General features: G+C 41.4%; 5 protein-coding genes across 8 annotated transcripts; 3 read left to right on the forward strand and 2 right to left on the reverse strand.

Annotated features, from left to right (window-relative positions):
• Positions 1-3,612: 3,612 nt before the first annotated feature.
• vamp4 (vesicle-associated membrane protein 4) lies at positions 3,613-16,088 on the reverse strand. 2 transcript variants are annotated; one of them, XM_055044629.1, is made up of 9 exons: positions 15,975-16,088; positions 13,099-13,215; positions 11,714-11,815; positions 10,330-10,376; positions 9,620-9,670; positions 8,349-8,449; positions 5,452-5,531; positions 4,795-4,846; positions 3,613-4,699 (listed from the first exon to the last, which is right to left on the reverse strand). In XM_055044629.1, the coding sequence occupies exons 2-9, from the start codon at positions 13,099-13,101 to the stop codon at positions 4,671-4,673; spliced, it is 465 nt and encodes a 154-aa protein (XP_054900604.1). In that variant the 5' UTR covers positions 13,102-13,215; positions 15,975-16,088; the 3' UTR covers positions 3,613-4,670. The 2 variants fall into 2 exon arrangements, with proteins under 2 accessions (XP_054900604.1, XP_054900613.1); XM_055044638.1 differs by lacking the exon at positions 13,099-13,215 and having other exon boundaries at positions 15,975-16,076.
• A 10-nt stretch (positions 16,089-16,098) lies between these two features.
• rangrf (RAN guanine nucleotide release factor) lies at positions 16,099-17,709 on the forward strand. Of its 2 annotated transcripts, none has more exons than XM_055044588.1 (2): positions 16,099-16,234; positions 16,955-17,709. In XM_055044588.1, the coding sequence occupies exons 1-2, from the start codon at positions 16,102-16,104 to the stop codon at positions 17,560-17,562; spliced, it is 741 nt and encodes a 246-aa protein (XP_054900563.1). In that variant the 5' UTR covers positions 16,099-16,101; the 3' UTR covers positions 17,563-17,709. The 2 variants fall into 2 exon arrangements, with proteins under 2 accessions (XP_054900563.1, XP_054900571.1); XM_055044596.1 differs by lacking the exon at positions 16,099-16,234 and adding an exon at positions 16,261-16,844.
• Positions 17,710-22,134: 4,425 nt separating this feature from the next.
• On the reverse strand, positions 22,135-24,369 carry itpa (inosine triphosphatase (nucleoside triphosphate pyrophosphatase)). The gene is made up of 8 exons (XM_055044619.1): positions 24,260-24,369; positions 24,042-24,099; positions 23,259-23,323; positions 23,095-23,168; positions 22,973-23,004; positions 22,754-22,866; positions 22,596-22,672; positions 22,135-22,414 (listed from the first exon to the last, which is right to left on the reverse strand). Exons 1-8 carry the CDS (start codon positions 24,320-24,322, stop codon positions 22,309-22,311), a joined length of 588 nt encoding a protein of 195 aa, XP_054900594.1. The 5' UTR covers positions 24,323-24,369; the 3' UTR covers positions 22,135-22,308.
• Positions 24,370-24,488: 119 nt separating this feature from the next.
• Positions 24,489-29,565, forward strand: mettl13 (methyltransferase 13, eEF1A lysine and N-terminal methyltransferase). Its single transcript, XM_055044490.1, has 9 exons — positions 24,489-24,725; positions 24,835-25,107; positions 25,198-25,669; positions 25,738-25,937; positions 26,544-26,727; positions 27,616-27,771; positions 27,871-28,083; positions 28,176-28,307; positions 29,187-29,565. Exons 1-9 carry the CDS (start codon positions 24,573-24,575, stop codon positions 29,468-29,470), a joined length of 2,067 nt encoding a protein of 688 aa, XP_054900465.1. The 5' UTR covers positions 24,489-24,572; the 3' UTR covers positions 29,471-29,565.
• A 299-nt stretch (positions 29,566-29,864) lies between these two features.
• Positions 29,865-57,800, forward strand: dnm3a (dynamin 3a). 2 transcript variants are annotated; one of them, XM_055044469.1, is made up of 21 exons: positions 29,865-30,475; positions 33,803-33,876; positions 34,122-34,271; positions 34,370-34,573; positions 35,336-35,434; positions 37,162-37,322; positions 37,399-37,541; positions 37,626-37,761; positions 37,873-37,940; positions 38,027-38,165; positions 39,326-39,412; positions 39,522-39,592; positions 39,671-39,731; positions 40,383-40,409; positions 42,472-42,585; positions 49,656-49,765; positions 53,923-54,034; positions 54,672-54,830; positions 54,980-55,203; positions 56,364-56,522; positions 57,570-57,800. In XM_055044469.1, exons 1-21 carry the CDS (start codon positions 30,315-30,317, stop codon positions 57,601-57,603), a joined length of 2,493 nt encoding a protein of 830 aa, XP_054900444.1. In that variant the 5' UTR covers positions 29,865-30,314; the 3' UTR covers positions 57,604-57,800. The 2 variants fall into 2 exon arrangements, with proteins under 2 accessions (XP_054900444.1, XP_054900453.1); XM_055044478.1 differs by lacking the exon at positions 40,383-40,409.
• Positions 57,801-58,076: the final 276 nt, after the last annotated feature.

Raw genomic sequence — 58,076 nt, forward strand, 5'->3', positions numbered from 1 at the left:
TCCAAAGAAAATACAAGTTAAAACACAAACAGTAGAAAGTCTGCCACCCTCTCTGGGCCTCAACTCGCTTCAATAAATCATCATGCGGTTGGACCAGATCAGTTAATTGCTTTTGTAAATGCCAGATGCGGCACTACGCCTTATGATAACAATTGACATCATGACAACATGACTTGCCGTGCAGATTGTCTATTCGTGCATAAAAGCAGCAAGACTCGACTCAAATGACCCCACAGAGTTGGACTGTGGATTCATTTGTCTACACACCATTATGAATATATATATTTTTAGAATATATTGTCCCTTTTTTTGTTGTTTTGGATGGGTGACGCCGAACTGGTGAAACTTCAGTACCTAAAAGAAGAGAGAAAGATGAAAAATAATATTGCAGCAGTTTAACTTTAGATGTACTTTCTTACATGTCTGAGAGACTTCACAGAAACTGTCCTAAAATTTCACAGGGAGGTTTGGTAAAGCGGTTATAAGCAGTTAATATCTCCCATCCAGTATATGGCTCTCCTGGTGACCACGATAAGCAGAAATCCACATTGTTCACAGAGGATGACGCTGCCAGCCCAGAGAGGAACCAGAACCAAAACGGACGACTGCTGTCTCAAAATACCTCAAATTGGCAAACGTTAATGTGAACCTAACTCTGTGAACCTTCAAGAGACTGTCAGATTGGGAGTATTCAAAGAGAAGCTGATAATTACTTACACAGTACATATAAGTTGGAGGCAAAACCAGCCGTCTTCCTGTATTGAACAACTGAAAAGAAAAAACTTTGATAAAGGCTTTTTAAGTCAGAGTGAACAGTCCAACAATATCTAGCATTTTTTTAAACTTTGAAACAATATAGCAATTTAATAGAAACTTATGCCATTTATTTTTTTAAAGGGCTTATTTTTCTATCATGCAGACACTCAAACATGTCTTGTTCTGAATGCTTGTTTCATACGGGAAGATTATTAGTGGCACACACCCTCCAACATCCATTAATGTGTCCATCAACACATTAATGGATGCGTTCATGGACACACGGTTTGTTTCTGACCGATCCAAATGTGACAATGGTTTAAAGATTCCGAAAATAGCATTGACCTAAACTATGGATATGGATTGGAGCGGCGATAAGAGAGTACACACCCGGCCCGGTCCAGGCCCGGTCCAGGCCCATCTCAAGCTCGCAGCTAATCACTGTCATCAAGTAAGGTGTTGGCCTCTGAAACCTTTTATTGCTGTTTTCCAGTGCAAAGCTCTACTCATTTTCTAAAATACAAGTCCTGCCAACCCTGCTACTGTCCCTGCTTTGTGGTACCATAGTGAGAATAAGCATGTTTATATTTTCATCGCAACCTTTCTGTAACCTGAACTGTGACATGTAATAGACCAGGGCCTTATTCATCAGTGTCAAAGCGTCTGGCCAGGCTCTCGAACGCCGGTTGGCACATTGTCCACTCTCCTCTCCCGTTTAATCGACTCACTTTTATGTGACTCGTATAACCATCACTATGCCCGGAATCTGAGGTCACCCAGCCGGAGGATCAAAACATCCTCTGCTGCCAGCGCGGGTGTGTTTGTGTCGGCAGACAGGAAAAAGACCGTCTCATTTATGCGCTGCACTAACATCTGTCTAAACTACACAGGTGCTGACCCAAGGCAAGCTCTTTCAATAACAAACGCGGCGCTCACGGTGAAAGGGAAGCGTTGCCGCTATTATTTCTATTCCATGTTATGGAAAGCATGGAATCCGACCCTCGCTGCTTCTCAAAACGAGGCGCCTCAAATGACCAATATCATGCTGCATCTTACACGTTGTTTTCATTTAATAAAAAGAACTAAGCACAAAAAAAAATCTATAAAAAGGGAAAGGAAAAAGTAAGTAAGAACTCACTGTTTCCAAAGGAATTTGGAGGGTAGGGAGCAGGCATGTGTGGCTCGTAAAATGCACCGAGTCAGTAAAGTATATGCTGGTGGTCGATGGCTGGTGGAGTTTATGAGCGTTCACTTCAAAGGTGGCAAGAAAAATTACATCTGTGATTGATGCTACCCATCAGTTTGGACTTTATATGATTGTCAACAAACAAACAAAATTCACAGTCTTTCCAAGAGTTGACAAGAAGACATGCAAATGAAGATATGCAAATGAAGACATGCAACACCCCGTCCAAGGAATTCAGCAAGACGTTTCTAAGCTCAGGTCCTGGCCTGTGGTTTTTAGAGGTTCTCCTGAGGGACAATGAAGTAATTATGCCACCTTCATTGTTACAAGAGTGCTGTATATATCCAACAGGACTTAAAAAGAAATTTGATTTAGCAATTTAATGCCTTCATATTGGGCCGCTGTCTCTTTAAGAAGTTCCTGCTCTTTTCCAGAACTCTGGAAGTCATCTCGACAACGATCCTCTATCAAGGCTTTACGAGCATTAATGGGAGAACTGGCCGCAGAAGTGGCTCATACAGTGAGCTCAGCAGATGCGCAGCTCCACCGGGTGTTGGCTAATTGCTGCTGGCTAGTCTGGAGGAGCAGAGTGTGGGGAGTCAGAATACCTGATGGTTCCCCCAAGCATTTTACAAACCTTGAATGGTTGCCAAAGGAGATTCAAAGATTTTACGTAACAGGTATGAGATATTTTGATTAGGGAACAACTCTACAATGCGATGCAAAGCTCAAAAAAGTCGACTTTATGTTATAATGCCTCTTTAACCGTGACAGACTGGGAGATGCCTTTGCATGCAACACCCCGTCAAATGAGTTGAGATTGATTTAAAGCTTTTAACACATCTTTACCACGACTTTCCATAAACACGGCCTGCATTGTACGCCCAAACAAAACCCGTCGAGTTCTGGAATCAAGAAGTCAGTTACAATTTCAGCACTCATGTAACGTACTGAGCTTTAGGAACTGGTGAGGATCAAAAGGTCTTTAATATGTGCCAGTCCATAAAACCTTAGACCTGAAAGAAGGTCTGCTAACTTTGAGTTTCTTTGACCCATGACCTTTCTGGAGTGTTGCTGATTTATAGGTTCTGAGCAGCTTTGCCTATGCCTGCTTTAATCGACATCCAAACAATGCGTGGCAGATTAAATTACCGCTTCGACTTCAGAGCGGAAACAAAGCCACCGTCCCTGTTGTGTGCATCGGTACCAGATGTGACCCCTCATGTCCAGCCGCCATATATCAAGAAAGCAAATTGTCCCTTGGGGACAGTTTAATGTCTGTTCCTGCAGTGGAGTTGGGCAGTTCTGGCTCGGTGCAGGGCAATGTGTATGTGTATGTGTGTGTGTGTTTGTGTGTGTTTGTGCCTGCAGTACTGGGAGGAAGAAAGGCCGAGGGTCTGTCAGAGCAATAACGCTTCATGGGCTCCAGACCCGCAACTTTAGTGCCATCTGGGGACTCCGCGATGCCAGTAAAGTCACAAGCCAGCAACAGTCGGATAAATGAGGAGATAAAAGTCCTGGAAGCTATTGGACACTCAACCTGGGCTTAAAACTTTAGGGATGGCATGACGATTGTTTCGTTTCTCTCTTTTTTTTTTTTTTTTCAACTTCATACACTTTTTCCTACTGCTGATTCTAGTTCAAACCAGAACGAACCAGACGTGTTGCCCTTTAATATCACTTTATTCCAGAGCAAAAGGAATCACAGTCTTCCAATGCAATGCCACAGAGTACTGTACAGTATCGTTACAGAATCCATATTTACAGCTAAAATAAATTACACAAAAATAACCAAATTACCATGTAGACTTTAACCAACTACACCTATGGTTTCCATTCACATTACATAAGACCTTCCATCTCAGTCATAACAGTACAGAGATAAACCGTCCCCTTCAGTAGCAAATACCAGCACTCATACAGAACTTCAGAAACCAGACATTATTATAACAACTCAAGAGGGAAAGAAAGCAAAAAGCAGCTTTAAACCGAACAAAACCGTTTGCAGAGTTGGAGTAAATTGAAAACCTGAACAGCTGTGATCAAAGGATCTGCACAGTCCTGCAGGAAGTAAGAGGCTTAGAGCACAAAACGGTGAACAGACATTCAGAATGTGGCTGTTTTGGTTTCCCATTGTTCTTTTCTTCACATTAAAAAGAAAGAAAAAAAAAAACAAACCTGAGATGAGACTCAGATGTCTTCTCACTTCGTGCGGGAGAGAATTTTAAAAATGTGCTTTAAACTATTTCAGTGTCCCCTTTAAAACCGTCTCTCCTGTTGGTGTTTGAGGCGCACATGAGGGAAGACATCAGAGGTTCATCTGCTCGGAGTTTACAGCCTCTTCATGCGAGGCTGCTGCAGCAGATTCACAGGAGATACACGAATGCAGACTGTCGGATTCCCTCTGTCCTGGAGAATTTATCTGAGATGCAACACGAAGGACAAAGGCCCAAAAAACCCCCACTGCCTGCGATGTGTGTCGTGGCACGAAGCGCTCCCTTTACACGGACAACAGGGCCAAAACATAAGTCAATGTTTTTGCTTTCCCTTAACTTCATCAAGCAGAACTGATCTCGGATCAGGATATCATTGCAAGATCTGAACTGAGGGTGAAGAGGAGAACGCTGAAGATGGTTTGGGCAGCGTCCCGGTGAGTCCCAGATGAGAAGATGCAGGTCGGCCCGGGGAGGCGGGAACGAGGAGGAACGTTCCGCCTCATCCTCATCGGTCACTTACGATATCGAAGGATTAGTGGAACTGGAAAACAGGAGAGAGGCGTAGCATTGAAGGCGATAACTTCATGTTTGTGGATCTCAACTCTGCTTAAGTTGATGAGACATTCAAATACTCACTGATGATGATCAGCAGAAGAGCGACAACTACCAGGGCAATAATCATCTTCATCTGTTGGGGACACAAAACCATTTGTCTCAAAACAAAGCGTGGACAAAAGCCAACACAGACGTAGAGCCGCGCAGAAGTCTTCAGATTATTAAAGCCAACGCAGATTGTTGTATAATAACTGGAATGTGATACATGGTTTGTTCACTTTATTTCACAAACATTTTTGACCTTTTATTCAATATTTTTAGAGACTCAAAATGTTTTCCTGTCTTTGCGATACAGCTGAGTGAAATCGGATCGAGAGCATCTGTGAACATCAGGATATAAGACTTGCAACAGATTCTCCCCATGGTGAGTTCAGTGTTAGTTTTTCACCACACAAAGAGTTCTAAAAGGAGGTGCAATCCAATTTCCTCCTTCCTTTCTGGCTTTATTTAACACACACACACACACACCGGTATCAGCAAGTCGGGTTTTTTTAAAGATCAGCGATCGGCCAGAAAACTGCAATTGGTGCTTGCAGTCCAGAGAAAGTTCCTTTATGATGAGGCTGGAGCACATTCTTCCACATGCTTACTGGGTGTCTTACATGACTTGGGTTAAAATCAGGGACATTTTTAAATGTCTGTATTTGCAGACGGTCTGAAAACAGACAGATACCCCACCTTCATGTCTCTCCACCACATCCTCCTGTGCAGCTGTTTGGCTCGGCTGCTGAACGCAGACGCATGGTCCGACAAGCTCTCTGCACCACGCAGAGCCAGGCAGCACACAATGAGAGACAACAGAACAAAAAGGACAAGTCAGTCACGGAAAAAAACCAAACATGTTTCACTTAAGGCATTAAATACACCGGCTTTACTGCTCTGAGCAGATGTGACATCTTTTAAAGACAACTCTATTGGCACGGGGTCATACACTTCCAAAATAGCAACATTTCCTCCGGCTTCCTCGTCGTAACATCTCCCCGCCGCCAGCTCGCCCACGCGCTGCGGTCTGTTTTTGCGATATTGTTGTTAACGTGGTGTCTCTGAATGGTAACAGGAGGGTTATGGCTCAACCTCCCGCTCGCTCTCTTTGCTTTTTGCGTCTGCTGCTTCCATCTCCGTGTGCCTGTTTACGACCCGTCGCTACTACAAAGCGCCGCGCCCACACAGGGCTTTCTGGGAAGACGCTCGTTAATCCCGAGGAATTTCTGACGACGGGTCACCTGCCTGCGCGCCGCGAGGCGTCAGCCGGAGCGCGCCGCGTCGTTCACGCGCTAAGGATGAGGCGCCCGGGCCGTGAGTCACGAACGCGCCGCACAAACAAGCAGAGAAGGAATGTCCTCCAGATGTGCGTCGTCGTTTCGGCAGGCAGGTCAACATGACAGAGCGGAGCGCCTGTGAAGCAACTGTGTGTGTGTTGACGACGCACGAGACAGGAAACAAACACGTGGATTTCAGCATCGTGTCTTCATTAGTGAGGTGAAACAACCGTGGTCGCTTTGATTGGAGCCTGGCTGGTGCGTAAATGTTATGTGATGGAGGGAAGACAACACAGCAGAGACAGCTAGAGTTGGTAAGAGTTTTCAGATGGACGGCTGGGAAATCACTCAGAACCTGAATATAAAGTGAACAGTGTGTGTTTACACAGAGACATCGACTCACTACAAGGGAAGGTGTCTCTAATCAACCATGGAAAATGGTTTTGCTGTTTAATCTAGCTGTAATATATAATCAATTATTTTCTATTCTTGACTACAGGAACACACTTAGAGGGGCTCCTTCACAATCTGATTAAGTGGCTCTTCCTTGGAACAAAGGAACAACTATTTGAAAGAAATCCCATTCACTTCATAACACACACCTGTTCTGCTGCTCATTTAAAAACTCCATGTACGCATTTACAAGTTCGATATCATGTGTAAAGCTGCAGAGTATTTAGGTAAAAAGCTGAAAAGACGCATCTATTTTAGTTCTGATGCTCTTGATCGTCTCTCACCCCTTCATCGTTTACATTTGTTTTACTGAAGATACTGACTTCTCCCTTCAACCCTGACCTGCGGTGTGCCTCAGGGGTTAGTAGTTGGACCTGTTTCCTCCTTTTCTCTTGTGTTTCTTACCACTGCTACACTGATGACACACTCTTGAGAGAGTGTGGAGCTCTCTCAAGAGCTCCACACCCATGCTTAGCAGATATTAGGAAATTTGGAACAGATTTCTAACAAAATCTGTTTCTGGGGACCATTAAACTATCATTAAGGTCATGAAATAACGTTTTCTGTTATTGTTGGACCGGATTCTAGTGCAGACACCTCACAAATGCATCACACTTTACCGTGTGACGACTTTAATTGCCTCTGACTGAATGGATCTGTTCAGACTTTCTGTACAAACAGTTTTTTAAGTGGATTCCCACTCAATAATACTTGCTAAAAAAAAATTACAAAAACATATTTTTTGGTGTATTTCAGCCAATTTCTAATCAGTCTACACCGTGTTCCAAATTATTACACAAGTTGGATTTAATTGTCGTCAAGATTAAACTTTTTGTTGTGCTATTAAATTTACAGATGGTATTGTGTGTCAGAACTCTTTGAATCACTATAATCAATTTCAGAGAGCTGGTTGATCAGTTTGTCTGGCCAGCTCAATTAAAGGAAAACTACTTCACAAGGATGTTCCACATTATTAAGCAGGCCACAGGTTTCAAGCAATATGGGAAAGAGAAAGGATCCCTTCATAATATTCCCACATTTCCTGAACACATGCGCCCCTACTCCCTCCGAAAAAAATTTATTTTACCCCCAACCAATCAAACCCTTGTTCTTTCTACAGAATCTCAGTCGTTTTTTGAACAAAAATAGTTTCTTTATGCCCAGATGTCTTGTAAAAGTGTCAATCCAGTTGCTCCGCAGTGTCGGAAACCAGATAATGCGGTTGGATGCTCTTAAGGGGAAAAAAAAGCAAAGAGTAGATTGGTAATAATCATGGTGGAGAAAAGAAAGACTTCAAGTATACCTTCCTTTGTTAAAGCATTCAGTCTGCTCCGCTGCAGTCACTGGAGAATTCGCACACAGACAAATAGCCTCATGAGTCGTTAGATCTAAACCTTAACATTAATCAATGATTGGTAATAATGTTTAGATGTGGACAGCGTACTGTCTAATTTTAGCGATTTAACTCTCCATGTCCGAGGCATTGTTTTGTTCATTCTGCACAGAGAAGTCAAGGTGAACCCAAGGACAAAACAGGACTCGACCCAGCATGACGAATCCTAAATCAGGCAGATAACGCTCTAAAATGCACCATCTTTTGCAGTAGTTGTAACTTCAAATCTTTTCTTTTCTTTCGAACGAATAACCCTAATGACATTAATTGCGTTTTTCTCTTAAATTGGAAGCACATTGAGCGTTTCCTTGATGACGCTGTACGCCCCCGGGGCCCAAGAGCGCTGATCGCAAAGTAAATGTTAGTAAAAACAACACTGATAGACTCTCTGTGGAGCTGATCCAAGGGGATGAAAAGCACACACGTCCCGCGCAAGAACCAAAGAGGGTGTGACAGAAGGTGTGACTCACCGGACTTGTCCTGCAGGTCATCGAGGCGTTCGCCCCTCTCTATCACTTTGGAGATGTTCTCCTGCATCACGTCGATCACCTCGTCTACCTGAGACTGCACGCTGGGGACACAAATTAAAGCAGGGCACAAACAGAATGACAATTCAAAAAATATATCAAAATATTTATATTTGTTACAAAAATCTAGAGTTATTGCCTTGTTGAAAAAGAAGCGCCAGCGCTTCTGATTTCCCCTGATCTACTGTGTTAACATTTTGAGGATTCAAATTAAAATTGAACTGAAATAATTTTCTTTTTATGCGATGTCATAGAAAAGCAGATACATAAAAGACTCTAGTCAGGAGTTACATGGTGGTGGTGTGGGAGGGGTGGCGTAAGAAAACAGGCCGCCGTCACAAACACCTGAGGAATTTAACGGCCCGGGTTCAGACGGGCGGACGCATTGGAAGCCTGAACTTCTTCCACAGGACATTCCTGCACTCAGTAATGACGGCGTCTAATTTCACGTGGGCACGACTGTGACAGACTGCAAGGTATGGAGCGAGCGCGAAAAAACAGCTTTGCGTGCCAGATGGTCTCAACAATGACCTTGTCTGTTCTCCGGCTGTCTGCGAGGAGCTGGTAAAGATCGAAACGGAGCCTGCGCGATAAATTCTCTTGCACAATATCCTAACAACAGGCCACTTCTGGTAAACACGTCGGAGCCGCGGTTACGTAACGGCAGCTTCAAAAAGTGTGGAGCCGCTGCACCGACCCCGGGGTTCTACAGGGTTTGTGCACTTTTCCCACAGTAAAATCCAAGGCAGCTTTTCAAACTTTCCCAGCACCACCAGCGTCTGGAGATTAAAAACAATACAAATTAAGTAAAAAAAATAAAAAATATGCTCGTTTCAATTCGCTGTTGCATGGCTTCATTTATTCCTGTCATTAATAATATCTTGTGATAATATTCCACAATCTCTAAAAAAAAATCTTGCAACATTTTTGGACATTTTTCAAATAGAAATAATTCAGGCAATTCCAACTGGCCTAAAACAAGAGATGTTTGGTGTGATTTAACTTCAGACACTGAGAAAGAAAAATGTATGTGTCCTTTTATTATCCTTCATCTACAGTATTTGTTTTCAGCCGTTAACCACAAGTATCACCAAGCACTTTCAAGGACTTTGTATAGAAACCAACCAGCATCTAATTGAAATCTGATCGTTTTCAAGGATTTCAAAAACACATGCATATCCTGTTTCTTGCTGCGATGAGGAATCTGTACTTACTGCTTAACTTTGTCATTCTGAGGTCCAAATCTGGGTCCGGTTGGACCTCTCCTGGGGAAAAAAATTAAATACAATGTCAAGGACATTAAAAGTTACCAAGTAATGTTTGATTTGGTCACTCAGGAAATCTAAACTGCATTCTAATATTAAGAACTGCGGCGCACAAGAATTTAGCTATTGTGGATTTCCTCCGATCCGCACATGGTCAAACATATAAATGCACCCCTGCTAATATTTGGTTAAAATTCCAAACTAAAATGAGATAAACCACTAATTTTCAGTGGGTTTCTGTGGGTCGGGTGCATCCCAGAACTGAATCGTCCCCCTGCTGTCCTGGTGGAACACACACTTCTCTTCTTTTTTAACTTTTTTTTTTTTGTCCCAGTTTGGATTGCCTGAGTGAAAGTTGGACACTTATCTGTGAGGTCCAACTGGACAATTATTCTAAACTGGCTTTGGAAAAGATAAAACAGGATAACAATTCATATCTTAAAAAGTCTCTGAACTCGACTCTATTGAACATTCACAGGCTACATGCTCAAAAGTGGAACTCTTCACGGAAAAGCAAACAGTTTAAATGAGTTCGACAATTTTTTGTGAAAACTAAACAAATACCCAGTTAATGTCATGCCAGAAACTAGTTGGTGGTTACAAAAAAAAGAGAAAACAACAAACAAACAAAATATACATATATTTCGACACAAACTCACAGAAAAAAGTCTTCTTCTTCATCAGAGTCTTCCTCCAGCAGATTCCTCTGTCAGAGAAAGAAAATTTTTGCCGCTCAGAAAAATTTAAGATCAAGATGAGGAATCCTTGGAGATGAGAACACTAATAAAAAAATAGCATTTTTCACCTCCAAAGCACTATTTCAATACATATTTTTCATTTCTTATTAACATGAATAAATTTGGTTTAGAGTTGAGTAGATCAACACTTGTTTATGTGGATTATTTTGTTTCGGGACACTACCGCGCACGCAGCATCTCGTCTGTTAGGTGGATGACAAAGTGCATCACCTAGAGGTGATGCTGCTGATGCAGACATGGAAACATTTCTGTACAATACGGCTGAAATAAGCGATCGATAGGAACCTTTTTCCTTTTGCTCTCTGAAGGCAACGGCAATAGTGAGATCGATCTGCGATGCCTGGATGTCGCCTGTGCAGCTGTGCATGCCAAAGCTCGATCCCATCTAACTCCGAGCGAAAACAATCAATATGCTGGGAAGTCAAAGTCAATCTACATCAACTAAACAAAGAACAATGCAACGATTATGAGATCTTAAAGTTGATTACTCTTCTAAGGCACAAAACCTCTGATTGCTTTAATCTGGGCGCACAGTGTTTTTGTGTAAAATCCTATTCAGAGAGAGAGAGAAAAAAGCTGCATTAAATACTCGTAGGAGCAGATGGATGAAGAAAAACAAAACTCAGCTCTGCTTAGATGGAGTTTTTTTACTAATAGCATTCCATTTATAGAAGCTGCAGCCATTACCATCATCTTCCGAGCACTTCAACGCTACAAAGAGCGGAGAGAGACGAGGAGGGACCAGCATACCTTATCAGACACCCAATGTACATTCTACACATTCTTTATTTCCTCTGCAGGTCATGTGCAAGAAATCTGAAAGGATGGCAGCATGTGACCATAAAACGCTCTCCTTTTGCACAACCTCTCTCCCGGTACCAGAGATGCGAGGAGAACTGGTAATAATTATCACAAGCAGAAAACTAGGAGAGGAAGACGTTGCGTAAGCGTCCCACCCCAAACATCCCCCCACAGTAAGCGCGGCTTTGATCCGAGGTAAAAACACCACAAAAGAAGAAGGGATGGGTGAGGAAGAGGAGGTGGGACAGGAAGAGCAGCCTGATGAGGAGCAGATATTTGGCCGCGAAACTTTCTGGAGACTCCGCCGTGTCGCCAATGTTTTTATTGGTTGTCTGCTGTTTAATCCAAACCGTGATTTCTATTTATTCCATCTCCCTCTTCCATCATCGTGTATGTTTGCTTCTGCCACTCCTTGTTTACTCGAGCCGTCCTAACAAACCAGAACCCCAAATCGTGTTATTTTTCCACTGCGTCTGGACCTCACCCTCTCGCTGCGGACGGATCCCGTGACCTCGTCGTCGTTGAGGTGTCGCTTAAACTTGGGGGGCATGTTGTCTTCGGGCTGCTCCTCCAGTTCTGGCTCCCTCTGTAGGACAGGAGGAGATCATCACGAGTTTGGAAAGAGGGAGAGAACGGTTTGATGTTTTCCACTCTCCAACAAGAGAAAACGAGTTAGCTGTCAACGCTGCCAATTGATCTACCTGAAATATGAAGACCGACTTATGAAGTCAATTATTCAAAGAGGCATCTCAATGAATTAGATTATAAAAAATAGGTAGAACCAGGATTTCCTGAACACCCCTCTGAGAGGTTTTGCTTTTATATAAGCTAAAAGCTTATATAAAAGTTAAAAGCTTTCCAATAAAATGTATCCTAAGACGGAATATTTCAGTATTAAATTATTTTGTCTTGGTGTTTTAACATATTATGCATTAATTATCACATTAAACAAAAACAAACTCTTCCCTTAGGCCTGGACAATAAATCAAGATCAACATCAATAGATAACATGGCATAGGAATGATTTTAGCAGTTCAACCTCTCATGGCCAGCTAAGAAAGGTGGGTCGCATCAACTGACTCACTCACTCTTTGGTTACCTAGCAACAGCCTGTTGAGTACCTGGCGCAGCAGCAGTTTCAGGTTTTGCCACCGTGCCACATAGCTGCTTAAAAATAATAATAATTTAAAAAAACTCACAGGAAAGGTCATGGCACCAGTTTGGTAGTATATCCAATATTAAAAACAAAAAACTAATCAATAATTACCAATACCGATTGACATTAAATGCTTATATTTAGATACATTTTTCAGCCATATCGTCCAGCCTAACCTTTCAAGTAACGAGTCACTACATTATGTATTTCATAAGTATAATATATCAACTAAAATATGTTAACTTTTAGCAGATATTCTCAGAATTTGTATAGCTTTAAAATAATCTTTAATTTTACATTTTCTGACAGATTTAACTCAGATCTACTGGTTATTAAAAAAGGAAATGTCATCACAGCTCTGGATGCCACTGGGCCGAAGAAAATCCTACGAAGCGCATCTGGAAAACACGCTGTCCTTCCAAAAACACATCCTTGAATCTCAGTTTGGGTGCTATGTCTTCCAAAGAGTGGTGTGTGGGGGTGGGGACACACACACAAACATATCTCAATAAAATCCCTCTGTGACACTGAGCTAAAAAACATGTGACCCAAGAACAACAAGCAGTCATTCAAGGGGCAGGGAAGCATTCACACATACACACACGCACGCACGCACGCACGCACGCACGCACGCACGCACGCACACACACACACACACACACACACACACACACACACCGCCCCATTTCTCTCTGCGATAGTAAGACTTGTACCATTGATTCCGGTTAAGTCTGATACTTTCTTAACGTCCGTTTCTGGCGTCGCGGTTGGAAAAGAAACAGCCTTTCCCCAGCCAAGAGAGCAGAGGGGAGGAGAAGCAGGGGACAGATCTGAAGAAAGTCAAGAAACACAGAGAGAAACAGGAGACTGCAGACCGAGCTAAAGGGACGATTTACAGAGACAAATGTACTAATTCAACTAAATTCTTTGAATTTAGTTCAATGAAAAGCACTGCAGAATTCACATATATTTTTTAGCTAAACTTTCACAGAGATTGCTTGATAATTAAGCTTGTAAAATAGTAATAATTACAAGGGGTTTTATAGATAATAGTCTTAATTAAATGGAAAGAGAGAGCAGAGTTTCTACACATTTTTCATTTCAATTTTTTATTTTTTTTACCTTTATTTCCCAGTTGTGGACATTTCATTTGAAGTCATTAACACTCATGCAGCAGACAGATTATTTTCTCTGTATGATACATAAAATACAACATAACTTGAAGGAGACTTTTGAATCAGCAGTGTAGTGAAGTTCTGTTTCACAACTAAACAAAATTACGATACTTCAAAATGGCTGAGGCTCAGGCTTCTCAAATCAGGACAGATTTGAAACTTTGAAATATATATTTTTTAATGGAACTCTCTTAAATTACTTAAAAATAATTTTAAAAAGCAGCTCTTCCATTGCCTTTTCATTTTCGAATTAGTGTGTGTTAACGTGAGGTCACTTGGCCAGAAGCTTAAAATCTCCCAAAATGATGACTAAAATATGAAAGCTTCATCTGGAAATTGAAAGATAAAGAACGTGAAATATATACTGATGGAAACTGAGATTTGTATCTGCAACAGATTACTTGTGAACATTGGGAAACATCAATTTTCTAAATATCCTGACAGGCTGCTGCGCTATTCCCCTGAATTATGATTCAGCTTCATTAATGTAATTTCCCTTGAGAATTAATGAAGTATTTCTGACTCGACGTTGAACTGAATAAGTATTTATGGAAACATTTAGACGAGGGGTTTCCATCTCCAGTCCTCAAAAGACAACACGCTGCTTCAACACGACTGAATAAATGGATGAATTCCCTGCGACGCATGCTGCCAAGTTCTGCACAGGCCCGACTTCACTGCTGAACCAGGAAGACGGAAAAACATGCAGGACTCTTGAGGGCTGGAGTTGGACACTCTTGGTTTGGATGCATGTGCGTGTCCATGGGCAGCCTCTTTCACATGGAATTGTGAAGACGTTGATATCGAAAGTGCATTAAAGTTAAAACGAATAAACTCATAAATTCCTCACATAGTGTGCATGAACACAAAGCACTTACTTGCAAGATGCATGGAAATATTAGTCTCCATTATCATTTCTTTAAATAAATGTCGTAATAGAAAAGCACTGTCTTCTGTTTTGAGTTCATTCTCATTTAATATTTTGAGTAATATTGATTAATAATGCTCACATATGAGCATTAATGACCAATGTTTATTTCCATCCTGTTGACATTTGTGTATCTGTTTCTAGACAGGTGGACGTTTGGCCATGTCACAGTGACAGTGATGCAGTAAAGGACTGTGGGATGTTTAACTGAAGTAAAGAAGTAATGTCAGCAGTGTGGTCATTTGTCATAGTGGCAAAAGAGTACAGAAACATATACAATATAAATAATATTGGTAAATATCAAATGTCAGCCATGATGTCGATATTGGCCTAAATGTTCATACAGGTGCATCACCAGTATTGACAAAGACATAAATAATAAAAGCTCAATTTGATGTATTCTTAGCTTTTATACAATAATGCATTTATTTCTTTAATAGTTAAATCAGTGTATTGGAAATACACTTTCCAATAAAAACATAAATAAATTGTTACAAAATGTTTCCATCTTTGTAGGAAAATCTGAAAGAACAGAGCTCCTCAATATCATGAAAACATCACTTTCTGATATTACTACTGAATATTGCGATGACAATAAACAATACTCTTCATCATAACTCCCTTTTCATTCAACTGGATGTTTTCACAATCTTTCTGAGACTGAGGTCATCGCTCCCCAATATCAAATGAGGGCATTAAGAACAGTAAAAGTTCATTCACGTGAAAAAATACATTATTGGAAAGCAGGAAGTCTTGATGACCCGGATGTACTACTATATACTCTATCCATGCACTCTTTTGTGGTTTGATGACTGATATGTAGAGTGCACCTCCACCTTGAATGAACAGAAACATTTTTAATTGTTTTTCACAGATATTTTCACCACACAATTTTTTTTATAATTTCTTTTTTTTTTTTTTTTAAAGAGGTAAAAGTATGTTGTTGCTTCTTAATGTCAAACCCAAGCAGCGTTTTCTTTAAAAGGTCAAATGACCTGGTGACCCTATATTCAAACATCAATTGCCATTTCTCTTTTAAGTGCTTTCTATCTCGTTGCTCGTGCCCACAAGCTATTATTTTAAAGGCACAATCTGCACAAATGTTCATTGCGAAGCTGTCATAGCTAGCTGTGTCTTCTTGTGAAGTAAAAAGCAGATAGCGCAGCAGCATGATTATTTTCAACCTGCGCATATCCAGAAACACTGACTTATGTCACATCACACCCATTTCAACTTTAGCTTTTCATTAAGCTTTGTTTACATCACCCTAAACAAACAAACACTCGAGTCTCGTTTTCTGCAACACACCTAACTTATTACAGGCTTTTAAAGCAGAAACTACCGTAACAACGAGTCAACTACAAAACCCCACAGAGTCATTACAATATAATAAACCCATGTAAAACAGGCCGCTGCTAGGCTAGGCTAAGCTAGGCTATGCTAAAGCAGGCTAGGTTAGGCTAAGGATGCCAACGTCACCAGCTACCTGCTGTTCGTCCGGAGATCCGCTGAATAAACTCCAACACGCACAGCTCCTGTCGCCAGTCCAGAGATTTCGCACTTTTCGAGGCCTTATAGATCGCTCTGATTCATTTTACAGGCTGTTCTGGACGATGAGACGCCGTGATCATTGTGGATGTCGGAGACGAACCTCCGGTCTCTTTCCTCGGTCTGAATCAGCTGACCACAGGCTGGCCGGAAGTCGCAAACAGCTGGACGAGGAGAGATCGCCACAGATTCTTGAGGGTAACAAGATTATTTCAATATTATTTCTCCTGCTTTTATGTGTTTTCGGTTCCACCGACTAATGTCTTGATGATTTATTGTTTGGTGGAGACTGAGTGGAGTAAAATAAACAGAATCGATCGAGTATAAATCAATTTTCTGGTCATCTTCCTCAAAAGCTGCAGGTCTGATATAATTTCTGATAAATATCTACTATAAGAAATTAAGAAATATATTGCCATGTTACCCCCCTTTTATTTTACTTTTAGGTTTTAAAATGATGAAAAACACAAAACTTTTTAAGAAAAAAAAGTGTTGACACATTTTATTTTATTTTATCTGACGTTGGAATTTGTGGGAAATTGTGTAGAACAAAAAATAAGACATATGAATACAGTTTCAAACTTAGGCCCAAATAAGTACTTGTGGTTTTATGTCGCTTTCCTGTCATACTTCTTAGTTTCAATCTGTCTACTGTTAGATTTTTTTTCTCAGCACATTTAGCGCTCCGCGTCCTCCTCGCCGTTAGGGGGCAGCAGAACGCCCGTTGTACCACATAGAAACCGAAACACGAAGCAGAGCAAAGTTTGAACCAGAGTGCATGTGGATGTTTTGCATGACGACGCCGCATGTAAGTCAGTGTGTATTTCGGTTTTTAATCCTTTAAACACGTAGTGTTTGTGTGCCTGCGGTCATTGCGTAATACTCTACGTGTTAGCTGATGTTTCTCTTCCTCGGCAGCTGTTTTTAGCCCTGACAGTGAGATGCAGACCGCAGCAGGAGCGAGCTCCCCTCAACTTCGCCCTCTGTTTGGCGGAGCTCTGTCGGCGGTTGTCCCCGACAACGTCACCGACATGAGCGAGCTCAGGGAGATCCCCGACAACCAGGAGGTGTTCGCCCACCCCCACACCGACCAGAGCTTGATCGTGGAGCTGCTGGAGTACCAGGGCCAGGTGGCCGACCAGGACGCAGCCAGGTACCACTTTGAGGACATCGCGAGCAGCAACAGCGCTCGGGAGCCGGGAGCCTTCGAAGTGAGTAATGTCGTGGCCCTGCCCAAGGACGACGTGTCCCTGTTGGAGTGCAGCAGCGCCTGGACGCTGAAGGGGACGCAGTGTGTGTCCAAGTTCAACGAAGAGGCCAGGAACACGGTGGGCATTCACTTGGGTCTGCTCCGCCTGCCGCAGTTCTCCACAGACATCCTGATAACCTTCAACGACCCGCAGAGCATCACCCCCGAAAGCAGCAGCGCCTCCACAGCTCAGACACACAGAGACCCGTGGACCGTGGACGACTTCCGGCGCACTTTACTGTCTCTGACTTTGCACGACCCTGGACTGTTCGGCTAGAACTTCCACTTCTAGCACCACCAGACTATTTGTTGCTTTTCTCTCACACACGTTATAGAACAGACATGATTTTAAGAGCTAGAGATCATAGGTGAAATACGGTCTCCTTTGTTTCTGGCAGGCAAATTAAATTAGAATCAAACTTCTTGTCATCTGGTCATAACTTTGTTAAAAATGATGTTTCAAGTAACTCTGACCCGTGAATGGCTGGCACGCAAACGTCCCCTTTAATATCCGTCCTATTTAGTACTAAAAACGACATGCTTGGATAATTTGACCTATTTTATGAATCTGAATGAGCATGACAGAAGTTCATAATTAAAAAGAATACGATTCTTAAGTTTGTCTGACTGTAGCATGCCAGCTACAGCTGCAAAAGCATCAGTTTGTTGAGATTTTGTACACCACAAACTTCTGTTTGTTTCCTCAAGTCTTATGCAACACACCACCTCGCGTTAGAGCATAACTGTTGAGTGAAAGGGAAATTATGTGTTCATTTTCATGTCTATTTTGATCCCCATAAACAGAACCTAGTGCCACTAATTGACTTCAGAAGGAGCAAATGTAAAATCATCCTTACCAGAATAACTCCAGTTCTTCCGTGAGGGCCTGAGAGGTTTGCTTGAGAACAAGCAACATCATGAAGATCAAGCAACGTCAGGCAGTTAAAGGAGAACGTTGTGGCAAATTTTGGACATCTCACGAAGAATCCTTCAAAATATCTAAAAACATAAAAAGTGGAAGAACACTGAAATCCACCCATATCACCCTCTAACCCCCACACTGAACGAGGCGTCACGCTAGCACAATGTTTTTCTTCAGCAAAGACGGGGAAGCTCAGAGTTGATGGGAAGATGGAGCTAAAACATGAGCGATCCTGTAAGACACTTGTTTAAGTCTACATAAGACTTGAGAATGAGGTGGAGGAGCTTCTTTTGACAAAACAAATGCGAAGTATGCAGCCATAGAGGCAGCTATGGATGTATTTGTGGGATTAAATCTTGGCTTATGCCTTTTGAATTCTGCCGCATCAGAATCTGCAGGTATAACCAAAGGCTTGAAAAAAGTAACTACAAAACCAAACTGTTTTAAGATTGTTATGTTAAACGCTAGTTTGAATGAAAGAAATAGATATATTTATGCTTGGCTGCGGTAGGACCCGGTCTGATCATCACCATAGAACAATTATGAATTCCTTTTTTTTTTACATATATATCTATATAGATATATATATATATTTTTTTTTTTTCCCAATGTTTTTTGTGGGCTCTAGTGACCCTAATTTGAAAGTAAGCTGACAGGAAAGAGGGAAAGGAGAGAGGGGAAGATGTCGCCAAGTGCCAGCAAATCGAAGCCGCGTCGAGAACTAAGGCCTCCAAACATGGGTCGCGCTAAACCCCTACACCAGCACAGCACGCCCAGATTCATTATGAATTCTATCATGTATCAGAGAGTGCTTGGGGAAAATATGAGACCAGCTGTTAAAAAACTAAAAACAAAAGATTAAGTTAAAGCTGAAGCAGAATGCAGCACGACGACGACCCGAAACCTGCCAGGAAATCCACCGAGGACTGGTTGAGACTTAACAGAAGGAATGGAAAGTCTTGGAAATCAGTCAGAGCCCAGACCTTTTTTCTATTCAGACTGTGTATAATAGTTCTTAATCATTAATTTATTCAGCACAATCTTTGTTGCTTACTTGAAGCAGTGTGGGTTTTGTGTGTGCACTACAGAAATGCCAGGTCGATGCGTGACTGTGTGTCAACCTGGTTGCAGCAGAACCACATTCTGGCCCAGAGCGACTCTTTAGAAGTGCACTTAAACCATAACCTTCCATCGCAGACTATATTATTAGTCCAGTTAGTGACTGCCAGCTTGGACTCCACAGTTTAAATCACCATATTTCTAAGAGTACAGTGGTAATACAAACTGTCTCAATGGTAAAGTTCATAATAGTTAAGGGGAAATATAATCACACAGATCCAGGAGGGAGAAAAGGTAAACTGTAAGTACTAAACCACGAAACTGAGTGTTTCAGCACTCTGGATTTGGTCATAAAGAGAGAGCAGCCTGGGGACGACTCTCAGCAGGAATATGTATTAGGTCATGTGTTTCCATCATTCACAGCAGCGGGTTCATGGTGGAATAATTCATCCTTCTGAGCCTCTTAAGTGTCTTGGAGAGACTTCATTCACGAGAGAGTTTGTTGAAACGCAAAATTTATGGGACGGAAAATGGACGTCACTTAAAGTCTTTTCAGATTTGAAGTCACGCGTGACATAATTTGAGCTGTTTTAAGGACACGGTTCAATCGTTAGAAAGAAGAAAAACAACCAAAAAAGTCAAGTTTCAGCAGGTGTTTACTGTTTTAATAAAACTCGCCACAGCGGGAGACAGCAGGTAAGTCTTGCATGCCAGTTAAAAGGAAGTGCAGCTTGTCTCCCCAAAGCCACATCAAACTCTCCTCTTCCTCTGGCTTAATCCTAATGGATTAAAAGCTCATAAAGTCAGGCATCCTTTTCTCCTGGAGCAACGCATTCCTTCAGCAAACACAACATTGCAACAGCAAAGTCTCCTTCAGATCACTTTGGATGATAGTACTTTGACTGGTTCTGTTTGTCATAAAGTTGATAATGTCCTGTTTTCCAGGCCTGATGAAGAGATTTCGGGAAAATGCATCCAATGCATCATGTCTGGAGACGGTTTTCCAGACTCCATCAGGCTGAGGCTTTTCCGGAGCTTGAAAACATCATCAAGTTTCCCTACTCGTAATCACGGCAATCATTTTTAAATGCTTTCATGATGGTTTAGCTACAGAGAATGTTGCCCAGCATATCCATGCCGAAAGGATGCGAGCATGAATGCTAAACACGCTTTGCTCCAGCATATCCGATACTTGCTGTAAAACAAAGTGGTTTTCATTAGTCAAGCAAAATGCATGAGTTTTTGCTGAAACATAGCAGTTTGTCAAGACGTTTCTTCACTAAAATGCTCCGTTTTACAGTAGGATAGTTCATATCTTACATATGCTTGTTGCATATTAACCCAGAGCGAACCTGAAGCATAAACAAACTGACCATTTGCTTCCTAAAGATTCTGCAGACAAATTAGAGAAGTTTGATGTTTTTTAGTTTTTTGGCCCGTCTTTTGTAACTAATAACTTCCACTCTTCTGAAGAGGCTTTCCACAAGGTTTTATGGTGATGCTTATGAGAGTATTTTTATTGACAATTTCTTAATTTATAAGGCCTGACTCACAGTCCTTGCTTCATATTTATCCCAAAGGTGCTTCTCTTGGGTCGATGTCAGGACTTCATATTTTTAACCTTACGTCGTGCGGTGTTGAGCAGTCATGTTGGAACAGGAAGGGCCCATCCTGAAGCTGTTCCAACAAAGTTGGGAGCATGAAATTGTTCAAAATGTCTTGGTTGTTTTGATCTTTGGGTAAGTGATTGATTGAGTTTATATGCTGACATAACATGAGCAAGAAGAAAAAAGTTATTTTAACATCCTATTAAGGTTCAGGGGCTACTGTTATTTAGGATTGAAAAAAAATACAACATTCATTAAATTAAAACTAGAATTAAATGTGTAAGTGTGAATTTGTGTTTTTTATCTAATTTAGTCACAATAAAAAATATCACCACATATGGAACAAAAGGACGGTATATCCAGCAAGTTATTTCAGAAGTTTGTTGATGGCTTCAGAAAAATGTCTGAAAAGCACAACATGGTAAAGGACATTTGATTAAAGATTAGTGAGTGTGTGTGTAACTTTGACACCTTTTAAACTAGACAAAACTCTGCATAAATTCAAATTTGTCCACCGAATTGTTTTTAAAAATATGTTTAAGTTGTTAACTGGATTATCATTTCATCTGGAAAAAACAGCAGCTTAAATAAGTCACTAAAAATCAAATCTAACCAAAGTTCACTAAAAACACTCCTTTATGTGATAAGCGTGTTTAAATATATTGTACCAGAAGTGTACCAATGTAAGTTTTCCAGACATTCAGCTGAAAGAAGTTCCAACTGATCTAAAAGAAAACATGTTTAAGAGCCTGACTCACATCCTCAGTGCTTCTAATAGGCATCAGTCACAGGTGAATGCATAGTTCCTGTTCAGAGACCACAGGCATTTTTTACCAAATCTCTTCTGGTATCACTGTGCTATGTCCACTGAACATCCCACTCTCCCCTTCAGGGTTCGTCTCCTCCCAACCTCCCATCGCTCCATCTTTTTTGGAGTCCATCCTGAACAACTTTCTGATTCTTGTGCCAAAATCCATGGGCCCAGCCTTAGAAACAGAGAGATCTGCTGCTCTCATTAGGACCCTGGAGCTTTTCATTTTATGAATTATGGTCTTCTCTGAGTCTATCTTCGTCAATCCCAGGAAACTAGAACGCAAACAGGCGACTTGGAGATTCAACTTTGGCACAGGAGAGCAAAACTGGAGGAAGTGATCGCTGCCTTTTTTTTTTTTTTAAGTTACCTTACAGTTATTTTGATTATGGTTGTTATAAATAAAACATATCCCAAAACAATTTGTGTCAAAGATGAACTCACAAAATAGAACCTTTGAAAATAAAAGTTTATTAAAATTAAGAGAGAAACAGATATAACCCAAGCCCTGTTCAGCGGTAGGCTTCACAACACTAATTACAAGGGGAACCATATAATTTCAACCCAGGTTGGTGCACTTTTTTGAAACCAAAGAACTTTTAATCATCCTCCTTCTTCTTGGCTCTATTGTGAGGTACGGTTGATTTTCTCAAAGTGCTCGGACATGGCCGCAAGTGCCAGGTAGCGGTGAGACATTGAATTCTTTACCTCTTTGGGGAGTTCGGCGTAGCTACAGATAAGAGAGAAAAGAAAAAGTTAGAGCAACGAGTAAAGTGAGCATTTTTAAAACACTGACGAAGGCACTTCATTCCTAATAAGACGGGGGTTCTGATTTGGTATTTTCTAGATCCACTCCAACAGCACGTTATCCTCTGGCTCCCTCTTGTGGTAGAATACAAATAGTTGTTTACGTTTTGTCATATCCGTCCGGCTCGAAACAAGGATCCCATCCAAAGTCTGGAGGCCCCCTGGGCTCCACAATCATCCCCTAAATTATGTTGAGAAGTATGTCAGATGCAAAACTACACAACGCAGACACTGAAGAAATGTCTGTGAGACAGAATCTAACCTCAATTTTCCCTCTGAAGAGCTGCACGGGTTCATCTTTACCAGCACTGAATCCAAAGGTGCAGAGAGCCCATGCTGATTTATCCTCAAAGCCAGCTAAGAGCGTGTAGAGGCCTGAATTACAATCCCACAACCAAATACCAAAAGATTAGAAATATTGCAGAGCTTTAATCACAATGTGTTTACTCAACATTAAAGTAACAATTACTTCACTACTTACCTCGTGGCTTTAGTTTCTTAAGAAACCATTTGCTAGAAACAAACAAACAAAAAACAACTAATTCTGGTAAAGTTTTATGATCTGAGATGTATGAAGTCATTAGGAATAGGAACTGCACTTACATGTAAGGACCAGGCAGTCCTCCTAAAGCCCTGAAACACAGGCAGGTGTCTTCCACCATGACCGGTCCATCAACCTTCAGGATGAAAACTTTCACTTTTATTCTGACAAAAATAGGTGAAACTCAGGGGGAATCTTGCGGTTTTACGGTTACGATATAGTGTACCTGCCGTGCAGCCTCCTCACACTTCTGTATGCATATTTCATCCGGCTCCCCCTGGAACTCAGGCACTAGGTTCAGATGAAGAAGAGTGGGCAGAGACAGAGAGTTATGCCTTTATATTATTTATATGCATCATAACTTGTGGTGCACATGTTTCCCCCAAAAAAATAATAGCAATAATAATAATAGTGTTTTATAAGAAAGGGACTGTGAATAGTAACTTGAGGTTGATTTCAAACATTTGGTCTGTATTTACTGATGGTAGCCATATAATTGTCTTCTTTAACCATAGTTTCTTCTTCCACTTAGTGTTTCATAAATATGCTTTGATCATTACTTTCTTCAGGTATGACCTTTTGAGGCTTACCCTCCAGGTGAAGCATCAATGAAAATCTGAACTTCTGTCAAGTCTTTCTAATAATTGTGCAGCCCACGTTGACCCACACTGGGGTTCAGGAAACGTTTGTATTTGTTATGGGTTAGCTCAGTTAGAGTGCAACCCCATTGAGTTTCCAATGTTAAACCTTTTCAAGTTATCCTAATTTTTCGAGACACTTTCGGGGGGTTAACTAGTTGCACGCCATAATCGTCAGATTTCACTCAAATAAATTCTTGAACTACATTTCTATGTGTTTTCTCATTTTTAACTGAATTAATTAACTCAAATAAAATCACAAAAGACCACAAAGGAAAACTGGACGTTTTTACTTGTGGTCAAACGTTGCTGCCTTAAAATAAAAAATAACGCTATTTATTTTAAGTGAGGTGTCTCCTTTAAGTACTTACAATCAATCTTTTTCGACACAATTTTGTAGGGAAATTTGTCTCCGAGTATGTGGACGACCTGAAGGATGGGGGGGGGAGGAAACGAAATTGTTAAACATAAACGGTACATCTAAAACGCAGCTCACGGATATAACAAACAAATGAGATAATCGTCAAAAGAATAGAAACTTTAAACGTAAAACAAGACAGTAGCAAATAACAAAACGTCAAACTCTTACTTCTTCGAGTTTCTTTGCGTTTCCAGTTACAAAGACCACAGTTTTTCTTGCTGGGGCAGCCATGTTTAACCACACCGGGAGAACTAAAAAACCCGGACTGCAGAGTTCCACCTTAGCCAATGAAATCACTCCCTTCACCTCGCAGCGAATCAGGTACCAGCAAGCGTCCTCTCCGACGAAAGAATCCACCAATCACCTTGAGGTACTGTCAGAAATGTTGTCCGGGTAGACAACTGAGGCGGAGGAGCCATGCGGAGTGAAAAATAGTTCTGGAAAGTAGCTGTTGGAACGAGTTCACACCCTAGAGAACAAAATGAGCCTTTTACCTCGCACCGCCGAGGAGTTCAGCTCTGCAGAGTACTGGGAGAGGTTCTTCAAGAAGCGTGGGGAGAGAGCTTTTGAGTGGTACGGAGACTACAACAAATTGTGCGGCGTTCTTCACAAATATATCAAAGTGCAGGATAAGGTGGGAGAGGCAGTACCCTGCTACAGTTTAAAACTTTTATAAACCCATAACTGCAGAACGCAAGCCTTTTGATTACAGTTCTCCCTGTGGTCGCATTCCTACCTTGTAGGTTCTGGTCGTCGGTTGTGGTAACTCTGAGCTGAGTGAGCAGCTGTATGACGTTGGCTACAAACACCTGACTAACATAGACATCAGCGAGACCGTAGTGGCTCACATGAACCAGCGAAATGCAGAGCGCAGACCAGACCTGACCTTCCACCAGGTGGATGCCACCCAGACTCCCTATGAGGATGCCAGCTTCCAGGCCGCTCTGGACAAAGGCACCCTGGATGCAATGGCATCTGAAGAGGAAGGAGCTCTGGCCAGGAGGATGATCACTGAGGTAAGACAGCAGCAGATGCAGCACCAGACAAAATAATAAAATGAGTTATTTTTTATTTTTTTATGTCCACCCGTCATTGTGTGCTTGCAGGTTGGCCGGGTCCTTAAAGTCGGTGGGCGGTATGTGTGTGTGACTCTGGCTCAGGAGGCTGTGATCAAGCTGGCTGTGGAGCACTTTGTTCACATGGGCTGGGCGGTCAGGCTTCACTGCCTGCAGGAAGAAAGAGGGAAAGAAGAAGAAGACACCTTCGCTCTACCTGTTTTTGTTCTCATCTGCACCAAGTTCCGCCAACCCATGCCTACTCCCATTCTGGAGATGTGTGTTGGAGACGATGGGGCGCCTGTCAGACACACACAGGTGTGTGAGCTTTTGTCTGCCGTGAGGGAGTATCAGGCTTATTCTGTTCTGAGGAAGAGACTTCGTACAAGCACTGACCCTGGCTCGAGTCTTTCCCTAACGCTCTGTAACGCCAAGACAGGTCTTGCCAGATACACTCTCACAGTGCAAGATTGTCCGCCTGGAGCCAAAGTGCCGAGATCCAACCAATTTGCTATATTCATAGGTGATCTCTTGTTTTTTTTTGTTTGTTCTTACATTGAGTCTAGTTGCCTGACTGTCTTGTTTTGACAGTACCCAGAGGGAGTGAGACGGCTTGGCTCTATAGCTCCACCGAGGGCAGGAGGCAGCTGGCTGCTAGTGCCAATTTTCGTCGCCTGGTTATTGCTTCAATGCACAGGAATCAGGAGTATACAGATATGCAAGCGGTCCAATCAGAGCTCTCGCCGGTGGTGATGGACTTGGCTCCACCGGGTATGCCAACCAACCAGCAGGTAAACACAAGTTTTCATGCCACTTAAGTGCTTTTGCATTTTCTCACTGTACAACCACAAATTTCAAAGATTTTATTTGACAGATCAACACAAAGCAGTTTATAATAAAAAAAAGCATGGAATGCATTTGTATCTATACCTGATGAGTAAGTAGATTGTAGCGTCACCATTTTTCTGGGTATGTCTGAGTTTACTTTGGACATCTAGACTGAAGGGTTTCCCCATGATTCTTTGCAAAATAGCTCAGACTTTTTCTGGCTGGATGAAGAAGAACATTTCAGAAAATTGCCTTTCAAGTCTTGTCATAAATTGCTATATAGATTTATTTGAACTAGGTAATTCTAACTCTTGAATATGTTTTGATCCAAGCCACCCCTCAGTGGCTCTCCTGCATTACAGGCATCACAATTGCTCACTTTCATAGCCTCGAGTTTTTCTGCCACACATAATGTTTTGTATTCAAGACAAAAAGTCAAACATTGATCCAGAGCGCCTTCCTCTGCGTTCAGATGTTGTTTTCTAAAACGGCCTTCAACAAAAATTAGCTTGTTGCGGCTCTTGAAAAGCTCATCCGGTGATCCATTTGGATTCCCGTTCTTCATTCAGGTGCCGTTTCTGTCAGTGGGAGGGGATCTCGGTTGGCGAGAAGAAGTCAGCAGGGGTGTGAGTCAGCTCAGTGGGGAGTACTGCGTGGAGAACGTCAGAGGAGAAGACGGAGAACTGTATCGCAGGCTCGTGTTCCTGTCCAACATTTCCTTGGTTCAGTCAGAGAGCCGACTCATCCCATCAAGTACTGGTCATTCTTTTTTATTTTGCATTTAGATTTTCTTTATTGTACTGCATTAAAAAAAACAACAACTAATGGAGTATTTAAGCAAGATCAACACATATGCAGTGCAGTGTTAAACATTTAGTGGGACATTTTCCTAAAAAGACGAGTACATTTTGTGGCAAAATGGAACCAAATGAAAATCAACAAGGCAACTATAGCCATAAGTTACAGTAACACAAGAAGCCTTTGTCTTCTGGGAAATCTTCATATTATTTATGGAAAATAATAAAAAGTGAAAAAAAGACATTTGTAGTTTAAGAGATTCAAATGGGTTTGTTTGCAACTCTAAGCAAAATTAGCAGCATATTTGAAATCTACATTTGGAATATGTATGTCTTTGGTCAAAAATAGTCTGCATTATTTAAAAGCTAACTCTGAAGCCTGTAAGAAGTATTCATGTTCACTGTCAAAGTTGAAGCCGATTTCCATCACAAGTCTCCTTCTTGCACGGGAACTCAGTTTGTGAAGATGGCTTGATTTAGGAAGATTTATATTCCCTCCATCTTTTGATGATGGATTAAACTGAACTCCAGATTTTTTTGTATCCATCCTCTAATATATACTTTTCAATAACCCTTTCTCTGATTTGCTTGGAATGTCCTTTTGTCTTCATGCTATAATGGTAGCCAGTAATACCGATTAACCAGTGAATGTTTGTGCTATTGTTGCAGTCAAAAGTGCATCTACTAAATACTGACTTGAAGGTGGCGAATATTTAAGCAATCACTTATTTTAAGCTACATATTTTTATTGAACTGTCTTTATGTTGTATAAATTTGTTTTCACTTTGTCATGAAAGGTTTTATTTTAATATAATGAAATGGATGAAAACTTGTGTCTCGACAGCATCAAGTCACAAGAAGAAGAGCAAAAAGAAGACCAAGGCAGCAGTTACACCTTCGGCCTGTGTGTCAGTGGACAGTGGCTTCCTGTGCTGTGCTCACCATGAGGTGATGGTGGCTGGTCTTTCTCTGCTTGGCGTGGGGACCCCAGAGAACAAAGGTGTGTGTCTGTGCAGACCCGCCATTTTTGGATAAACCAGGACCTCTGCACGACTTTGCCCTTGATTAACAAACGTTTTCTGACCGTGTTCCTTCCTAGACGTTCCGGTTTCGGTGCTCCTGGTGGGCCTCGGCGGAGGAGGCCTACCTCAGTTCCTCCGAGACTTTGTGCCTGATGCTACCATCGAGGTAGTGGAATTAGACGCAGTCGTGCTAGAGGTGGCAAAGGAATGGTTCGGATTCCGACCCGACGATCGTTTGACCGTCAACCTTGGCGATGGCCTGGAGCGCATCTGTTTCCTGGAGAAAGAAGGTCAGCGTGGAAATAAGGAGACAGGAACCTTGACAGAACAAGAAGTCGATATATCAGCAAACTCACATCTGAATGTTTTTTTTTCTTTCCAGGTGTCCATTTGTTTGATGTCATCATGTTTGATGTAGACAACAAAGACAGCTCTGTGGGAATGAGCTGCCCTCCTGCTGCCTTTGTGGAAACTGCTGTTCTGCAGAAAGTTTTTAACTTGCTTACTCCTAGAGGTAAACAAGGGTTCAATTTTACTTCATAGATATTCCTGGAGAAAAAAAAGCTTAGAACAATCTGCTATATCCTTGAGATCGAAGTGGAAGTACACATCTAGCAAAAAGGTACAACAGCACGGTTTTGATAAAAACTAGACCCTTCTCAAAGTCTTGACCTGCTTGCAATTAAAGGTCTCTGATGAGACTTCGATGTTGCTAATCTCAGACATTCACTATTAAGTCTATATGTGATTGAACTATTTTGCAAAGAAGACTGATTTCAGTTTCAGCTGATAAAACGTTTTGCCTTGGGGTTAATTACATATGCATGCTGCACTTCAGATTAATATTTATGAAGAAAAACCCATTGAAAACCTTCATCACTCTCCCATTTAAATTGACTTCATTATGCAGCACTTTGTGTTGCTCTGTCACATAAAATCCAGATAAAATACGCAAACGTTTACAGCTGCAACATGACAAGATGTGGAAAAGTTCAAGAATTAATAATACCACTGGAAGCCACTGAATCCCAAACGTGCTTTATTGTAGCTTTTAATGCCAGAATGATGTTAAATGTGTGTCAGTGTCGTTGCATATATTTTGGGATTATGTTATAATTCTGGAATGCAGAAGTAGAGGAATCAAGTGTGTGCGCGTGTGTGTGTTTGGAACGTGGGAAGGTGCCAGACAAGACCAAACATGAAATGACTAGGGATCATGTGTCCGAAACAAAACTGAAAGTGAAGGCAATAATTTCATGTTCATTTGAGTACATTAAATGTTGCCAGCGCATTTTACACACATCCTCAACTTATTTAGATTTGAGGCTGTTAAAACAGAAATATAGTTGTTCATTTGTTTGTAATATCGTCCTTTTGCATCTTTTGCTGCCAGGCCTGTTCATATTAAACCTTGTGTGCCGCGATCCAGTCCTGAGGAAAGACGTGCTCGAGCGTGTCAAGAGCGTGTTTCCCACCGTGCTCTCTCGAAAGATCGCCGAGGAGATCAACGAGGTCCTCCTGTGCTGCCGAGAAGAAAAGAACGCCGCGCACATCCTTCCATCCTTGAGCCAAGCAGCCAAGAATTTCCAGAGCATGTTGTCCTGTGACAGAACTGAACCCAAACGAAGGCCACTCATAGACATTGCAGAGATGATAAAAGATCTAAAACTAGAGTAACTTTTTAAGCACAGGTTTAGACTGATGGGGAAAAAAAAACTGAACATGCATTTGTAATGTGTCAGTAATAAATATCGTGTACATTTTTTCTTTCACTTGTCTCTGGTTTCTCTTTCACTCCACTGTGCACACTCCCTCACAGGCTAAGAATGCAGCAGCCTTATTTACAGTAGATGAACGACACACTCTGGCTCTGGTTGCTGTGTTTATAGGGCTGCAGCCTGTGCCCTACCCTACTCCAGAACTGTGGGAGTTTAAATAGCTGCAGCCCCAGAGCAGTGATTGCATCTTTAGGTGCTAGCTAATTGGCTACAAAGTTTGTCTGTCTTCTGATATCGGGGAGGGGGACTAAGGGGGGTAGAGAGAAGGCTGCTCAGGGGAGGCAGATTTGTTCGCTTGTGCGCATGCGCAGAAAACTTTATTCCGTTAGCTGTCAAAGCAGAACGTTCCTACTTTGTTTTCCATGGAGCTAACTCGGGCAAGAGGGGAAGCGACGGAAACCTGTCCAGAGCTTTAAGGAGAGGAAACACTCCAAATGTTTTAAGGTTTGAGTGAAGAAACATGTCTTTAGCGAACTTTATTGGGGATATTCTGTCTTTGACAACGACGAGGAGCGACGTTACTTTCTTGACTCTGAAGTGCTAACGGCTGGTCCTGCCTTGGAAAAAGCAGCAGCAGCAGCAGCCCTGCGCGCGAGTATTATGTTTTAAGTTTTTATGTTTTCATAAAGACTTTATACCACCGGGTGACATGAAAATATGGTAGTTTCGCTGTCGAGCGGCGTTGACTAGAAAGGGAGGAAAACAGGAACATTGGGGCTGGACAGGTAGCAGCCCTCGTTGCGATGGGCAACCGTGGGATGGAGGACCTGATCCCGCTGGTCAACCGCCTCCAGGAAGCGCTGAGCGCCGTGGGGCAGAGCTGCAGCCTCCACCTGCCGCAGATCGCCGTGGTGGGCGGCCAGAGCGCGGGTAAGAGCTCCGTGCTGGAAAACTTTGTTGGCAGGTAAGATCATCATCAGTCAAATGTTAACAGAAAGGAAAAGAAAAAAAAAAATCCCCTTTGCTTTGCGCGTGAATCACCGCACGTGGAGTTTCACTGTCTGCAAGGGCGCATCCAGATTGAAGGGGGACTCTATCAGTTACCCACTGAAACAAAAAGCCAAAACAGAACTTCAGGTTTATTTATGTACTTACGTGTCCTGTTGACACTTTAACTACACACCGAAAATCAGCTATTTTGATATGTCGAGACATTTTTAAAGCCCCGCAGAAAGTTGTAAATCATGCTAAATTACTGTTCCTATTTCATGAATATCTATGTTCTGTGAAGGAGTTTTTCTTTAAAGAGAAAATGTTTTATTTGCATCAAACAGTGTTCCTTTATGTATCACATGAAGGTAATGTTAGTGTATCACAGTCAAGATGTTTTTCAAGCTAATTGAACAAGATGTGGCTGCTGAAGTTTCCCAGGTCTGCTGAACTTTCCCAGGCCGGTCGTCTGGGAACTTGCTGTCTTTCCCGTGGCCTTCCCTGCACGGAGATAGAGTGTTTAGTTTTCGTGTCCCATAGACATGATAGTGAACGAGCATACGAAACTGAACTGTTCTGTCAGTTTTTTTTCTGTTTCCTTTGTTTGGTCCTTGAAGATTAAATCTTTGCCTCTGTTAGCTGAGAGAGAGGGGAATAAAGCAACTATGTAACTCTGAGTTTGTTAGAGCAGATTTTTTCTCAGTTCATGTAATTTATGTTCTCCGGCCGTATGCGCATTAAAGATTGCTTTTGCTCCTTGTCTTTTGTCTGGATCTCAGTCTCTGAACTGTGCACTTCACAGTTCGCAGAGGAATGTCATTCCTCTCCCTGAAAGCCATGCATTAAAATATTAGGAGTGGAGGTACTAATATCATAAGACATCCATTCCTTACCACCTCTTGATTGTCCCACTGCATAACTACGAAAATGTGGAAAAGTGTACAGGTAGGGTTAGTTTTTCAGCCAGTTATTCATCACATCCTTATGTTTGGGTTTTATTTATGCCTATCTAATAATATAGTATAAGTAATTTGACATATTTTATAGTTAGATAACTGATGATTCTATTGACATAATGACATACAGAGAAGAAACTTTTGCCTCTTAAGAAAAATTATGAATTACCATCTTTTGTAGAACTTGGAGGAAGACTGAAAAGACAAAGGATAAATGCTATGCCTTCCGTAATCTAGTACTGCTGGTTCTAACCTGAATCGTGTGCTGGGTGAGCAGCAACAACAGCCTGTTTTGTTGGTACCTCACACACATTTGCACCAAAAAAAAAAAAAAAACATTTATTTGTCCATTATCTACACTAGTTACATTTGCAAGGTGCCGGATCACAGTGAAAGAAAACTGGAGTATCTGGTGAAAACCCACTTATGCATGTGAAGAACATTCAGTCTCTATAGAGAATGGGTGCAGGCTAGGATTCAAAGTTAGAGTTTGTGCTGCAAAGCAGAAGTTCTAACAACTGCTCCACCAACACATTTCATTATGTTTAATGTTAGAGACATTGAAAATAAAAATCTGAATCCCCCTTTTCCAAATATATTCCTTTCAATATAAGACTGCTCAATATAAAGTGGTAAACATTGACATAAAAGCATTCAAATTGTCTTTGGTATTTACAAAAAATATATATATTTTGTAAATCTCAAATTGTGTCTTAAAAACTTTTGCTCAGCGTGAAGTAATTTTGACATCTGACTCATCTAAATATGCAAGATACTGAACTAGAGATGGTAAAATGTCTGCACTACCTAAACAGCGCTTCAATTTTGAGTTGCATCACAAGCCTGAAATCATACACTAACTTCGGTAACATATGCCAACAGCAATATTTTTTCCACTGTGCGCAGCATAGGTGGTGGCTACTTCCTATTGACTGGACATGGAAGTAGGAAATAGAAAGCTATTTCTGGGCTTAACTGCGTTAAAGCCATACCACTAAAATTAAAAACCACCACTGCTACATTTTATTAAATACTTCTGAACGCCAATAATTCAATGCTCTTAATTGACAGAGTAAAAAGAATTGTAGGGATTGATCCGAAAAGGTCGGATGAATATGATCTAAGCTTCTGCCCAATTTGTAGCTTTCTAGATTAGATTTTTCTGCTTTTGTTTGTGTCTCAGGCTGAATATTTTCTTTTTATATAGAGAAATACAGTTCATGACTCATGGGAAGGACGGATATTTATCAGGAATTTGTCCTTCAAAAAGCTGTGTTTGTTGTTATTGATCACTCAGAACTACTTCTGAGTCTTTATTAATTTTATTCTATTCCTTTAATCTCTCCCCACCCCCAACAAATAATCAAATCTATTGATACTGCAAGTCTCATATGCATACTTTTGTAAAGTACAGTGGGGTGATTTATATGGTCAAAAGTAAAACAATAAGGCCCTCTCAGCGACCAGGACATGATCAAGTGAAATGTATATTTCAGGCATCTCCCGGTGTTTGTATGACCTACATCATGGAGTCCGACAGAGCGTGCTGGACATGTTTGTCAGTGTGAAGTGGTGGATGCCAGACGTGGCGGTGTGACGGCACTAATAGCAGCAGTTTATCTCAACCGCAGACTTTTTTGAAGGCAGTAAAGAGGACTGAGGTCAACGTGCCTCCTGGAGCGCAACCCCAGTCAGCTTACAAGTTATTCATATGAATAAAAATGGCCTGAACAAAGACTTATTTTGTCCCATCTTCCCTAGACGGATGAAAGATTTTATGGTTTTAAAAATATTCCTGCTCTCTGGTGAATAGCGTGGTTGTTTGAACAAGTCACAAAGCAAACTGAAGCAGCAGTTGTGATGAACACACGAGTTCCCATCTGTGTCCATGTTCGAAATTTTAGCCCTGTTTTGCAGGCCTTTGTTTCAGGATTGTGTTATGACAACCCTTTCTGTAGTGGACTGTCTGACCGGCAACAGGATGTAGTAAAACAAACTTCCTGAATAGGATTTTTAATAGGAAAGGGGAGGGTTATTTTGCACCCTCTGCGTCACTTTCCTCAAACAATAATATGTAGGTTTGGTGAAAACCATTTTTGTGGTCTTTGTCACCAAGTTTATCCTGTAAATGCTGCGTAAATTGTATGACGCTTAGTATGAGGAAATCATGATATCACCATAGCAGTTATTGTCATACCTTGGTTTGTTCCAAATAGAATTGAAACCATGTTTCTGAAACACTGACTACTGCTTGCCCAATGTCTGTCTGTGTGTGTGTGTGTGTGTGTATGGGTGGGTGTGTCTCCATTCTTCTTTTTTTCAAAATCGATCTTCTTATCTAACAGAGACTTCCTCCCACGGGGTTCAGGAATTGTCACACGGAGACCGTTAATCCTTCAGCTCCTAAACTCAAGTGCAGGTAAACATCACAGAAGAAATTTATGTGTCATTCCCGGTTACCACTAGATGGCAGCATACGTTACACCTTAAAACACTGGAGTTGGGTTCAACAGTCCTTAACTATATCTTGTTTAATAAAATGCTTGCAAAAGAAGTAGAATTGCTTCAGCATGGTGTTGGTGATATCGAAAGTCAAGCATTTGAGTAAAAATGCATTGCGCTTGTTTCACTGATGTTTCTTTTGCTTACTGTGTATCCTTCAAGAATACGGGGAATTCTTCCACTGCAAGGGAAGGAAGTTCATAGATTTTGGTGATATCCGCAGGGAAATTGAGTCAGAGACACGCAGACTCATAGGATCAAATAAAGGCATCTCTCCTGTTCCCATCACCCTCAAGATTTACTCCCCTCATGGTAATGTAGTTTGTTTTTCTGTCACTCATTACCCATCCACTAGATACCATATATCTGGTATAGCTGTAACCTGCATGTGTTTCTTTCTGTGCTTAAAGTGCTGAACCTGACTCTCGTGGACTTGCCCGGCATCACCAAAGTGCCTGTGGGAGACCAGCCAGCAGACATAGAATACCAGATTCGAGACATAATCATGCAGTATATCTGTAAGGAAAACTGTCTTATTCTGGCTGTCACGCCCGCTAACACTGACCTGGCCAACTCAGATGCACTTAAGCTGGCCAAAGACGTTGACCCGCAAGGTAACTTGCATCTACGTGGGGGATGACTGGCTTTGGCTTTAACTTTTTTTAACTTTAACTTTTTTTCTTTCTACTGTTGCTCATTCAGCTACATATCTGCGTACAACTGTTTGGATAATTGTGTCTGAACTTAAAACACACCAGGCATGGCGCACTGGTATAGTAGATCCACTCCCCTCTTCTTCAAAAATGTAATTTTTTAATACAGAATCATTAAAAAAAATAATGAGACAGGCCTGGGCATTATGAAATCTTGAGTAAAACAGTTAAAATCAATACGATTGATAGTAAAACATTAGGACTGAAACAGTAAGCCAACTGCAGGGGCTGTCTTTGTAGAATAGTTTTGTTGCTGACTTATTCCTACAGATGGAACAGGAAAGCTAGTTCCATATATGTGCAACAGGAAACCTAAGTGGAAAAAATACAACAGTAATTGTACATTATCAATCAATATATTATGTTTCTAATATTATGTAAAGTGTGTGTAACTGTTTTTGTGATCAATTTATTTTTTCAATGCTGTAGACTCTGGGAAGAGTAGCCATTATTACAACAATGGCTAATGGGGATTCAAATAAACAAACAAACCACGAAACTGTGTGAAAACAAATAAGCATATCTTATCTCCTCCTGATTAATGAAAAAATATAGATTTGGTGAAGTTTTAGAATGTATTTGAAAACTGGTGTAATATTTTTATTATATATTGTAGAAAAAAATATATTTTAAATAAATATATGCATTTTGTCCTCGCCCCAGGTCAGCGGACAATTGGTGTAATCACAAAACTGGATCTGATGGATAAAGGAACTGATGCCAGGGAAATACTAGAAAACCGGCTGCTCCCCTTACGCAGAGGTGTGTTGACAAAAATAAATGATCTTTTTTTCAAAATAATTTGTCACACTTCCAGTTTTACCCACTTTTATTATTATTATTATAACCGAAATAGTTTGCAGATGCTGCCTACATGCATGGAGTTGTACTTTGTAATAAGCTACATTGCTGTTGAATGGTGAGGGGTGAAAAATGTGGACAATGTAGACTGCAGGCATTTCAGTGTATGAGGGAGAGAGTGTGTCTGTGTGCAGAATGAGTAAAGCACCTCCAGTTGGTGGGATCCTTCATGCTTCTCCTGCAGTGGCAATCCATTAGTCATGGGAGCCCACTGGTATAAGTGCTCATGTAGCAGCACTGAGCTGCAGTATTATATTTGAAGTCTGCTGCTATTACATCTATCACTGTTCTAAGTCAGGGATTTGGCCCACTTCGTACGACATGTCCCTCTGTTATACATGCACACAAACTTCTCACTGTTGTCATAATGGGGAAAAAAATGGCTGTAAGGGGAAAGTTGCCAAGGACACATCAGAAAATGCAAGCTGAATTTGTCTCACATGAGAAGACTGTCTGTCTTGGAAGAGTGTCCATACCATTCAAACTTTTCCACATTATGTCATGTTACACTTTAGCATGTTGTAAATGTTCTATGATTGTCATATACAAAATAGTATATTATAGTAAAGAAAATGATGCATGGTTACATGTCTTTTTTGGTGTTTTATAAATAGTGTGGCATGCTTTTGAATTCAGTCTCCCCGAGGGAATACATTGAAGATCCACCTTCTGCATTCAAAGCCGTCACTCTTTCTGGGGTGTCTGTATCATTTGGTTGGAGGCTGAAATTGTTGCTCATAGCTCAAGCTTAGTCAGACTGGATAAAGAAATACCTATTTTTTTTCTAACATATTGTCACAGTCTATCAGTTGGATTTGAAGTCTAGACTTTGACTGGGCCATTTTGTCTGTTGAAAAGAATTTGACCCAAACTGTTATATTGCTGACAGGGTATTTGTGCATTTGCAGTTGTGCCGCACTCCATTGTCAGATGAATTAACCAGTTTGTTATTGAAGCTTGGGGTATTGTTACCGATAGTAACATTGAACTATCAAGAGGTATAGAAGATAATTGTGAAGAAAGTTGGTTGCACTGCAGTTGATTTAGATGTATCAAAGTCACACATCAAAGTCACACATAACATGCACTCCACAATTGTTTTAATTATTTCTTATTTACACAAAACATATCATTTTCCTTTTAACTACTGACATCAAAACCAGATTAAATCATGAAAGTTTGTGAATGTAACATGTACAGGGGTAAAAAAGTTCAATTGATGTGAACTTGAACTAGAAAAAGTTCACATAGAGAGAAAAAGTTTTATTTTTGATTTTTCCTCAGGTAATTTGTGCCATTTTTGGTTGACTGCAGTACTGAAGAGAAAGTTAATATGATCTGAAAATAAACTCCGAACAAACAAAAGTGTTGTTGGGAAAACAGCATGAAGTCTCAGCGGACAGCTGCGACTCAATGTCCACTCTCCACTGGTTTACTGGCACCAGATTTCTACATGTAGTCCCAGTAAAGATGGACTCGCACTTGTTTAAAATAAACAAAAACATCAAACTCACTTCCACAAGAAGCATAGTAAAGCTTGTACTTATATACACATATATGTTCTTCATATTACTGTTGGTGTTGCCTACAGTGAATAGATGCTCATTGCTTGTGCTCTTCCTCCCTAGGTTACATAGGGATTGTGAACCGCAGCCAGAAGGACATTGATGGAAACAAGGACATCATGGCAGCCCTGGAATCAGAGAGAGATTTCTTTCTGTCCCATCCAGCCTACAAACACATAGCTGAACGCATGGGGACCCCATATTTACAAAGAATACTTAACCAGGTTAACGTCAATTCACGCATGCCCACTTGGGAACCGAAATGCATTGCACCTGAGCATTGACAGTACTTGTTTGCAGCAACTGACAAACCACATCAGGGAAGCGCTGCCGGCCTTTCGTAGCCACCTACAGAGCCAGCTTCTAGCCTTGAATAAAAAGGCTGAAGAATACAGGAAATTCAGTCCGGACGACGCTTCACGCAGGACCAAGACACTGCTACAGTTGGTCACTCTTTGTCGTTTATTCTTATGTACACCTTTTCATTGATATGTACGTGGGTGTCCAATGTGTTTTTCTGTCTTTAGGTCCATTCAGCGTTTGGCTGCTGACTTTGAGAAGCTAATCGAAGGGTCCGGCGACAAAGTGGACACAGTGACACTCTCTGGAGGGGCTCGGATCAACCAAATCTTCCACGAACGCTTCCCCAATGAGCTGGTCAAGGTATGTGTGTTTGAGTGGCACTTGGTAAGCGGCTATACAACAGTTCTCTGACAAATTATGACCCTCAGTAGCTGTATTGTTGAATTGTAATGATGTGATATCCTCACCAAGATTGAGTCTGACGAGAGGAAGCTCCGGCAGGAGATCAACTATGCCATCCGAAACATACATGGAGTCAGGTGCAGTACAGATTCAAGCCCCCTTTCCTCATTTGTAGTTTTCAGTTCCAAAATATAATTCTACGTTTTTTTTTCTCCCCTCACAGGACAGGCTTGTTTACACCTGACATGGCATTTGAAGCCATAGTAAAGAAACAGATAGCAAGTCTTAAACGGCCTTGCATTAAATTCATTGATATGGTCAGTCAGGAACTGATTACGACTGTTTACCAGTGTATTAGCAAGGTATGAAAATGCTGTACTTTGCAAATGTGTTTAGACCCATTAAACTCTCTCTTTTTACAAAAATGTAAAAAAAAAGTTTGAAAAGTGTGGTGTGCATTTGTGTTCAGCCCTTTTTACTCTGATAACTCTAAATAAAATACAGTCCAACCAAATGGCTTAGAAGATCACCTAAGTAATAAATGAAATCTAGCCCACAAACTGTAAAAAAAAAACAAACATGTTTTTTACAGTTTTCTGTACAAAACGTAAGAGAACAAACACATCATGAAGACAATGGAACACAACATACAGGTTAACAATGAGGTTTTGGGAACATTTAATGTAGTGTTAAATTACAAAAGAAAAAGGAAGAGACTGTCTTATATGGAACAACTGCAAATCTAGCAACAAACGGCTGCCCTCCGAAAACTGAGAATGCAGACAAACGGGGGGAATTGTCAGAAGGCCCATTATTACTTTGTTGCAGCTGCGGAGATTCACAGCTTCGGTGGGAAGAATCTGTTCACAGGACTGTTATTAATCCTGTAATCCACAAATCTGAACGTTACGGAAGAGTGGCAGGAAGGCTAATAAAGTCACAAGCCTTACAGGAGACAGAAACCTGTGAAAGAAGGTTATCTGGTCACATTAGACCAAAGTTAAGTCTTTTGGCCTGTATGTGTGGAGGAAAAGTAACATTAGGCCTAACCTGGAACACACCATTGCTGCAGTGAAATACAACGGAGGTGCATTATATTGTGGGGATACCATTTTTTTCAGAAAGGATCATCTTTTTTCTTCTAATAAAAGATGATCAGATGATGAATGGAGCAGAAAGACTTGAGACAAATGTTCTACTTCCAGCAGTACAACAACCTAAGTCTACAGTCAGATACCTAAAATATTTTAAATACATTTTTCCAGACAGAAATTTGTTAATCAAAATTTTTACAAACATGCCTCATATACCTTCCACTTGTCGTACGTTGGTTCAGACTGTCACATAAAATCCAGAGAAATTACGTTGGAGTTTGTGGTCGTATTGCTAAAAATAATGCGACGGTGTTAAAGGGGTTATGAATACGTTTGAAAGGCCCTCTGCATGGCTGGTGTGCGTTCGTTGTATATTTTCATGGTGTCAAAGCCCCATATGTGATTTCCGCTCTGTTTCTTCCACACAGCTCAGCGCCTTTCCACAACTGCGAGAAGAGACAGAGAGGATTATTATCACTGAAATCCGAGAGCAGGAAAATAAATGCAGAGACCAGGTTGTTCACACACACTTACACAGTGCAAAGGAAAATATTTTAGGTAATTTAGCTAAAATAACAACGTGTATAACGGCCCATTTCTCTGATTAATGTCTCCTCTGTTTAGGTCTTGTTGCTTATTGACATCCAGCTTGCCTATATAAACACCAAACATGAAGACTTTATTGGCTTCACTAAGTGAGTTGCTGAATTTGTATTATTGTGAAATAGAAGTTGAGACAAGGAGTGAGAATATATCCTATTTATCCCTCTCAGCTCCCAGCAAGTGAGCAGCCAAAGCAATGCGAACTCGTCAGTACAGATTGCAAGGAACCAGGTGAAGTTTAAGCAGATAAGTTCATTTCTTGTTATTTGCCGTATTTCACAGAAATTAAGACGGGCCAAACATGCTTTTTAAAGAGATTTTCAACTGAACTATCTTGTAATATTCAATTGTTTTTTCAGTGAAATTGGATTAATTTAATCTTTCTAAGTTTTATTATGTCTTAAGTTATGTCACTGTGTCGTGTGTTATTGATGGAGTTTTTTTTCTGTTCTGGTAGCTACAAGTGAACTTGTTTTGTATGAACTGCAGTCTTGGGTCCTGCAATGAAACCATAATTGTTTTTGAATTTTCCCAGAAATGAAGACTTTTTTTCTTCCTTTTTTTTTTTTTGTCCCAGTCTGCCATGATTTATTCGTAACACATTTGTGCAAAAGCAGGAATAATGGAAAACACATTTCCTGTGCCTTGCATCGGGAACCTTGACGTATGAAGCTGACAGTATTTGTTCAACAGCAGCAGATTGTAACTACGGCCTGGGGAAAATATAAAAAAGAACATCGTGCTCTTGCACAATCTATCACAGAGCTTTTACAGTAGTTAGCTTAGAAAGGATCAGCATCTATGAGAAATCCTCAAAAACGCAGTAGACACAAAAGCCAAGTTAACGTTAATGGTGGTACTTTATCTTCTGCTTTTCTACAGGGTGTGGTATTTCGCCCGAATCGAATAGTAGGAGACAAATCTTTTTTTTTAGCTTTTTTCTTCTTCTTCTTCTTCTTCTTTTTCACTGCCGCTACTTCTGTTAAAGATTTGTGCCAGATTCAGGCTCCAGGGCTTCGGGGTCAGCATGCTGCTTCTGTTGAACCTCATTACTTCTTCGCCATTTTTCTCTGTCGCAGTACCTTCACTGCCCTACCGTAACATTATGCATGTACTGTTCTTTTCTCATTTTTGAAAATATCTACAGATGTTACGCAAGGTTTTCCTATTTGCAGGATGTACGTGGCGCATCATGGCATTATCTCCTGTTTCCTCCGGTTTTTACTCATGGCACATCTTTCCTCTGCAGTGCATTGTCTGTCACCCATGTTGAACTCTTCCTTCCTGTTGTTGTTTTTCTCTCAGATGAGCTGTTACTCCTGTCTTTGCTTACTACAAAATCTTTACCTGTTTAATAGATCTTTGATTGCTAAAACCGAACTGGTGGTAAAATGTTCTGGGCACGATGCAATATCAGAAAACATATGTGATGCATTTTACATCTTACTAATTTGCATAATCTTCTTTTTTCCACTTAGGTTTAAACTGTTATTACTGGGGTTTTTTTTCTACCAGCAAGGTTTATTCTCTTTGTTACTGTGGGGAGAATAATCATTGAAGCTCTCAGTGTTTTTTCAAGTGAATTTATTTCTGAAAGGGCCAGTTGACATGAAATGAAACAGACCAGTTGTCAGGACAACCCAAACAATACACACATACAAAGAAATCAAAAATAATTGAATAAATTAGCCAACTTATTAAGTTATGTTATTTGTAATAATGGGATGCAAACTCCAGAATTATTCACTCGAGTGTTAAGTTCTTTCCATTGGATTCTTTTGGCAATTGACTTGAGCAGCTTTATTTTCTTTAGCTGAAACCATTTAAAACTGGACTTGGCTCTGTGGTCGGACTCATTATCTAGCTGAAAAAAAAAATCCACTGCTGTTTTATCTTCACATTCTTATGGAGAACATTTAAATTCAATTTCTAAATTCATTCTTTCTTTAAGGATATGAAAGCCTGCAATGCCAGATCTCTGTGTAAAAAATGGTGGTTATAATATTCCCACCTCCAAACTTTACTGTTGTTTTTATGGGGTGATGTGCAGCTATGTTCCTGCTCCAATTATGGTCCATGACAGATATATCTAGAAGGTTTAGCTTTGGTCTAATTCTCAAAATATTTAGAGAATTAAATTCTCTAAATATTTTGTAGCAAGCTTCAACATACTTTTTCTTCCACAGTGGAGTCTTGTGCAGTGAGTTTATGTATAGGTCGTTGTAGTTAAATGCAAAGCTTATAGTTTTAATGGAAAACTGTTAACTGCTGAGTCCAGGTTTTTATGAAGCTCTCTGCCATAAGCAGCTCTCTTTACCGCTTTACCGCTATTCTAATGATTCTTTTTGACTGTCAGAAATTTCACAAGGAGAATCCAGTTGCTGCTGGTTAATGGTTTTTTTTTCACTTCTAGATTATGATGAAACATTTAGAAATTTTGAATTATGCCTGCAACTTCTATCATTTGTATTTTTCCAAAAAACAATGTTCTGATATTCTTTACTGTTAGCTATTATTATATGTTTCTTTTGAGAAACTTTGATAATAAGAAGCATGTTTTTGGCACCTATTTAGATCTGAATCAGCTTATGTTAGTTTGAATTTATAAGACGCAGTAATTCCTTCAGCCCCAGATTTCAGCTATTTTATTTGCTTTCAATAAGCAAATAACATCTTTGCAGCTCATTTTCTTTTGGTTCTTTTTCATTTTCCCCCCACTTTATTGCAAATATTTTCTGAAATGTTTTTTGTGGTTTCTGTTTATTTATTGATTGCCTGGGTTGCCACCAACATTTGGTGTGAATCTCACAGTGCCCATTAGAAATATATTTATTGAGATCGTCAATTATTATTTTCCCCGCTGTATTTGCCTTGCTTAGCGTCTCACTGCTTCCAACAAGCCAAACCTGTCAACTTTTCCGCAGTGTTGTCATTGTGCTTTCTCATCTTCTTGTTCTTGGCTGATTTTCAGGTCATACAAAAGGGCTGGCTCACCATCAGTAACATTGGCATCATGAAAGGTGGAGCCAAGGAGTTTTGGTTCATCCTCTCAACAGAGAGCCTGTCCTGGTACAAAGACGGAGAGGTGAGGCCCCAGATGTTCACATTTTTTATTTTTATGTTCATTAAACAAGAAAATCAGCAGTCCAGTCAGTTCACCCAAAGTTTATTAACACACATCACAGCTTAGAGCATTATGCTGAAGTGGTTAAGCACAGGGAATTAGACAGAGTGACGAGCTATTACTTTTGTGATCACAGCTTGAAGATGTGGTCAAGCCATTCTGATGTCAGTGGGGCTGCCATCTGTCTGCCTGTCTGTGCCTGCTGTACAGGAGCAGAAGGTCTGCACAGCAAGTGTAGACAGGCAGACACACCACAACAGTCTCATCCGGTCACTCCTGATGACACTGGGAGAAGAGACCGCCCGAGTATTGGGATGTCGATCAGAAAAGATGGAAAAAGGCATAGCAGCAAAGATTCCAGTCAACACCCTAAAACTTAGGAAAAATAATAGTATTGCTAATAAAAGTTTACTTCAGTCCTAATCAAATTTCAAATAACGTGATTTGTTTGAGCACTTACGAAGCAAAGGCTCAACAAACTTTTTGCGTATACCGTGGCTGAATAGTTTGAAGACCATGTTAAATAGATATTAAGGTCTCTTTAGAAAAGTTATGACTGCATTACTTGCAGAACCGAAAGAGCATCTTGAAGCTTTTTTTCTCTGACCAGCTAACTTCTGCTCTCCTCTCCTGCCACCTGGACCTGCAATTGACCCCCACCATTTCACCCATTCATTCCTCTGACACCCCCCTCTTCCCCGTCTTCCTCCCAGCTCCTCCCTCACTCGTTCCCCCTTTACTCCTCCTTTTCTTCCTCTTCTGGGAGTTCAGGCATTTGGAGCGGCTCACTTTGACACAGCTGGAGCTGCCCCAAGCCAAACTAAGACACACACACTAACACTGAGTGCCCTGAGTTGTATACACAGCATACAGAGCACATGTTGGCTCTGATGTAAACAAAGTGGCATGCAAATAGCAGAGAAAAATATACACTCACTCAGACATACACACGGTCACTTTTCAGATAAACAGTGGATTGCTTGAACGCAGCGTTCCAGATGCAGCCCCAGGCATACACATTGTACACACACTGTGTGTGTTAGAGAGGCCTCTACTAGTAAGTAAGCGTTAAGCACTTACTTACTCATAGAACATCTACTAGGAATAATATAAATACAAGCGCCCTTTGGTCACATCAAAACAACAATGTCTTGCTGCTTGCTACCATCTGCATCTAAGTTGCATCAACGGATTTTGGCACTGCCGGACAAGTTCTTGGTCAACGCTCACATCCCCTCCCCGTTTTGAGGTTTATCAGCTGTTTGTGTTTGGAAGGCCTGATTACATTCTCAGTCACGCGTGTTGTCAGATCAGATCCGTGGTCTTTGTGTGAACACCCGCGCGCAGACACGCACGCACGGAGAGTTGCACAAATCAAAACTTCTGCTTCTTCTCTCCCTCGGTTCCCGCATTCGTAACTCCCCCGCCCACGCACTACCTCCACAGACATTTCTCTTTTCTTTGACTGCTGCCTTCTTTTATTTTCTCTTTTCTTGGGCCTCCGTTGCCTTTTACTCCTCCTTTACTCTGCCTCTCTCAGTCTGGCTCACCCCCTCCCCAAAACTCCCTCCCCCCACCTCTGTGGTTGGCAGTCTCTCTGGGACTGTGCACATTCCTGGCTGGAAAATCTGAAGCTTTGTCCAAACACCAGCGTCCAAGATCTGCCCAGAGAAATCCCACATGGCTGAACCTATGCTGCAGACCTCCCCTTTGTGACTCTCTCCAGCCCCTCCAACTCAGTCCCACCTTTTCTTTTCTCAACTTCTCCACAGCACATACACCATCTCCCATCTCTCCCACCATCCTTGTGCCAGCTAATTACAAGTATCCACACTTTACAAAAACTGCAGCTGTGCATTGCATCTGCTTTCTATGCATTTGTACCCTGCCTTGACCTCATACCGAGGGCCTAGAATAATAGTTCAGAGTTTAAACTGAGTAGCACACTGAGCAGACACACATTCCTGCACCCATTTCACTGCCAGGGCTCCACCAGGCATCCTGAAGAAAAACAGACGGCTCATGCCTATATACACTCAATCTAGATGCTACTCCTCTGTGTGTGTGTGAGAGAGGCCTGTTCCATATCACAAATCCATTAGTTTCAAGGAAAAGGAGTGGACGACTTCAAACACCACAGCTCGGATGGACAGTGCTTCGCAAACCGCCTTGATACCACAGAAGACGACTTCCACACACATATGCACCAACATACGGTACATTCCTGCAAATAAAAACTATAATTAAGAGCTGTTGTGTTGCAGTTCAGATCCACACACAGAAACTCAAACAAAAAGCTAAAAAAAAAAACCAAATGGTTGCTGTACAGTCTTAATGCAATAAGTTTACATTTAAAACTAAGGGATTATCACAATGGTAGTCACTTTAAGTCATGCATTCTCTTCCTTTAGCTTGTACTCTATGACTTAGATATTCCTTCACTTTCACAGACCACAGCTGAAAGATCTACAAAATTGATATCACTTGTCTTGATATTGAATTGATTTCTATGTAACAAAAATTTGAACTGTACAGACTCTTGAAAGCATTTGCACATCTTGAACAACACGACAATGCTAGACCGACAATGCTAGACCATTCAGACTCAGGCAACTGAGTCTTTGCTCAGTTGTCTGAGCAAAGACTACGTGCTAGTTGTCATGTCCTTGCAAGCAGATGCTGCTGATGTCTTGGCTGTTGATGCTCTTCCATGCACAGTCTAACCAATGTGCAGACTACTGTACACCAGAAAGATCCTGAACAGGTAGTCTGAACACTGGGATGACGGAGCAGGACCCCTTTTCTCGTTTTCTCTTCCCTCTCTCCGGCCTCGCCCCTTCCATCAGTGGTCGTTTGCTAGCTCTCCCTCCGGAAGCCAGAGGAAGAGTTGGCAAAAAGTTTCCTCTATAATTCAGCTGCTTTTCCCGCTATCCGGTCTGGACACCAGGTGAAGGGAGCAAGAGGTCTTCATGTGCATCGGACATCCACTCCGATGGATGCCTGTCCTGCAGGGATGTTAGCGTATTTCGGGCCGGCTGTCCGCAGGACTGTGTCCCAGCTTAGTATCCAGTCTTGACGTGGCACATTCGCTCATTCAGCCAGAGATCTGCCTGTTCACTCTGGGAAGGCATAAGGAAATAAGGGGAGTGAGAGAAGGAGAGAGAGTTAGGGAGGAACTTAGCAGCCATATATGGGTTGATGGAACCCATGGGGAATCAACTTTGCTGTGGTCTGGATTTTTTCGCCATTTCTTCTTCACTGCCTCCTCTGCTTTCCATGTCCCTCAAAGTTTCCTCGTCTACTTTTGTAAAATTCACTTCCCTCTATCCCTCTTGTCATCCCCTATCCGTCCTCCTCCTCTCTTTTTACATCTATACTTTCTACTTCTACCCCATCAGAGCACCCTATACTCACTCCATTCCCCTCCCCTCTTTCTAAAGCGATCCCAGATGTTGCTGTACTAGCGCCAATCGCGTTCTGTCATTTTTTTTCAATGTCTGTTACAGGAAGTGGGCCTCTTTTGGAAAAAAAAAAGAAAGGGGAGAAAAGGAAGAAAGTCATAGGGTTCAGGGGAGCACTGAGAGAGGGAAGACCCAAATGTAGTGTCAAATCTCAATACGCATATTTGCACATCTTTACTCACAGAGCATCCAGGGCAGTCAGCAGATCCTCTGAGTACCCAACTTTCTATGGATGTCATTATTGTTTTACAACATCCATGGCTGTTCCTATGACTAGTCTTTCTGGAAGGCCTCCTCTCCAAGGTTAGTCAGAGGGGCTGGGGAAGAATGAGGGGGAAGGGCTGCATTTCAGGAGAAATGTTGTGTTAGAGCTTTAGTCCTGAGTAATGACTTTCACATGTGGGCCCGGCATCTTTCTTGCTTTTTTTTTTTTTTGTTCTGCCCTCCCCTCCTCACTTCGACATCATACCCTGCCTCCATACCGTCTGGTTCCCCTCACACCGGCTTCTCAACTCCTTCAGCTGTTTTCTGCCATTCAAGAGTCTCAGTGTAGAAACTTTTAAACATCTCTTTGGTTCTTTTCTGTGGTGTATTTGTTGTCTCTCTTTTATCTGTGTGTGAGTAACTGGGTAGCAAAAGAATTATCTCAAAAACCGTGCCTTGAACTGTATGCTTACCTCTTTTTGTCATGTTAAAAACTTAACGTTTAATTTAGTTTATTGAGAAATTATAGGATAGTTCGTCACAAAATAGTGTGGAAGGAAAATTATACATGGATATCAAACAGTTTTACTAATAGAAATCTGAAAAGGCGTGGCACCCATTTGCTTTCAGTTTCCCAAAAAGTCAATACTTGGTCAAACCACGTGAAATTATAGCTTCAGGGTTTTTGCTGTATGTCTCAGCCAGTTTTGAACATCTCAATGCCTTTTTTGGTCCTTTGCAGCGTGTGCATCTGTGAATGTCAGTTTTCAAGTCTTGCCACAGATTCTCAATTATATATGGGCCCAGAGTCTGACTGTACAGTTCTACTACATGATCATGCTTTGATCTGAACCAGCACTGACTGTACAGAGCATCCAGAAAGTTTTTTTGACGTTGCTTCACTTTTTACACATTTTGCTACGTTACAACCTTATTCCAAATAATTCATCTCTTTCCTCAAAATTGTACACAAAATACTTAATTATGGCCATGTGGAAAACATTTGCAAAAACATTTGTCGATGTCTTCTGCAAATCCATCCATCCATCCATCCATCCATCCATCCATCCATCCATCCATCCATCCATCCATCCATCCATCCATCCATCCATCCATCCATCCATCCATCCATCCATCCATCCATCCATCCATCCATCCATCCATCCATCCATTCATTCATTCATTCATTTTTGTTCACCCTTGTACCTACTGGGGTCTGGAGGTGCTGGTCCCTATCTACAGCTATGTTCCGGGCAAGAGGCGGGGTCACCTTGGACAGGTCACCAGTCTGTCGCAGGGCAACACAGAGACAGACAATCATGTACACACCCACCTTGGGAGAATTTAGAAAGTGCAAATAGTAGATGACTTTGCACATCTACTATTAATGTGCAAAGTCATTAATAGTAGAAAATGAAGACATGCCATTTATGTAAATAATCACAGCTCATAAAGCTCACAATTAAGCTGTTTCCACTGATTATCCATAAGATATTCCCACAACCTAAATGGTAAATTTAGGTTGGATTTGATTTGGAAAGGCACACATCTGTCTATGTAAGATGCAACAGTTGATGGTGCAGGTCAGAGGTCAAACACCAAGTATGAAATCAAAGAAATTGTGTGTAGACCTCAAAGACAGCACTGTCTTGAAGCACTAATTTGAGGGAGGATACAGAAAAAATCCTGCTGCTTTGAAGGTCCCAATGAGCTCAGTGGCCATCATTGGTTAATGAAAGAACTTTGGAACCTCCAGGACTCTTCCTAGAGCTGGTCGGCCATCTGAACTGAGCAATCTGGGGAGAAGGGCCTTAGTGAGGGAGGCGACCAAGAATCTGATGGTCACTCTGTCAGAGCTCCAGTGTTCCCAAATGGAGGGAGAAGAACCTCCCAGAAGGATAACCACCTGCAGCAATCCACCAGACGGGCCTGTATGGTAGAGAGTTCAGACGAAAGACATTTGTTAATAAAGAACACATGGCAGCAACGCTGGAGTTTGTCAAACGACACCTGAAGGACTCAGAAGGAGAAGAAAGATTCCCTGGTCTGATGAGACAAAGATTGAGCTTTGGTGTGTATGCTAGGCACATCATGTTTGACAAAAACCAAGCATGACTCATCCCCAGGTCAATACCATCCCCACAGTGAAGCATGGTGATGGCAGGATCATGCTATGGTAATGTTTTTCAGCAGCAGGAACTGTCAGACTAGTCTTGACCTCAGACTTGGGGTGACTGTTCATTTCTTAACAACGACCCAAACTCATGATCGAGATCTCAAAGGAATAATTTCAAAATTACTCACCTGGAATGGCCAAACCAGAGTCCAGACTTGAATTTGATTAAACATCTTTGGAGAGATCCGGGAAAAAGAAATGTCTGCATAGACATCTCCATCCAATCTGATGGAAAAAGCTACTTACAGATAGGTGAGCTAAGCTTGCAGCATGAGTTTCAAAAACACTTTGAGCTGTAAATGCCTCCAAAAGCAGATCAACAAACTATTAAGCAACAGCAGTGAATACTCTGCATAAATGGGGTTTAATGGTTTTCTAGTTAGGTTCATATTAGCAAAAAATGTAAAAAAAAATTTTCCCCATTTACATAATGAGATATTTGTGTGTAGAATTTTTAGGAAAGGCATTAATTTAGCTCAATTTGGAACAAGGCTGGGACGAGGCAAAATTTAGAAAAAGCTTCTGCCTAACTTTAAAACCTTTTCCAACCTCAAATAGATTGTCTTATAGAATTGTTATGTATGTATATACTAATAGTTCCTCAGTACATTTTTACAAGCTTTGATTTTGACTTTCCTGGAGTGGTACTTGGTCTTCTCGATGTTCACTAATATTCTTTCACAATCTTCTGAGCCCTTCATTGAACATGATGTTGGCATATCAAAGTAAAAGGCGCTCATTATGAATGCATGCTCAGCTTTTCATATTTGTATTCGTAAAATAACTTTGGAAACTTAAAACTAACGTGTAATTTCTCTGATTTACAGTTTGATACAACTTGGTGTTGGTCCATTGCATAAAAAACCCCAATGAAATCTGTTAAAGTTTGTGGTTCTAACAATGTGAAATAGCTCTGTGAAAGTACTGTATAATTGAGAGGCTCTATTAATACAGTAGTCAATAAGTCCTCCTCCCCTCTCCTTGCCCTCCTGTCTCCTGGCCCTTCTCTCTGTAAGGCAGAGAGTGGGATGTATTTACTACCAGACAACTTTTTATCTTTAGCCCCCAAATGAACCTGCTACAGCCTCTGTTGTCTCTTGCTATCAACACTAATGTTGCCTTTTTTGTGATGTCATATTTTACTCTGCGTGCCTCTGTCAAATTTTATCTTTCCACACTCTCTTTTCCAGGAGAAGGAGAAGAAGTACATGCTTCCTCTGGACAACCTAAAGCTCAGAGATGTGGAAAAGGGCTTCATGTCCAGCAAATTTGTTTTTGCTATCTTCAACACGGAGTTAAGGTGTGTGTGTGTGTGTGTGTGTGTGTGTGTGTGTGTGTGTGTGTGTGTGTGTGTGTGTGTGTGTGTGTGTGTGTGTGTGTGTGTGTGTGTGTTGTGTGTGTGTGTGTGTGTGTGTGTTTGTTTGGTGAGTCAGAGTCTGAGTCAGAAATGGGAGTGCTGCTCATGTCACCTGTGTGTTCGAGTTGTCGGTGATATTTTATGAGGGTGGACAACGTCAGGCAAGGAGAAGGAGGAGATGTTAGATTGGTAATTTGCCCTTGCACTAACCCTGTTTCATTCAGCTTCACCACTTTAAGTAAAAGCATTTGCGTTTGGGTACTGGAGTATGTCCCAGGCTGTTAAGGGGAAGATTTTATGAGTGTGAAAAAGGGAGAAAAAAGTGAAAGCAGTTGAGAAATGAGAACAACAGTGTTTAGGAGCTGGAGCTGACCCAAAGCCTGGCTGACTGTACAAAAGCATATGGGCTTTGTCTATAATTCTGTTCGGTGCTGCGATTCGGACGCATAAAAAAAAACAACCAAAGTTTGAAGGTGGCCGCAGGCGTTTGTGCGTTTGTGTACGCGTCTTCGCAAAGAATGCGCCTGTGGACCGCAGCATACCGACGGCAGGCTCATTAAGCAGCTAATCAAAGCCAGAGAGCTTGGATCAGAGATGAGGCTGCTCATGTTTGGAAAGAATTGCTCGACTCACCACAAAAAGGAGAGGGGAGGAGAAGAATTGGAAGAGCAGAGAGAAGAAAGAAGGCAGGAGAGAGAGTATCAGAGCCATCAGCCAGGAATGTGTCAGAGTCTGTCCTGTGGCGCCCCCCACCCCTTTCAGATACACGCATGCGCGCGCACGCACACACACACACACACACTCCCCACCTCTTTCTGAGACCTCATGCTCTCTGTTTCTCTTTCTGTGTTTGTGTATGTGGAGGGGGTCCCTACATGACAGTAATCAAAAACCTCAGGAAACTTTAAATCTAAGGCGTTGTGGCCCTGCAAAAATTCCCAAAGTGAGTGAGTGAAAAAGAAGAAACTTTTTTTTCAAAAACCTCCCAATGCTTATGAGCAGAGCAGAGGCCAGTAAAGAAAACAAGAGCGAAATCACAATGTACGCGATAAATCAGAAGAGAACATTTATAGTGTGTGTACGGATGTTAGTGACTTTCTTGTAGCGTAGTAGCGGTCCAGTATAGTCATGGTTGGCCTAACTTCCTCTCCGTTAGACCACCACACCCTCACATATTAGCCTCACCCATCATAGGCCAGTTATAAGCCTACAAACTGAAAGACCATTTTCTGATCTTTCTATATAACGCTCTCTTTTTTTTTTTTTTTTTTTTTTTTTTTTTTTTTTTTTTTTTTTTTTTTTTTTTTTTTTTGCACAGCTTTCCCAGTTTCTCGTCTTTATTCCTGCTGTTTTTTATACAAAGGTTTCGCATTTTTGAGGTTCATTGCTGCGTGTTCCGAATGTGAGAGAGGAACAACAAAACAACTGGGCGATTAAAGAAAAATGTTTAACAGATGGGCCATGGCCTGCTCCGCGGCCTCAAGTTGTGTCTTACTTCGCCGTGCTGGCTCCACAGCCGCTGCGCAGAGACGATAATGCCGACTAAAGTGGGTGTGATATTTAAGACCAATGGCTAAGGGAAAGATGAGCTTGAAAAGTGGGAAGGTGCATGATGGAAATAACAGCAAAAGGCTTTCAAGCAAATTTATCTTTCCCTTTAAGTGCAGAACTGTTCTTGAATGTTTGCATGAGGGGCTGTTGCTGGTATCACGGTATTCCAAGGATTTAATACATTTAAGAAACACAAAACCTTTACAAGATACCATTCCCACGGTTTGAAGTTCTTGTAATGAGACGCCACAGAAAGAATGAGTGGGTGAGTGAGTGAGTGAGTGAGTGCGGTTTTCCCAACTTACAGAAAAGCAGTGCCGATCAGCTGGCAGAAAGAACACCCCCACATTTTGCCCTTACTTACAAGAAAAAAAAATCCATCCTGGTATGCAAACTAAAAGAGCCCCACCTATTGCTCCTATTATCTAGAATGCTTCGTTTATATAACTAATTAGTATTTGCAGTTTTCTAGCTTAGATTTGACTTTATTCATTTTTTTAAAAATATATTTACATCATGCAAAATGACTTTTTGTTTTGTTTTTCATTTTTGTTATTTTTACACTAAAATTGTAGCTCTTGTATCTCTCCTCAAACCTAAAACTAAGCCCTTCTTTTCTTTGGCTGACATTTATTTTTATGGGAGTCTGGTCTCTAAGGGAAAATCGAGAAAAATGCCGCAACAACGGATCGCACGGTAAATGCATCACAAAATCGAATTTTTAGCCATCGTAGGATACGAGTGCTATGTCTGCAAGACAGCTGACTGCAGGATATGTACTCAAGAGATAGCCCATCCTCGTAACCGGCTACTCTCAGTTCGTCATACTCGCACTACCATACAGAGAGTAAACGATTAGAATTTTCTGCATAATAAGCACTTTAAAATCACATTCAATTTTGGGGGATGCTTCTTCAGTATTTTTCCTATAGCCTATGCCTCCAAATCAGATCAACATATAATGGTGTTATCATAACTGTAACAATCAAATTATGCTATTCTGGCACCAGTAGGAACAATCACTGCATCCTGACACAACCAGTTTGCACAAACAGATTGCGTAAAATGTTTTCTCTCTGCCTTCTCCTGCATCCGCTTGTCTTTACACTTGATTTGACCGTAGCCCACGCTTCATGTAAATCTGTTGAATACACTCCAACCACAGAAATGTTTTCTGATTCTTTTTTTTTTTAATTATTATTATTATTTTTATTTTTTACAGGAAGCTGTTCTCCCTCTGCAGTTCCCATATTAAAGCTGACCCAGCTTGGGTTTACACTGAACAATCATGCTGCGGTAATCATTACTGTGTCTCCAGTCATTCAAAGGGAACGTGGGGGAGGCCAGTCCGACTTTCACGAGTCTTCGCGCCGTAAATTGGATTGGTCGTAAACATAGTTTGGTATTTTGTTCAACTGATATGTTTCTAATGACTCAATGATAGTTTTCCCTTACCTTTTGATTCAAACTGAGTCCAGGGGCTGAAATCTCAAAAACTTATTAGCGTAGAGAGCAACATTTACAACACAATTAGGGTATAGATGTTCTGGTGAGATTTACTGTGTGAGACGGGAAGCGGCGACAGTCATGATAATTTAATACAAATACACCTCAATCAATTGGAATGTGTCTTCCAGTGACGGTTGCTGTCACGATAAAACTACATTTTTGTATTTACCTCACTTTCCTACAAGTCTTTAGGGGAATGTCTCTTACAACATTGCATATCTAGATGTCACCCATTCTTCCTTAAAAATATATGAATCTCAGTCGGAGTGGAGAGAGAGCATTTGGAAGCACTAATTAAATTTTTCAAAGATTCTTAATTGGATTTAAGCCCAAGTTTTGACTGGGCCATTGTAACACATCGATATGCTTTGATCGAAGTCATTCAATGGAAGCTTTGGCTGAATGTTCAGGTAGTCTTGCTGGAAGATGAACCTCTGACTGAGCATCAAGTCTTACGGAGTCTGTTTCTCTCTCTCTCTCTCTCTCTCTGTCTGTCTCTGTCTCTCTCTCTCTCTCTGTCTGTCTCTCTCCTGGACTTACCTCCATCCATTTTCCAATCAAATCTGACCAACTTCTCTGTCTCAGCTGAAGAATGATTCCCCACATCATGAGGCTGCCACCTCCATGTTTTGCAATGGAGATGACATGATCACTGTCATGTGCAGCAATGATCAAAGTGTGCACATAATGTTTTGCTTGGTGGCCCAAAAGCTAAATATTCAGCACCTTCTTCCAACATGTTTGCTGTGTCCCCAGAATGGCTTGTGGAAAATTTTTAAAAAAGTGAAGGCTTTATTTTTTTCTCCTTCTACTCCACAAATTTGCTTTGCATTTTGTTGGCTTATCACATAAAATCCCATAAAATGAAATAAACGACAGTGTGTGGTTGTAACATGACTAGGTGTAAGCAAAAAATGAAAGGTATAAATGATCTTCTACCAGCCAGTGTTTACATTTTTTAGCGATTTTGAAATATCTGTCTGTGTGTGTGTGTGTTTTTTCCCCCCCTCCACTTCTAACATTATTATAATGAATTGCAGAAACGTGTACAAGGACTACAAATGCTTGGAGTTGGCCTGTAACTCTCAGGAGGAGCTGGACAGCTGGAAGGCATCTCTGCTGCGGGCCGGAGTCTACCCCGAGAGAGACGCCGTCAGTACTTTAACCCCCGATTCAGCCTAAATAAATCAAAGCCTGACCTTTGACGCACCGGGGCACCACCTGCATGCACCGTGCCTTTGTGTCCCATGCACCTCATTGCCTTTACTAACCGTAAACCCGAGGAACAACCCTGCAGCCCTCTCTCTCCATGCTCCCCTTTTACTCCCCCCCACTTTGCCAAAGTGAAAAAGTGAGCCCTCCACCCCTTCCATCCCGCTCTGTCGTTGGCTCTTTAGCCCGCATTCTTGGTCAGTGATGTCACTGCAACGTGTGTGTGTGTGTGTGTGTGTGTGTGTGTGTGTGTGTGTGTTTGTGTGTGAGAGAGAGAGAGAGAGAGAGAGAGCGTGTGTGTTCTCGTCTGTTTCTAATCAGCAGCTCTCCAACCCTTACCAGTTCGACTTTTTTTTCCTTCTTCCTCTCCCCCTCCTCTCTCCCTCCATCTTTTTTTGTTCGCCCCATTCTTGTCTCTTGTTCTTTTTCTGTCAATTGTGTTTCTTCTTGACTCCCTACATGACACAATATTGCGCCGCGTACACATTTATGAGGAACCTTTCCCTCACACTACTTCATGCTGTGCTATACGTTGTCAGTATGTCAGGTGTACTGAATTGTTTCCTATGTCACACAGGCAGAGGAGCAGGAAAACGGAGCTCAGAACTTCACAGATCCTCAGCTGGAGAGGCAGGTGGAGACCATCCGTAACCTGGTTGACTCCTACATGAGCATCATCTATAAGACCGTGAGGGATCTGATGCCAAAGACCATTATGCACCTCATGATCAATAGTGTAAGCACTTTAGACCGCACTGTTGGGTCGTTTGTCATTTGTTCTTTCCACCATATGATCTGTAGCACATGAAATTTTAAAATCCGAAGCCAGATTGCTTTGCTCCTTGGTTAAGGCTCGTCACGCCAATGTCCGGTCTCTTTGTGCAGGTGAAGGAGTTCATTAGCTCTGAGCTCCTGGCTCAGCTCTACGCGCTGGGGGAATGCTCGGCTCTGATGGATGAGTCACCGGAGCAGAAGCAACACCGCGAGGAAGTGCTCCGTAAACACTCCGCCCTGAAAGAGGCGCTCACCGTCATTGGAGAGATCTCCACCTCTACCTTTACCACCCCGCTTCCTCCACCTGTAGACTCCTCCTGGATACAGCACCAAAGGTACAAATCTGATGTGCTGGAGGCTCTTGAAGCTGCTGAAATGTCAGGTTTTTATGATGTAAAGAAAAAAGAAACTTTGATAACCTATTGTAGACTTTCTTCCTCATAAATCCAAAGGACAAAGCACCTTCTTCGAGAAAGAAAAACACAAAGTTGCAATAATCTTGCGTATAAATGAACACTCTGAAGCAGACACTTTCTTAAAGCAGGTTTTGATTTCTGGATCCAGTTACAGTGAATCCGATTAGCCAGAAATAAATTTTAGCGGCCCATGTGGAAATTTCATGCCATTCGCGTCTAACGTGAATCTTAAAGGAATCTCATTGTATTATGGTATCAGTCAGGACAAGGGTAAAACAAAATTGACTGCATCACATGTAGACAATGGCACTGGGAAGCAACCACTAATAAATAACAGACCATACTGACAAAAAAAAAGGAAAAAAAAGGCATTTCAGAAAATGAGAGAAACTGACCAGAGAGACTGACAAGATGGGAGAATGGCCTGTAGAAACTTCTTAACAAGTACTGGTTGTGTTGTACATGTGACAACAATCTCCTGCACTCCATGTTTCTGGACAAGACGCCGTTCTTTTCTTCCAAAGTGACCGAAACAAAGCTGAACTTTTACGCCACAGTTCTATAAAGTAAATTTGGCTGGAATAGTTAAGAATCCAGCAGAATCTTGAATCTTCACCAGATTCAAGATTCTGCTTGGTCTCACAACCAGACCAAGCACACCTCCAAATAAACAAAAGAATGACTTCATTCGATGAAAATTTAAAAGGTTTGAAAACTGTCCAGCCAAAATCCAGTGCTAATTTCACTGGTAAATTTGTAGGGTTACCTAAAGAGTGTTGTGGACGAGAGATGTTCCTACAATCTGATGGACTTGGACACAACTTGAGTACTGATACTGAATCAATAGTGTTTTTTATCAAAGGGTGTTCATATGTTTACAGCCAGCTTACTGCCAATTGTTTTTTGGTTTTTTTTGCCCATCCCTAAGAAACCTAATTCCATATGGGGGAAAAAAAAAGTTTGAGAAAGTTTATTATAGTTATGATTTTTACATCACAAAAGCCTGGAATGTCAGCAGAATGTCATGGACACAAGAAATAAGGGCATGAAAGTTATTTGAGGTTTTCTTCTCCCTCCAGCTCAACACAACCCAAAAACTCGGCGACCGCTGGCAGGCCGGTGATCCGGGGCCACGCTCCGCCTGTTCCTCGTGTAAATCTCTCCGGACCCAACTCTTCCTCTGATGGTCTCCAGCAGCTCACCGGTCAACATAACCGCGTCACAACCAGTGTGCCAAGGTGACTTCGAAACAGAGAAACCCTAACCCCAAACGCGACTCTTTGTATCACGCTGACCCGAAGGTCTCGAAAGATTTGGATATTTAGGCTCGCACTCTGAGCAAGTACACAATCACCAGCTACTCTGTAGAGGCACAGGGGCAGAGACTTGATATTTGAGCTGGGTGGGGGTCTGCTGGAAAATGTGTTTCTCATATTCACCCCCCCTTCCCAACAGCGATGGTAGACAGGACTTTTCTTCTTGCAGCTTTCTACCAGAGCCAGAAACAACAGGCTGAGTTCTTTGTCAAGTTTTCATCTTTACATCAGTCATTCATCTCCCCCCATTTTCCCCTTTTCCTCAAGCATGCATTTGTTTTATGGCCGTTCAGAGTTTCCCCTCATGCAGTAACAATTATTTTTCCGTTTCTCCATATGCCGTTTTCTGGTGCTTTTTCTTCATTTCTTCTCACTGGTTCCTCCCCTGCTTTTGGCGTGGCTCTTCGTTTTCGCTCTGCCTCATTTCCTCTGTGCTCTCCAATGGTTCCTTAGGTGCTTTCGTGCACTCGGTGTTTCTTTCACTGCTTCATGCAACCACAATAACCTCTCTTTAGGATTCTCTACTCATTGCAGTGCTTCTGGAATTATGAGCTAATAGAAATAAGTCTTGCAAAAGTGTTCATAGCCTTTGGACTTTTTTGCGTTTTTCCTGCAACGAACGTTTGAAGCTTTCAGAAGGAAAATAGGCCTGCTTGCGTTTTAAAAGTGGTTTCAAAGTAAAAGTAACTGAGCACAAAATGGATGACAAGCTTTTCAGATTTTATTTGAACAAAAATTTTGAAAGCGTATAGCCTTTTCTGACCAATTAGGTTTATTTCATGTCGGTTTTCGCAAGATTGAGGTTGAAATGTAAGACAATCTGGAAAAAGTTCACTTCGTCATGCCTTGCATGCACAGAAAACTGCTCTGGCCAGACTGTCAAAATGATCTTCCTCAAATGGTTTCTCTCAAACATACTCCTCGTTGCCCAACCCTACTGTGATATATTGTGTCTGATCTTCCCTCCAGGAGGCAGCCCCCAGCAATCCCAGGTGTGAAATAGGTCCGTTCCGCAGAGCTGCCTTCCAGCTCTCGTTGACCACTACCAAGAAACGCCCATGACCTTCATGATGAATAATCCGGCTGAAGCACTTTCCTGGGCTTCTCTGCTTCTCCGCTGGGAACTGATGTCTGCAAAATTCACTCCGTTCTGAGCCTGTTTTGTATATGATATGTCTGCCCATTAAAAGCTGGAATGTGCGTGGCTGTCTGCTGATTTTTCTCAAGTGCCTCAACTATGTATTATGCAAAAAATATGCTTGAAATAATTCCAATACAGATGAATACAAATGTATTGTTCTCACTTTTATTGTTTGTGAATAAAAATGAGTTTGTTTTATATATGTTTTGTATGGAGGGATAAAAAAAAAAAAACATTGACAATCACTGTTAGTTATGTTGTTTTTCAAAATATGTTTACATTGCTGGACATTTTCAGCCAAGCATCCTTTAACTGTGTCACCACCGGGAAAGGGC

The sequence above is a fragment of the Poeciliopsis prolifica genome, unplaced genomic scaffold (assembly GCF_027474105.1).
Source record: "Poeciliopsis prolifica strain line A6 unplaced genomic scaffold, Auburn_PproV2 SCAFFOLD002, whole genome shotgun sequence".
Classification (NCBI taxonomy): Eukaryota; Metazoa; Chordata; class Actinopteri; order Cyprinodontiformes; family Poeciliidae; genus Poeciliopsis; species Poeciliopsis prolifica.

Bases quoted from the DNA above. Each gene is read 5' to 3' on its own strand.
- rangrf (XM_055044588.1), top strand. From the start codon at position 16,102: ATGAGACGCCGTGATCATTGTGGATGTCGGAGACGAACCTCCGGTCTC. The intron at 16,235-16,954 runs GTAACAAGATTA...CTTCCTCGGCAG, and splicing joins ATCGCCACAGATTCTTGAGG to CTGTTTTTAGCCCTGACAGT.
- vamp4 (XM_055044629.1), bottom strand. The intron at 8,450-9,619 runs GTAAGTACAGAT...TTGTGTCCCCAG, and splicing joins CAGAATGACAAAGTTAAGCA to CGTGCAGTCTCAGGTAGACG. The intron at 4,700-4,794 runs GTGAGTATTTGA...CCTGTTTTCCAG, and splicing joins TCTTCTGCTGATCATCATCA to TTCCACTAATCCTTCGATAT.
- dnm3a (XM_055044469.1), top strand. From the start codon at position 30,315: ATGGGCAACCGTGGGATGGAGGACCTGATCCCGCTGGTCAACCGCCTC. The intron at 39,413-39,521 runs GTTGTTCACACA...TCCTCTGTTTAG, and splicing joins AAAATAAATGCAGAGACCAG to GTCTTGTTGCTTATTGACAT. The intron at 49,766-53,922 runs GTGTGTGTGTGT...AATGAATTGCAG, and splicing joins ATCTTCAACACGGAGTTAAG to AAACGTGTACAAGGACTACA.
- mettl13 (XM_055044490.1), top strand. From the start codon at position 24,573: ATGAGCCTTTTACCTCGCACCGCCGAGGAGTTCAGCTCTGCAGAGTAC. The intron at 25,108-25,197 runs GTAAGACAGCAG...GTGTGCTTGCAG, and splicing joins CCAGGAGGATGATCACTGAG to GTTGGCCGGGTCCTTAAAGT. The intron at 28,084-28,175 runs GTCAGCGTGGAA...TTTTCTTTCCAG, and splicing joins CTGTTTCCTGGAGAAAGAAG to GTGTCCATTTGTTTGATGTC.
- itpa (XM_055044619.1), bottom strand. From the start codon at position 24,322: ATGGCTGCCCCAGCAAGAAAAACTGTGGTCTTTGTAACTGGAAACGCA. The intron at 23,324-24,041 runs GTAAGTACTTAA...ATCTGAACCTAG, and splicing joins TGTGTCGAAAAAGATTGATT to TGCCTGAGTTCCAGGGGGAG. The intron at 22,415-22,595 runs GTAAACAACTAT...TCTTATCTGTAG, and splicing joins CCGGACGGATATGACAAAAC to CTACGCCGAACTCCCCAAAG.